Below are 70623 nucleotides of genomic sequence, written 5' to 3' on the forward strand. Positions count from 1 at the left end.
CACCGCTCCTTGGCCATGCAAAATGTATCATTATGTGCCCCCCCCCCCCCCTAAATACCAAAAGTCTATTTTATATTTTCCATTGCGTACTGTCTGGAAGTTAGCCACATGCCAAATATCAAGTTTGTTACATGTTGGGAAGTATGTTAAACATTTAGAACAGACACATTCAATAATGTACCGTTTTTGTATATAGGAGTACGATCGTTAAAGTATTTATTCGTCCATATTTGGTCAGAAGACGACGTGAAAATAAATCGACAGCACGTCAACAGCACTGCTGCGAAGGGAAAACAGACACAATAGATGGCGCTGTTGAAGTGGGGCCATGACCCACGTGCGCCTGCACCTGTGGAGGCCGCAGTGTCGCTATCGACACGGATCGTGCTGAGTGGTTGTGTTCTGGTGCAACCTGTTCACCACTGCCCACGCAGCAGCAGCAGCAGCACCACGTGTATGGTTTAATTGCGTGTTGGTCCCTTTAATAACCAATCTCGCGATAAATAGTCACTCGAAAGGCTCGAAACGCCGAGCGGCCAGCAACCAGCAGCAACTTGTAAAGATCGCTCTGCGTGTGGGGTTTGGGGTTGGGCCAAGTGGTCGTTGTAGGCCGTGATTCGTGTCGGGGTGAAGCGGTCGCGTTGACAACCGTCACTCACGGGGAAGGGGCAATGGGGGGGGGGGGCAAAGGACCCCCGTGAGTGACCAACCGTCACACGGGGGGGGGGGGGGCAATGGGGGGGGGCAAAGGACCCCCGTGAGTGACCAACCGTCACTCACGGGGGGGGGGGGGGGGGCAAAGGACCCTGAGTGACCAACCGTCACTCACGAGGGGGGGGGGCAAAGGACCCCTGAGTGACCAACCGTCACACGGGGGGGGGGGGGCAATGGACCACCCGTAAGTTACCAACCGTCACTCACCAATTCAAAATCATGAACTTTATTAATCGTGGATATCCGATGAGCTATAAAGCTCTTTTAAACGATTTCAAGAAATTACACCAATAACAACAAGTGAAAAGTATGAGAAAAGTAAGTTAATCCCGAAACGAAATGAGCTCCACTCTTTTTGTATTAAACCAGGTGAAGCCCTGAGCTATTTAGTTCTTCAGAAGCGATCGACAGGCCCATGTCTGTCTCCAGTGGGAAATGTAGAGCCGTGTGTTGTCCGCAGTGTAACATGTGATCGCTGTGCTTCTGCTTCTTCTTGCAGTTGGCGACCCCCGCGAGGGATCCCGCGGGGCTGTGCCCGGGACCCCCTCCCCGGATGAAGCCCGAGGCGCGGCGCGGGTCGCCGTGCCGGAGCTGACGGGAGCCGCGCAGGCGGCGGCGGGGCCGCGTCTGGGGGCGGAGCCTCAGGTGAGGGGGCGGGGCCCCGGGTGGCGGGCGGGGCGGGGCCCGCTGGCGCCACTCAGCCAATCACAACGCTGGGAGTGCACGGGGGGGGGGGTTTACAATATGATAGGCGACGTTTCGGCAATTCCTTCTGCAGAGCACATCAGTTGTTGACCCTTTCATAACGTGGCCTGTAGAGGGTGGCCCAAAAGTCAGGACACGCAAAGTTATTGTATTTATCTTAACAAATCACAAAGGGTCATTGAGTTTATTTTTAACAAATGTTAAAACTGATATCCATTACCATTTTGAAATGCATTTAGCACCTTTTTTAAATTACAGCTACCTTTTTGCATGCATAACAACGAACTGAACTCGTTCGTCTTTAGTCAATGGCAACTTCTTTGAATATTTTGTCAGTTTGGGGTTCCTCTAAAAATCAATCGTCTATATATATTTCAGAGACATTTAATGCAGATCACTTATCGGTTCATGGACTTAATTTGATTCATTTTGAGATAATTCAGTCTCACGTGTGTTGGGATGCCAGTCCGGATGGGAGGATTAATTGTGGATGTGTTGACTGCGTTGCTGTGGCAGGGCCCAACCATGACTGTGGCAGCTGGAGCAGAGGGCACCTCGTCCGGTAACGACCTCACGGTCTTGGCCCCCACCTCGTCCAACGAGGTGCTGGTGGCGGCCGACGAGTGGCTCACGCAACCCAGCTGCCTTCCCATGGCCGGCCTGAACCTCCCTGGTGCCAGCTACAGCACGCGATAACATCAGCGTGTCTGTGCTGCCTGCACCCCAAGGTGAGCGTGCGACCACGCGACCTCGTGACTTCTCGTTAGGTGGCAGCCACCAACAGAAGGGCCACTTTGGAGCCACTGCTGTTGCCCATCATGAGTAACACGGGGAGCTTAAACACCTATCAGACAACGTGACAGGCACATCACATTATTCTCGAATTTGAGCTTCATACTTCAATGTGGAGCAAAATCTTTCTGGTTAATGGTGGCACCACGGGTGCTGGCTGGGGCCATGTTTTATCTATAATGGAAATGTAGACCCAGAAGTACGAAATGTGATCGCTGTGCTTCTTCTCTTCTTGCAGATGGCGACCCCCGCGAGGGATCCCGCGGGGCTGTGCCCGGGACCCCCTCCCCGGATGAAGCCCGAGGCACGGCGCGGGTCGCCGTGCCGGAGCTGACGGGAGCCGCGCAGGCGGCGGCGGGGCCGCTAAACCAACCACAACGCTGGGAGTACACTGGGGTGGGTATTGGATAATGATAGGTGACGTTTCAGGCAATGGTCCGTCTGCAGAGCACATCACAGTTGTTTGCCCTTTCATACCGTCGCCGATAGAGGGGCCCACAAGTTAGGACACACAGATCTTATTGATTTATTTAAACAAATCACAGAGGATTGTTTTGTCATGGTATTAATTATAATAACAAAAAAAATGTTAACTTTTAGACTAAATGATTAAAACGTTGCAATTTCAGTGGCACGATGAATGAAACTTTTGGGCCAACCTGTATTTTGCACTCCTATCATGTGTTGATATTGTTCGTTGTTGTAACATTCTTACCTGCCCCAACTGGACACCTATACGAAAGAGCTTTAACTCATCGGATTCCTCCAGTCTAAATATCTATTCTGATTCCGATAATAATGTGTAATAAATATATTGTGTGGTTAGATATAAAAAGCGACGTTTCAGGCAATGGCCTTTCTGCAAAACACATCACAATTGGCCCTTCATAACGTCACCTATAGAGGGTAGCCCAAAAGTCATGCCACATAGTGTCATCATTTTTATTTTAACAGTAACAAAGCATTATGTTGTTTGTTTTAACAAATGTTAAAACTGACTTCTGTTACATTGATGCACGATGTACGAATGAGCAATCACAGCTGCCTTTTTTGCATACGAATGACAATCAAACTCGTTCGTCTCTGGTCAATTTCCTGTCCATTTTTCAATGTCATCTGAAAATGAAGAAGAAAAATAGATATTAATAATAATCAAGTTCAAGTTCATTTATTAGGTATAGCCCTGTGAGCCATTCGGCTCTTGAATCGGGTGCAACCACAACAACAAAAAAACATGAACAAGAAACATCTTAAAAGTGACTATGTGACTATTTGCAAACAGAAAATCCAAGAAAAGACGGCAAAACATTGCAGAAAAAAGCACCGTACACCAACGCTGTGGGATGCAAGTCCGGAGCGAAACATTTTATTTAGGCCACTAAATAGCAGTGGCAGCTAGGGGTGTACATCTCCCTAGAGCAGTTTTGAGTGAAGATATCATAGGTAGTGATTCAAGTTTCAGTTTATTGGCAATAGCATTCCAGACCCTGGGGGCATCAATAGAAAAGGCCCTTCCTCCAGTATTTGTACGGCAATAGGAATCTGAAGTTGGTAAGTGAGCGAAGACCTTAGGTCAAATTTGTTCTTTGAAACTGAGAGGAGATCCCGCAGATAATCTGCGGATTTTTTTGTAAGTACATTATGAATAAAAAAGAATCTGGTGCACAAGCCGTCGAACATTAACAGATGTTAAGTTTGACCCAATGTAGAGATCACAGTGGTGAGTCCTATATGGGCAGTTCAGTGCAAATCTTAAGGCCGGGTGATACATTGAGTCAAGTTTCTTCAGTGCAGTACTTGGGCTGATTTATACACGATGTCACAGTAATCAAGTAGAGACAGTATGGTAGCTTTTATCAATTCCAAACGGAACATAGGGGGAAGCAGTGCTTGTGTCGATACAGAAAACCTATTTTTGTCTTTTTACCAATATAATCAATGTGATCTTCAAATTCAGTTTTGAATCAAGGATGACCCCAAGATACTTATAGATCTTGACTTGCTCTATTTGATCATTATTTAAGGAATGTAATTGGGGAAATAACTTCCCGCTTTAGTCCTGGTGAGGAGCATCGCGTAATTGCCCGTCACGTGACGGGTATTTCACGTCGTAAACGATCCACTGTGTTGTGACTTTGTCGATGACGCCACCTCTGCCGTCTTCCTCCCTTTAATCGACGTCTTCTTTCGTCTCCGACGCTTCCGGATCATCTGAATGAACTCAAAATTACGGAATGTGACGTACCGAATGTAATTTTATCTTCTCCGAGAGTAATGTATAACAAACCTGCAAATAAAGAATGAAAATTTGTAAATCACCTTCATCATTCTAATAGCTGTTGGAGTTTCCTTTCTGTCGGGAAGAAAGTAAACGAAAAGTTTCAATCGAAAATTAGTTTGCAAACTTTTATTTTTTTCTCACCTGTGAGAGTGAATGAAACAATGTAAACACGCAGTTCTTGGCTTATGTTTGTTGCAAATGCGCAATTGTTGTGGTAATTATTACATTATTATTATTTATGTATTGACTTACTGGATTCCCTATTTATGTGAATACTAAAAATGAGCTGTTTATAACCCGGAAGGACGCGTCGTTGTGTTCACCAATTTTCGCTCAAAACGTGAGCAGAAAATCGCTTTTACCAAAATGAATTTGCACTCAGTGAGAGGAGCGGCCCTAGAGCAGCTGCTGCCAGCAACTGGCAACGCCCTCGCCAACCACCCAATGGGCGCCCCCAAACCCCAAGGGCAGATCCAGGCTGAGGTTTCTGGTAACTGGGAAACATTTTCCCCCGATTTTAGGTATGATGATAACTTAATGTTTTAAGCGGATTTTTTTTAAACAGAGGAATAATGATTCGGTCTGTCCGTTCGCCCGTCTGTCCAACCAATACATTCTCAGGAATGTTGAGAAGTGAATTATAATTCATATTCCCGCTGTATGCGCACATGAATTGAAATAATGACATCGTCGTTATTTTATTTGTATGTTTACTGGTAGTAACCTCCTGGTTACACCAGCCCACAGGGGATTATTTTGTACGTCCGTCGTGCAGGGAGGAGCTGGGTGGGGAGGGTGGGGCTGGGTGGCGAGGGTGGGGCTAGGTGGGGAGGGTGGGGGGTGGGAGGGGTGGGGCTGGGTGGGGAGGGGCTGCTCACCCCGTGGTGCCCTTAACACGTTCCTTCGGAGTGGGCAGGTAGGAACTTGGTTGGACAGCGCGCCGATCAGGGGGGGTGGCAGTTGGATGAGTGGGCGTGTTTACCCTTCCCCCCACCCTCCCCGACATCGCCAACCAATCGCGGCGTATCTCGGTGTTCGGTGGGGAGTAGGCGTCAGCAAGGTAAGGTAATTTACCCTTTTTACCGGGTAAAAGGGTAAAGGTGTCAACATGCCAAGGGGTAAGGTAAAGGGTCGGGTAAAGGTAGCTCGGAAGAATTACCCGGTAGGGTAAAGGTAGCGCGAAGTATTACCCGGTAAATACGGTACCTTGTTTACCGCTAAAAGCTCCGTGGCGCAGTCCATGGCCTCCATTTAAGATGTAATATTAAAAAATATATTTTTTTAAACACGCTTTCATTAAATGTACGAGTAATAACAGAACTCCACGACTCCAGGAAGTGGCCCCGATAGAATATAGTACTGTTATCAGTATGCCATAAGTATACCAAGTGTGCAGTCGATACCACATTAGGAAGTGGGTTAAAATTGAGTTACAAGATTTGAGGATACGACAGCGATGACAACGACGACAACGACAACAATGACAACAAGCGTGTAAAATTGGAATCATCGAGAGTACTCTATATGAATAAAGCGCGCTATCTAGCATTTACCGTTATAAACATTTTTCATGTGTAGTACCCTAGTAATTACCCTGTAATCGGGTAATTTGTATGGGGTAAGGGTAAAAGGTAGGCTCTTGCTTTTACCTTACCTGCTAAAGGGTAAAAGGTAAGGGTAGAGTAATTGTATTGTGGTAAGGTAGAAGGTAGGGTAAAGGTAGGCTCGTTGTTTTTACTTTTTAACTTTTACCTTACCTTGCTGAGGCCTAGGGGAGATGCATGGGTGGGCAGAATTCCGGATATGCACGACAGACAGACAAATAATCCCTGGTGGGCAGTGTGGAACCTGTTGTTCCTACCTGTATAACACTCTAGGTAACTAAGACTCACACACACATACACTCACTCTCACACTCTCAAACTCACACACACTCTCACACTCTCAGACTCACACACACTCACTCTCACAGTCTCAAATTCACACACACATACACTCACGCTCAAACGCACACAGACACTGACATCTCACACTCTCAGACTCACACACTCACACTCTCAGACTCACACACACACTCACCCTTACACTCTCAGACTCACTCTCACATTCTCAGACTCACACACACATACACTCACTCTCACACTTAGACTAACAGACACACACTCTCACACTCTCAGACTCAAACAAACACTTACTTTCACACTCTCAGACTCACACACACACACTTTCACACTCAGCGTGGCGTTCGGGGGGGGGCAGTTGGATGAGTGGGCATGTTTACCCTTCCCCCCCACCCTCCCCGACATCGTCAACCAATCGCGCGTTGCTCGGTGTTCTGTAAGGAGGGGATTGCATGAGTGGGCGTGTTTTCACCCCACCTATACCAGTGGCCGCCCCGCTCGGCGTTTTGGGGGGGGGAGGGAAGTTGGATGATTGGGCGTGTTTACCTTCCCCCCACCCTCCCCGACATCCTCAACCAATCGTGGCCTTGCTCGGCGGTCGGTGGGGGGGGGGGCATGGGTGGGCTGCATTCTGATGCACGACAGACAAATAATCCCTGGTGGGCAGTGTGGAACCTGTTGTTCCAACCTGTATCAACGTTTAACCTACTCACACCGGCTTGTGCCTGCCCTCACAGTCGGGCATATTTGCGGAATACACCACGCCGCCGTTGACCCTGGCCATTGACCGTTACTACCAGCTCCCTCCGCAGGAATGTGTTTTGCTCGAATTTTTGGCGCCCCACTTAACTTGGGGCCCCAGGCGGCCGCCTGGTTCAACTTCATGAAGGGGTGGACGCCCCTGTTCAGTTACAATAACTTACTGGATTCTGAATTGATGTGAATTTTAAAAAAGTGAATATTGATTATTGATCGCAAGGGGAAAGGTCGGTGTTCACTCATTTTAACAAATGTTCACCGTAAGTGCGAGCAAAAGTCATCAAAGTGAAACTGCACTGAGTTCAAATTCAAAGCAGATTCTGCTCCTTTATTTCAATTTCTATTCGAAGTAAAAAAAAAACTATTATCACGCACAAATTAACTGAATAGTTTATTTATTATTCAGTAATAGAGGGTGTCAAAACGCAAAGATAAAATACAAACACAGGGGATATTTTGGGAGAACATTGACTTTTCTTCTCACAACAAACGAATGATTAGTCACAATTTTAATCTAAGCCTTCGAAGAAAAAAAAAAATCTTGAGAATTGCATGGAACTCCACCGAGCCGAGTCAGTGTTACACGCAGCATGCAGAGTGTCAGGCGTTAGGCACATGTCACCGAAACTTTGAGAATAAAGTTAACTTTTAAAATAAATAATGAAAACGTTGTAATGTAAGTGCCAAGATAAATTAAATAACCCCGTGTCTTAACTTTTGGGCCAACCTGTATAATAATGTGTAATTAATGTATACTGTATGGTAAATTCACGTAGAAGGGAAGTAATAAAATAATAAAACATAATAAAATAATTCTCACGACGTTTCAGCCACAACGCAAGCAGCCGTCCTCAGGTGAAGAACAGGTCTGTCGAGAAGACAGAGTCTGAATGACAACCCCAGGCTTGGAGCGTCTTTTTAAGCTGGGTTGGAGGGGGGGAAGAGCGCCTTGACAAAATAATTTGCATATCAAGAGGAATTTAGCATATTTATGGGAAATGCGTAGGAGGTAGGCTGGGGTGTTTCAAAGTCATATTATGCCCATGCATTATGTAGGATTAGCAGCATCAAAGGGAGGGGGTAGGGGGTAGCATTAACAAAGGGAGGGAATGTCAAGGCGCTCTTCTTCCACCTCCAACCCAGCTTATATATATACTAAATTCCTCTTGATATGCAAACTATTTTGTCAAGGCGCTCTTCCCCCCCTCCAACCCAGCTTAAAAAGACGCTCCAAGCCTGGGGTTGTCATTCAGACTCTGTCTTCTCGACAGACCTGTTCTTCACCTGAGGACGGCTGCTTGCGTTGTGGCCGAAACGTCGTGAGAATTATTTTATGTTTTATTTTTATTATTTTATTACTTCCCTTCTACGTGACTTTACCATACAGTATACATTAATTACACATTATTATTATCTGTAATTATTGTAAAGAACCAAAAACATGAATCCCTGCAGTCACGAAAGCTTTAAATCGAAATGTATACTGTATGATTAAATATATAACAGGTGACGTATCAGGCACTGGCCCTGCTTCAGAGCACGTCACAGTCCTTCATGACGTCGTTAATAAGAGGCTGGCCCAAAAATCAGGATACATCGGGTTATAATTGTGTTAACAAATAACAGATTGTTATTTAGTTCAAGATGAATGCACGAATATCTTTTAAAATTAAGTTAATATCTTAAAAAGTTTACAGCTGCCTTCTTTTGCATACGTAACGACGAACTGAACTCGTTCGTCTTTAGCCAATGGCCCCTTCTTCATAGACTATTTGGCGAGTTAAAGTGAGTTTGGGGTTCCTTTAAAAATAGATTATGTTTATATATTTGAGACATTTGATGCAGGTTGCCCATTGGGTCGTGGACTAAAATTGTATTTCTTTTGGTGATAAAATAGTCCCACGTGTGTTGGGATCCAAGTCAAGATGGGAGGAGTAATTGTGGATGTTTTGACTACGTTGTGTGGCAGGACCCAACCATGACTGTGGCGTGCGGAGCAGAGGGCACCTCGTCCGGCAACGACCTCACGGTCTTGGCCCCCACCTCGTCCAACGAGGTGCTGGCGGCGGCCGACGAGAGGCTCTGCTCCCAACCCAGCTGCCTTCCCCATGGCCTGCCGGAACCCTCCCCGGTGCCAGCCACAGCACGAGAAAACATCAGCGTGTCTGTGCTGCCTGCACCCCAAGGTGAGCGTGCGACCACGCGACCTCGTGACCTCTCGTTAGGGTGGCAGCCACCAACAGAAGGGCCGCTTTGGAGCCACTGCTGTTGCCGTTCACGAGTAACACGAGGAGCTCAAAACACCTATCAGTCAACGTGACAGGCGCATCACATTTTTCGCTACCTTGAGATTTAAACTTAAATGTGGAGCAACATCTTTCTGGTTAAGAGTAGCAGCACGGGTGCTGCAGGTTGGGGCTACTGAACAGTGCCATGTTAAACTTTCGTGGGAAATGTAGAGCCGTGTGTTTGTCCGAAGTACGAAATGTGATCGCTGTGCTTCTCCTTCTTGCAGATGATGACCCCCGCGAGGGATCCCGCGGGGCTGTGCCCGGGACCCCCTCCCCGGATGAAGCCCGAGGCGCGGCGCGGGTCGCCGTGCCGGAGCTGACGGGAGCCGCGCAGGCGGCGGCGGGGCCGCGTCTGGGGGCGGAGCCTCAGGTGAGGGGGCGGGGCCCCGGGTGGCGGGCGGGGCGGGGCCCGCTGGCGCCACTCAGCCAATCACAACGCTGGGAGTGCACGGGGGGGGGGGGGGTCTTACAAAATAATGATAGGCGACATTTCAGGCAATTGCCCTTCTGCAGAGCACATTAATAGTTGTCCCTTTCATAACGTCGCCTATAGAGGCTGGCCAACAAGTCAGGACACATGGAGTTATTATGTTTATTTGAACAAATAACAGGATTATTTTGTTATAGATAGTAATAATGATAATAGATACACTTTTAACTTCAAGAATACATAATTAAACGTTGTAATGTTAGTGGCACGATAAAGGAAATATCCCTCTGTCCTAACATTGGGCCACCATGTATAATGTGAAAAATAGATTCTGTATGTATATATTTCTGGGACATTTTATGCGGATTGCCCATCGGTTCATGGACTAAAATTGGATTTATTTTGGTGATAAAACAGTTCCACGTGTGTTGGGATCCAAGTCAAGATGGAAGGAGTAATTGTGGATGTTTTGACTACGTTGCTGTGGCAGGACCCAACCACGACTGTGGCGTGCGGAGCAGAGGGCACCTCGTCCGGCAACGACCTCACGGTCTTGGCCCCCACCTCGTCCAACGAGGTGCTGGTGGCGGCCGACGAGAGGCTCTGCGCCCAACCCAGCTACCTTCCCCATGGCCGGCCGGACCCCTTCCCAGTGCCAGCCACAGAGAACATCAGCGTGCCTGTGCTGCCTGCACCCCAAGGTGAGCGTGCGATTACACAACCTCGTGACCTCTCGGTAGGGTGGTAGCCACCAAAGCAAGGCCGCTGTGCCACCACAACTTTTGCCATTCAAGAGTAACACGAGGAGCTCAAAACACCTATCAGTCAACGTGACAGGCGCATCACATTTTTTCGCGAACTTTAGCCTGACACTTAAATGTGGAGAAAAATATTTCTGGTTAAGAGTAGCAGTACGGGTGCTGGCTGGGGCCACTGGATATCCACGCCAGCCCCATCGGCAGTGCAGCGCTCTGCGATGACGCCGGCTTTCGCCACCACCGTACCCTTTGTGCAGAGGAGGACGACGGCATTCCGGCGGCACGGCTCTCGTTGTTTGCGCCGGAGCGGCTGAACCTCCGGTGGGAGAGCGACGTGGGCAAGGGTGCCGGCCTGCGCAACCTGGGGAACACCTGCTTCCTCAACGCCACGCTGCAGTGCCTCGCCTACACGCCGCCGCTCGCCAACTACCTGCTGCTGCAAGAGCACTGCAGCACCTGTAAGTACCCTCCCTCCTGGCACTCTCGTTTACCCATCGGCTATTTTATTATCACGGTTATTTTGGCTGATGTGAATTTCACACTTGATAAGCTACTTCGTTGAACTATCATTCGTGGTCAGATCGCTTTTGAAGAAGCTAATAGCTCAGTCGGCTTTACCTGGTAGAATAAAAACATAGTTTAATTTGTGTATGTTTTTAAGTGGTTTGTTTGCCTTGCCTATATTTTGCACTCCTATCGTGTTTTTGTATTGTTTGTTGTTGTAACCTTTTCACCCGTAACATTATTGGACATCTGCAAAAAAGAGCTCCGTAGCTCATCGGATTCCTCCAGTATAAATCAGTAAATCAGTATTGTGTTTTTCATAAACACGTGCACACGTGGCGAACATGTGTTTAATAGGCTGCACAGATTAAACTTGGGCTTATAAAGCATCTTGTGATGCAATTGGTACTTAGACACAACATTAATTGCGATTGTTGCTGGTGCCAGGTTTCCTCGCGTTTGTTGTTACTCCCCAACTGGGCTGAGTGCGAGTGGCGTGCGCTGACGGATTGTGCCACCTGTGCCCTCGTTCGCAGGCCAACGGAGCGACTTTTGCCTGATGTGCGTCATGGAGCGTCACGTCGTCAGCACGTTCAACAACTCGCAGACAGTTCTGACACCCAAGGTCATCACTAACAACATCACGCGTGAGTCCCAATACTAAGTTATCGCCGCGATCCTTCGCCGTCTGTGTTCCAAATCCTTTGCACCGCTCCTTTTGAAACGACTGTTTGGGGAGCTCTTGAAGGATGTCATCAGATCCTGTATCTGTCACTTTGTCCCCATGTCCATTTCTCTGCAGGCATCGCCAAACACCTGCGCATTGGGAGACAGGAAGATGCCCACGAGTTTCTGCGATACGTGGTCGATGCCATGCAAGCCTCATGCCTCTATGGCCACAGCGAGTGAGTACTGCGCGCCAGTCAACATGCGGCAGTCGTTCTGCAGTTCGGTACCTCACGGCTTCCTCTCGGTTTTCTGCACGATTGTACTTCAACGTCTGTGAAAAGCTACTCACACTTTTGTGTGAACACCTGGGAGATGCAGAGGACCGGCCCTTCTGACACCACGGTTCTTTGACCTTGGCCCTGACGTGGGCCATCTTTTGTTGGCGCATTTCACGTTGCCTATAAATACCGGGGGATAAATGTCTCGAGGTCGGTGGCCCCTTCACATCATTCCTCGTGTTGACGGGTAACACATGGCATGCAGGGCACAACAAAACTGCCGGGCAACAGCACCGCGTGATGGCTGCCAGCTTGTCCCCAGCTCTGTGGCTGTGCCGTGAAGGTGGCTGCCCTGTGCAGACGCGACCACGTTTCGTTGCCACAGAGCACGTGTTGCAGTGCTGAAGGGAAAGAGTGAATCAACAGCTCGGGCAATGGTGTAACTTTCACACATGCGTGTGCATCCGGTAAAGGTGTTACTACTACTGCTGCTGTAACCACCATGTGGTGTCGTTCTCTGTGACTGGCAGGCTGGACAGATACACGGAGGCTACCACCCTCATTTACCAGATCTTCGGGGGTTACCTTCGTTCACGTGGTAAGTTTTGCGCACTCCTCTAGAAACTTGTTAACCGCGAACAGTAAGTGCACCATCACAGTGTAGACCTGCTCGCGTTGCAGCATTTACACTCACACACGTGCCACACGGAATAACCTTTTACCAGTTGGTGAAAAGTAGCGATTACCTATGTCAGTGGGGAGCGTGCATTTAGTTTGACTAAGACACATGTGACGTCCCTCCCTAATGTGTGTTTGCTTTGCAGTGGAGTGCATGCAGTGCTGCAATGACTCCAACACCTACGACACATGCCTGGACATCGCACTCTATATTAATGTAAGCAATGAGAAAACCATTTCTTAACAGTTATACATGTACATACGGTGCGAAGGAGGTTCAACATGCACACATCAACAACAACCGCCATTCGCCACTAAATGGCGATGATGTCACCATGGCACTTGTGCTAGGCTGAGTGCACTTTAAGGCCATGTGAAGTGTCGAACGCCTGCTGGCAGGTCACGGGACAGACCCAGGTGCCATGGATTGACTGAATGAGATGACTGGCTGATGTACTACCTGTGCCCCCTTCTGTGCCAACATACATCACGCAGACACATCGATCAGCCACTTAACATCCAAACACACTGCCAGTACCGTGCATCATCTCGTTTATTGCGGTCGTACGATTTAATACAAGATGCGGATTTTCGGAGTTGCCGTCACAATACAATGTTTATGGAATGCTTCTTAAGGGTCTTCATTTGCCTTTCACTCTGTTGGGCAACAGAACTCATCGCATCTGGTGGAGGCGTTTGGGGAGTTTTTCAACGAGGAGATTCTGGATGAATACACCTGTGCAAGGTGAGCGGGCCGTCGTGTTTCGACACCCTGCAAACATTTGTCGTTTCAAAAGTCTGCAGATTAAATATATATCTCACGATAATATAAACAGAAGAATATTAATTATGATAAATATTTTAGAACATAATATTAGTTTTACTAAAAAGTATTTTATAAATAATAATAAAAATTACTAAAATAATAGTAAAGAAAAAATTACAAGAAATGTCGTTTAAAAGTTGCCCTCATCGGTTGGGGAACGCGTGCAATGTCTGGCGTTGTTGTTGTCGTGCAGGTGCTGTCACAAGGGGAAAGCGACGAAGACGATGGCTCTCCACCGCCTGCCCAACGTCCTCACCGTCTCCATCAAGCGGTACAACCTCTACGGCGTCAAGATCAACCGGGTAACGATTCTGCCCCTCCACATCGTTCGAATTAAATTATTTATTGACAGCCCTTTGTCAGTTTAACGCTGGAGAAAATGCCTCTCCATGTTGGAATAGGTCCGACAGATAGACTCGCCCCCCGTCATGTAACTGTAGAATTTCCACCACTTGCTCAGGGCTATGAACAGGAGATGAGCACCGTCTTCAACGCTCAAATGAGCGAGACATCACGTCATCACTTTGACGTGTAACTGAGATGGTGCCCATCTCTGCTGCTCACCCCACCACCCCTGCCGTTTCCTCTCCTAACATTTGTCTCTGTGCACTGCCTCCCCCTCCTGTGCGCTGTCTGTAGAACATCACCTACCCGGAGCACCTGGACATGCAACCCTTCACCTCAACATCTCAGGGCGAGCCCGCGATCTACTCCCTGTACTCGGTGCTGGTGCACAAGGGAGCCGACTCAAACAGCGGCCATTATTATTGCTACAATAAGGTAATTCCATTCGTTACCATCAAACAATAACAACGCACATCTGCAATGCGCCCATAATGTTACAAATTTCTAATAGGGAGGAATAAATAAAACAGTCTTGCAACTAAATTTTTACTTAAAACGTTCGTGACTGCAGGAAATCATATTCTTTGGTTTTGTAAACATTGTAACCAAGTGTAGCTTTGTTTTAACGGTGCACAGATCAGCGATGGAAAATGGTGCCGGATGAACGACTCCATCATGCGGCTCGTCGACACCAAGGCTGCGATGAGTGAGCAGGCCTACATGCTCTTCTATATTCGGCAAGTCGCCCTTCTCTCCCCTCCACTTTGACCTCCACTTACAACCGTCCCCCAGACAAGCTCACTGCACAGATATTGTCTTACGCGAGCAGCAGCAGTCTCCTTTCTAGGCAGTTGAGTTGTTCCGACTAATTTGGAGCTTAGCGGCTCGATGAGTGTCCGGCCAGACAGCTCAGCGGTGGAGCGAGCGGTGATGTTAACCGCAGTTTGCGATGTGTGGTGCGGGCATTCAGGTCCCCAGAATTGAATGCGCCACCAGCGGACAGCTACCGCCCGCTGGAGCACGTCAAGGCGACGTCTAAGTTGTGCATCAAACGTTCCCACTCGGTGATGGAGACCCAGGACCTCGTCACTGAACAGCAGCTCTCTTCACCGGCACGCAAGGTAAAGGATGGTTTTGAAATGTTACCCCACGTGCGTGGAACTGGGAGAATGTACACCCTGACAGTGCATCATTTTACATTACAGGAATGGTGAAGTACAGCAATCTTCTTGTTAATACTTTAGACCAGTTTTGTTTCATTCACTCAATGTCGAGCGGTTTGGACTTGAGCGCCCTCATCTTGTTTATCTGCAGAAACTCAAGATGGCGAACCACCCCAACGGGAACAACTGCAAGGGCGACAGCAAAAACAGCGGCAGCAGCAGCTGCTACCGGCAACGCCAGGCACGCAACAGCCGTGGCCGCCGCCGCTAGTCCCAGAGCATCCGCCACCACCACCACCCCGATCTCCAAGCAGCCAGTGCCAGTCCAACAGCAACCACCGCCACCGCCAGTTCCGCAGCAGCCATCGCCAGTCCCACAGCAGCCGCCGCCACCACTCTCATCTGACAGCAGCCGAAGCCAGTCCAACAGAAACCACTGCCATCGCCAGATCCACAGCAGCCACCGCTTGTCTTGGAGAAGCTGCCATCAGCACCACAGCAGCTACTGGTAAAGTCACGGAGATAGAAAATAATAAAAATAAATAATAATAAAAACAGTCCTGCAACTGTTCTTGCGTTTTGATGTATTTATGCAATTTCTACTTACGGTATTTACTTTATTTATTTGTATTTAGTGACTTGCTTAGCTTTCCTACACTTTTCACTCCTATAGGTTTATGTATTGTTTGTTGTAACTTCTGACCCGCCCCTACTAGACATTTGTGAAAAAGAGCATCGTAGCTCATCAGATTCTTCCAGTCTAAATAAAAATTTAGATTTTGATTAAATTGGTCCAAGGTTATCGATGCAGTGATATGTTCAGGCAGACCGTACCGTAACTTCAACACCATCATAGCAACCGTAGCACGCTCTGCAGCTCTGACGTTGGTGTGATGCTCTTGAGGAACTTGTTGGCTAGAGGGTATCGTGTGTTGTTATTACATGAACGGAGAATGTTGGGTGCGGTTTTGTAAACATTGTAACCAAGTGTAGCCGTGTTTTAACTGTGCACAGATCAGCGATGGAAAATGGTGCCGTATGAACGATTCCATCGTGCGGCTCGTTGACACCAAGGCTGTGATGAGTGAGCAGGCCTACATGCTCTTCTATATTCGGCAAGTCGCCCTTCTCTCCCATCCACTTTGACCTCCACTTACACCCGTCCCCCAGACCAGCTCACTGCACAGATATTGTCTTGCGAGAGCATCAGCAGCAGTGTCTCCTTTCTAGGCAGTTGAGTTGTTCCGACTAATTTGGAGCTTAGCGGCTCGATGGGTGTCCGGCCAGACAAGCTCAGCGGTGGAGTGAGCGGTGGTGTTAACCGCAGTTTACGATGTGTGGTGCGGGCATTCAGGTCCCCAGAATTGAATGCGCCACCAACGGACAGCTACCGCCCGCTGGAGCACGTCAAGGCGACGTATAAGTTGTGCATCAAATGTTCCAACTCGGCGATGGAGACCCAGGACCTCGTCACTGAACAGCAGCTCTCTTCACCGGCACGCAAGGTAAAGGATGGTTTTGAAATGTTACCCCACGTGCGTGGAACTGGGAGAATGTACACCCTGGCAGTGCATAATTTTACATTACAGGAATGGTGAAGTACAGCAATGTTCTTGTGTCTACTTTAGACCAGTTTTGTTTCATTCACTCAATGTCGAGCGGTTTGGACTTGAGCGCCCTCATCTTGTTTATCTGCAGAAACTCAAGATGGCGAACCACCCCAACGGGAACAACTGCTGGAGCAACTGCAAGGGCGATGGCAGAAACAGCTGCAGCAGCAGCTGTTACCGGCAACGCCAGGCACGCAACAGCCGCGGCCGCCGCCCCTAGTCCCAGAGCATCCGCCACCACCACCCCGATAGTTCCACAGCAGCCATCGCCAGTCCCGCAGCAGCCAATACCACCACCACCACATGTCTCGAAGAAGTCAGCGCCACAGCAGCCATCGCCAGTCCCGCAGCAGCCAATACCACCACCACCACCACATGTCTCGAAGAAGTCAGCGCCACAGCAGCCATCGCCAGTCCCGCAGCAGCCGCCACCACCCTCATCTCACAGCAGCCGTCGCCAGTCTTGGAGAAGCTGCCATCAGCACCACAGCAGCTACTGCCACCGCCAGTCCAACAGCAGCCACCGCCACTCTGGTCTCACAGCAGCCACCACCGGTGTAACAACTGGCACTCGCCCCACCGATAGTGGTTGGTGCCTGAATTCCACACGATCAAGTGGCTCACCCTTTGCTTCCTCTCAAAATCAAACTAATTTTGAGAGACATTTTAGGAAGGCACCAGGAAGCGGCTCACCATGGCGTCGCCGGTGCCCCAAAATGTACTCATCTCCAGCTCCACCATCAGCACCTGAAATCACTTGAACATCATTGGAATCACCTTGGACTCTACATTCTCACTCGACGACCACATTCTCTAAACAATAAAGAGCTGCAATGATTACCTCAGGGCCTTATGGCACACCTGTCCAATGCTGACATGGAAAACATTTAAAGCAACTCTAACTCACAATCCACAACGACTTGAAAAACTCAGCATGAAAGCGCTTAAAATCACGCATGCATTCTGGGAAACAAGAGCCAAGATCCATGCAGCCGACACCAACCCATTACGGCTTGGAGATTCTGTTCATTACGAGATCAATCGTCAAGAGAGTTGGCCCCAGGAACGTTATTGTCATGGTGACCGTAAAATGAACCGTCCCATAACAAATGAAGACAAAAGTTGTGTTCCGTGCAACGTGAGGCTGGAGTGCGGTCTCAGTGAGGTCGTGCAAGGTATTCCCTACGGTTCTTGTCTCTGTTTATTTGAAATGCGGGGCATTATTTTGCGTTGTGTCGGGGATTTAAAAAGTCACCGCTGTTGCAAAGTATTTATTTATTGAACTATGAATACGTCGGCATTTTTTATACTACATATCTGTTAAATCTTTACTTAAAGCTTTCGTGACTGCAGGAATTCATATTCTTTGGGTCTTTCGGTAAAGCCACGTAGATAGAAAAAATAATCAATATAATAACAATATCTCTAAACCTTTATATACAGCCTGCCTCGGCAGATTTCCCCCTATTTTTTCACCTCAAGACGATTGCTTGTGTTGCGATCGAAACGTTGTGATATTGTTATTATTTTGATAATTGTTTCTATCTACGTGGCTTTACCGAAAGACTCAAAGAAGACATATCTGTTACTTTGTTTTTTACACAACCAGGGGAGGGGTAGAAACCGGTCCGGACCGGTAGGGCCAACTGCAGTTGGAACCCCTCTGACGGGAGGGAGGGGCTGGGGGAAGCTACGATCCCCCAGAACCCCGCCCCTCAGGGAGAAATCAAAATATATAAAATCGCGAATGTGTCAGTCTGTGTGTCGCCGGACCATACGCAGTTTTATTGGACGACGGTTGCCCCTGGCAACGGGTAGCGACGCCTTCGCCGCTTTCATTGGACGGCGGTTGCCCCTGGCAACGGGTAGCGACGCCTTCGCCGCGGGGTGGACGCCATTTTTAATTCCCGTTAAAAATAGGCGCACGCATTAACACGCGACTCTGAGGTAAATTCATCAAAGTTTCACGTCCTCTTCACTCCCCCCCCCCCCCCCCCCACCACAATGTGTGCAATTACTATTATAGGGTCGGTAGATTATAAATTATAGCGATTAGACAGTATTATTGTAGCGCGGGGGGGGGGGGGGGAACGGCACCCGTACCCAGCCTCAGCCGGGTGGCCAATTTAGGCGAGGCCGGAGGCTCTGCACCCGTGCTAGGCCTCGACACCCACCACGCGACTCTGAGGTAAATTCATCAAAGTTTCACGTCCTCTACAGAGTTGTGAGGGAGGGAGAGTGGTGAGGGAGGGAGAGTGGTGAGGGAGGGAGAGTGGTGAGGGAGGGAGAGTGGTGAGGGAGGGAGAGTGGTGAGGGAGGGAGAGTGCTGAGGGAGGGAGAGTGGTGAGGGAGGGAGAGTGGTGAGGGAGGGAGAGTGGTGAGGGAGGGAGAGTGGTGAGGGAAGGAGAGTGGTGAGGGAGGGAGAGTGGTGAGGGAGGGAGAGTGGTGAGGGAGGGAGAGTGGTGAGGGAGGGAGAGTGGTGAGGGAGGGAGAGTGGTGAGGGGGGGACTCAGCCTCAAAACGAGTAACTGGTGTGGCGTATTAACATCGCCACTGGGGAGACAAAGGCGGCCGGGCGTGGTGGATACAAGTCCCGGGCGAAGTCGGGTAGTATAGCTAGTAGTATTTAAGGCAGGTCCCTGAGAGCGCGAGTCAGTCCGTCTCAAGCCGGAGTCAGAAGCTACCTGGATAAGAAGACCCTGGACCTCAAGCCACCGACGTACTTCTAAGGGCTGGGGCTTAGTGCGCTGCCAGTGTTCAAGAGGTTAGGATCCTGAGGTTCCCTCGGCCTGATTTCCTTCTAAGGGCCAGGTCCGGACGGGCCAGTGGTCAGGTACCTACCGGGCCAGTGGTGGGTCAGCCTCCCCTAGGTCTAGCCAGCCGGAGGGCTAGAGTGGACAGAGTTGTAGATACGATAGCCCGGAGGCTGTACCTCCCCAGGTTGTGGGTGGAAGGGGCCATTATTTATTTGTGTTAGGGTTTAAGTGTAAACTGTTTGGTATAATAAACCGTGTTGCCTCTACAAAGACTCCGTCTCTCTACAAGAACATTACATCAGTGACCGTAGGCACTGTGAAGACAGCGCCGCCTCGCGGAGAGCTCCTCATCGCTCCTAGTGCGAGCAAAGCCCCCCCCCCCCACATCCCCTCTCTCTCCATCCTGCACAGCCGCCTCCTCCTGCTGCCTCTTTCTCCTCCTCCCTGTGTGCTGCCTTCGCCATCTCCACAACCATCAACCATTACCACAGCCATCATCATCATCATCGCCGCCATCATCGCCTCTAGCAGCCGTCATCGATGACATCACAGCCTCCGCTCTCAGCTTCGGGTCGGGAAGGACAACCGACGTATCCGTGAGTACAGCGGTGTGTGTGTTGTGTGGGGTGTGTGATGTGTGTTGTGCGCTCCACCACCCCCCCGCGCTCCACCAAGCTACCCATCCGTGGCGTCGCGGGGGGCGCTGCGCTCGCGCCGGAACTCGGCGAGTCACCGGGGTGACCTCGTGCAGGCGGCCACGCTCCTCTCTACTTTGAACTCAAAATGCTGCAGGATTTGTAACGAGCGCGGTTTTCGCAACGAGGCCACTCGCGTGGAAAGCCAGAGGCAAGCGGGAAGGGAGCCATATCCGGTGACATAAATGTCCAAGTTCTGCGCTCCTACACTGCGACGTTCAGCCAAATCCATGAATGAGTTTACTCCTGTGGAAGGAAACTCGAGTACCCAGAGAAGACCCAAGCATTAGGGGATGATACTAAAGCTACCATAACAATTGACAAAGCTCTGTCATTCTTCATAGGGATATGTGGCTCGCTCGATGAGGACATCTTTGTATGTATGTACGTTGAGATACTTTCACAGCGTACGGAGCCAACCGCGCTAACCGGCAGTGTTGATTCTATGGTGCAGTGTTGAGTCTATGGGCAGTGTTTTAGAAACACATCAACAACAACGGTGTAAATTTCGATTTAAAGCTTTCGTGACTGCAGGGATTCCTCTTCTTGGTACTTTCGGTAAAGTCACGTAGAAGGGAAGTAATAAAAATAATTCTCACGACGTTTCGGCCACAACGCAAGCAGCCGTCCTCGGGTGAAGACCAGGTCTGTCGGGGAGACAGCGTCTGAATGCGTGGTGGTGTTTCATTCAGACGCTGTCTCCCCGACAGACCTGGTCTTCACCTGAGGACGGCTGCTTGCGTTGTGGCCGAAACGTCGTGAGAATTATTTTATTATGTTTTATTTTTATTATTTTATTACTTCTCTTCTACGTGACTTTACCGAAAGAACCAAGAAAAAAAAAAACACAACGGTGTAATTGCCAGCTCAGGGGGGGGGGGGGGGGGGTGTGAGCGGCCGAGTGACGCAGGAATTGAGACGCACCCCCCCCCCCCCCCCCCCATAGGGATGGCATCACTCCGAGGTGCCGTGTCTCTGACATCGCCGCCGTGGCGCCCAAGGGGAGTGGAGAGGAAGCGCCGGGCGCCACGAGCCGCACCTGTGCTGCTGTCACCATGGGGTGGGTTTCGGGGGGCAGAGGCCACGAGCAGGAGGGCCCCCTGCCAAATGCAGCAGGGTCCACCGCGGGCAAACGGTGCTCTTTAATGGGGGACAGCTGCGACGGCTTGAAGCACGCTCCATTTGGCACAGCTTTTCTCCAGTTGCTGCTGCTGCTGCTGTAGCCGTGTTTCGCTTGGCGTGGCCTTGTGGTGCCGTAGCGTAGCGTCTCGTGCTGGCGATGGGAGCGCTCTGCCACCCGCTGCTGCTGCTGCTGCCGGTGCCGTCGGCGAACTGCAGCTGTGAGCGCGCGTGCGTCTCGGCCTGCGGGGACGAGGGCAACTCCACGTGCTCGTGCCGAACCTGCGACCCACTCTGCTCCAGGGTCCTCTTGGTGACCTGGTGAGAGGCGTCATTTGCGTCATTGCGGGTGATGTGGTTGACCGTGTGCAGAGACGCCAAGTCCATGCTCACGTCCCTGTGCTGCCGCTTCTGTGGCGACGGCAGCTTCAATGGCTGCGGATACTCTTCGCGCTTGTGCCTCTGGAAGCAGTCCTTCTGCAGTTCCTTGTTGGCCTTAAATCGAACCTGGCTCCTCTCCAGTTGCATCAGCGAGCAGGAACGCACGCAGCATTCTTCTACGATGCCGCCCAGCCCGCCCTGGCGCTCGCTCGGTTGCGCCGCGTTGAAACCATCGGTGCCGCACACAAACTGCAACGCCTCCACAAGCTCCGAGCCGCAGAGCGTCTTGGCCGAGCAGCGTTCACTCCACAGCGTGCACAGCGCCAGCCACAGCAGAGCCTGGCTGAGGTGGTGCGGACGCGGCTGTCTGCTTGAGTGGAGGAGGCCCATGGCGAGAGCGAGCGGCGCCGCCCCTGCTGCGGCTGCCGTGATCGCGGTGACGGTAAGAACGGCGAAGCACGCCGTTGCTCTCTCTGCTTGCGGACTTTCAGCCCCCTCTCGCATCGCCCCTTCTCTCTCACGCCTCACCTCCTCTCTCGAGTACCACCTTCATGGGTCTGCGACGTTTCCTTCCAGAGTTATTGCCAAAAAAAACACACATCCCAGAATCCTCTAGGTTTGGGGTCCAAATGTTGTCGCTTATTATATCCCATGAGAAACGTCGCATCGAGGCAATGTAATTTAATTCTACTCGCCTGGACGAGCGGAATTGAATGGTGAAACTGGTTTTGCTGTGCTGTGTTAAATCAGATATTTGCATGACTGCATGTGTATTTAAAATCGACGTGTTTCGAATATTTGGCTGCTCTAAATGTCCACATGATAAGCCACTTTGTTGCGCTATCATCTGTGGCCAGGTCGCTTCTTATAAAAGCACTTTGTAGCTCAATGGGACTTACGTGGTTAAAATAAAAAATAGTAAAAATAACAGCACCACCACTCCATGTACACAGAACATCTGCTGTGATCCTGACTGCAGTGCTCATCTCGATATGGTCGATTAAAGTGAATTACGTGGCGGCCGCTACGTTAAAATGTTTCGTCACCTTTGGGTGGCATCAGTTGCTGCTCTGGCCCATCGGGAAATACAACAATGCCTTGATGGAGGCTCCATTGAAGATGCGTGCGACCCTCTCAACTGGCCGTCTGACCAGAATGTTCGGTCCAACCCGAGCTGAATATCGAGTGGAACTGGGTGACCCTGGGACTATTTGCTACAAAGCAACACTTTGTTTTTACAGCCCTCGGTCAATCCACTGCTGGATGAAGGCCTCCCCACCATTGTGGTTCTGTGACCATATCCCACCACGGGTGGTCGGTGAACGTAGCGGGCAACCAGCCCTGACATCGCTCCCCAGTGGTGTCGTTGTTAGCCCTGGACAGGAATTGAACTCGGGTGTAGCCGGTTCGTAGCGTGGCGCGCTACCCACCTGTGCCACTTCTCGTCACCCTCTTTGGCTGTTTACTCAACGACCTCAACATTCGTCAATGGTGACCGATTCCATTCATAAAGTGCGCTCTTGCCGCCGTGTGCGCCGAGTAGTGCTCAGTATTAAACACGCGTTGACTGCTCTATACAGGGTGGGATAGAGATCTCTACTCAACCCTGCAGGGTGACCCCTCTCATAGTGAAGGCGTTCACACTTGAGCTGCGGTTGTCCTGTGCCAGTAGTTGCATCATTAACCGTGCGGAACCCTTTTCAAACCATTACTATAGAAATTTAGAATTTGCCTTTAAGTTACTTTCTTGGATTTAGCAGAATTCCACAGTAGCTCTCTCAATAGCTGTAGCGATTGAGTAACGATCTTTTAAATGTTTGCGTTGTTAAATCGTTTGAGTCGTAAGACGATAGTTGAATGACCACTTAGTGTAGGACAATCATTGAATGTTTTGAACTATAAAACTCTGCAATGTTAATTTAATGCTGAGGGTGTTGACAAGCAAAGTAGCGGGTGTGTGGGGTTTAAATTGTCAACTCGTGCCCGCACTGCATCGTGTGGCGGGTTTCTGACAGCAGCAGCATCGCCACGACGCTCTCATTGGCGCTTGGTGAATATCCGTGGCGGGTTCCTTTTCGTTTTTTATTCGTTGAATGAGACGTGACCCTCACTCACCTGGCCACCCACTTGTGTGTGTGTGTGCCTTCAGGTGTCACAGCAGAGCTATTGCAGAGGGATGCTGCGATTATCCTGGCGTGGGCTAAGCATCCACAGCGGAGGTAAGAGCCCCCCACTCCGTGTCAGGAAATGGGGGGGGGGGGGGTGTTTGATCATACTTCACCTCGCTGGTCAGTACGAGTTGGTGTGAAAAGGAGGCAGCCCAAAGATCTGTTCAGATGTCACTCCGCACCGACGTTAGCCGTGGCCGGGAATCTAACTTTGATGGCAGCTAAGGGCCGTGCCACCGCTTCACGGGTGAACGGGCTGATTAGATGAGACGAAGGCGTTGCGTTTCGTATCAGTGGCTACTCCTCCACGTGGCTGGGCGATTGAGAAACCACACCCACAGCAGTGCCCCAGTGTACCGGCACCCCCCCAGTGCTGGAGTCAACATTCTCTGGACCCCGTTTTTCTTCACACGCCGCCCTGGATTTGGGCCCGGCAAGAAGCGCGTCGCCACCAAACGCGTTACGGTCAAATGTTGTAAGCGGCAGGTTTATCTAACTTCATATTTGACGACTTCCTCTTCCAAGACGTCCTGGCCAGTGTGGAGGAGTAGGCCAATTACCCTCACAGGGGCTCTCTGCAGCTCCCTCTCGTGGAGGCCCCATTTGCCGGCAGTGGCGTGAACAACCGCAGGGGCTGTACCTTTACCTTCTATCCACTTTTTATATTCAACATTTAATTAGGTCAGCAAGGCGGTGTTGACCTCTTACCCACACACGTTTCTGACAAGTACAGCAAGTGCACGTGTACACAAGTGTACTCCTGTGCTAGTTGCACGCCACTTCTGCTTTTTGTGTTTAGTTTGTTGTCGTTCCCCCACACCTCAGATTAGCACGGTTGGCTGTGTGTGGTGCTAAAGAAGTTAAACATACACACACGCGCATAACACGCACACAAACACGTACACACCCATTAACACACAGACATACAAAGACAAACACCCCCCGTATAGCCAAACAGGCTGTTGGGGCAAGTGCTGTTAGCGAGCACACGCACATCAAAGATCAAAGATCCCCCTTATAGCCTTAACAGACTGTAGGGGCAAGTGCTGTTAGCGAGCACCTATGAAGGCCGACACGGCACACGAGGGGGTGGGTGGCCAGCACCACGCCCGACCGCCTTTGTCTCCCTAGCGGCGATGTTTACCCATCGCACTAGGTACTCATTTTGGGCTGAGTCGACCTAGGGGAGGCCCGGGACCGGTTCAGATAATCGTCACTGGTGTTGGCCGTGAGCGGGAATCGAACTCGGGTGGCCGGGTTCATAGCGCAGCGCGCTAACCGCTGCACTATCGCTCCCCACGACACACGCACATACACACATACATACACACACTTAAACACATACACACACATTTAAACAAACACATACACACACATCCACACCCATACACACATACACCCACACACAAAGACACATACACACACACACTGCGATGGCAAAGTAATAAATGGAAGCGAGACCAGTTTTGTCACGACAAGTATATATTCATTTCAAGTGCAAATACAAAACGAGGTAGACAAAATCTCTGGAAAACATTAATCTCGCTTTCCCTTCCCACACTTTGAGCTGCTTTTGTACAAACGATAAAAACCCCGAGGAGACCGAATTGTCACCGATCTACATTCACGAGTTCAGAAACCGCTATTTCTGGAGGTATCGTGGATGATGGAAATAAAGTGTTTGGCGAAGTTCATCATTTATCCGTACATTTCACGTGGTAACGGCTTGGCGCTACGGTTAGCGTGTCCATTGAAATGTGCACGCCCCGTACATAAAAAAGTAACAGATATGTAGTTTAAAAAATGCCGACGTATTCACAGTTCAATAAATAAATACTTTGCAACAGCGGTTACTTTTTTAATCCCCGAGACAACGCAAAATAAAAGCCCCGCATTTTACATGAACAGAGACAAGAACCGTACGGGAATACCTTGCACGACCTCACTGAGACCGCACTCCGGCCTCGCGTTGCGGAGGATGCAATCTCGGTCTTCATTTGTAATGGGACAGTTCATTTTGCGGTCACCATCACAATGACGTTCCTGGTGCCAACTCTCTTGACGATTGGCCAGGGAATAAACATCAACCCCAAGACATAATGGGTTGGTGCCGCCTGCATGGATCTTGGCTCCTGTTTCCCAGAATGGCTGGCGTGATTTTAAGCACTTTCGTGCTGGGTGTTTCAAGTCTTCGTGGATTAAAACTTGATTTGAAGCTTTCGTGATTGCATGAATTACTCTTTGGTTATAGTAGGTTTTTACCCTTTAAACTGGTACAAAACTGACACCTTTATACAAGGCATGTTTGCAATAACCACAACACAAGCAGTCAAAATGCAAATAAAAAGAAACAACTTTGATAATGATATGCACTGTCCTTGAAGTTGATTGGTCCACACCCGAGACAGCTTTTCTTAGAGCCTAGTCTCCATTGGTGTTGGACCAGAAGACGCCAAAAGGCGTACAACTCAAAAACAGCACACTATCAGAGTATTGAGAGCTCGGGGTAAGCATTTACACTATGAGACCTCCTTTGCCACTGGTAAAGGAGGTCTCATAGTGTAAATACTCTTTGGTTCTTTCGGTAAAGTCACGTAGAAAATAAATAAATTAAATAATAGAATACGACGTTTTGATTGCAACACAAGCAATCGTCATCAGGTAGAAAGCAAACCTAGTGAACTTAAAAATATTTTCTTTCTTCGTGGATTGTGAGGTCAGAGTTGCTTTAAATGTTTTCTATCTCGTCGGACGGCTGTCAGCATTGGACGGGCGTGCATGAGGCCTTGAGCTAGTGATTGCAGCTCTTTATTGTGTTGAGAATGTGGTCGTCGAGTGAGAATGTCGAGTCTAAGGTGATTCCAATGATGTTCAAGTGATTTCAGAGGCTGGTGGTGGAGCCGGCGATGAATACATTTTGGGGGGCGGGCGACGCCATGGTGAGCCTCTGCCTGGTGCCTTCGTAAAATGTCTCTCAAAATTAGTTTGATCTTGAGGGGAAGCAAGAGGTTAGACACGTGATCATGGATTTTAACCAGCGACTTATCTTGGTGGGGCGAGTGCCAGTTGTTACACCGGTGGTGGCTGCTGTGCGACCAGAGTGGCGGTGGCTGTGGTGGGACTGGTGGCGGTGGCTGCTGTTGGACTGGCTGCTGTTGGACTGGCTGCTGTGGGACTGGCTGCTGTTGGACTGGCTGCTGTTGGACTGGCTGCTGTGGGACACGCGGTGGCAGCAGCTGCTGTGGTGCTGACGGCGGCTTCTATGAGACCTGCGGCGGTGGTGGTGGTGGCTGCTGTAGGACTGGCGGTGGTTGCTGGTGGAATGGCAGCGGCTGCTGTGAGATCGGGGTGGTGGTGGTGGCTGCTCTGGGACTAGCGGCAACGGCTGTTGCGTGTCTGGCGTTGCCGGTAGCTGCTGCTGCTGCTGTTCCTGCCGTCGCACTTGCAGTGGCTCCGGCAGTTGATCCCATTGGGATGGTTCGACATCTTGGGTTTCTGGAGATAAAGAAGATGATGGCGCTAAAGTCCAAACCGCTCGACATTGGGAGAATGAAACAAAACCGGTCTAAAGTATAAACAAGAAGATCGCTGTACTTCACCATTCCCTTAATATAAAATGATGCGCTGTCAGGGTGTACATTCTCCCTGGGCATTTCCACGCACACAGGACGGCGTTACCAATCCATCCTTTACCTTGCGCGCCGGTGAGGAGAGCTGCTGTCCGGTAACTGGGTCCGGGGTCTTCCTTCGCCGAGTGGGGCCGCTTAAGGCACGACCAGGACGTCGCCTTGACGTGCTCCAGCGGGCAGTAGCTCTCCGCTGGCGGCGCGTTCAATTCTGGGGACCTGCATGCACGCACCAACGCGTCGCAAACCGTTAACACCTGCCTTTAAAGGAGACACTGCTGCTCGCACAAGACAATATCTTTCCAGTGAGCTGGTCTGGGGGACGGTTGTAAGTGCAGGTTAAAGTGGAGGGGAGAGAATGTGACTTACCGAATATAGAAGAGCACGTAGGCCTGCTTATTCATCACAGCCTTGGTGTCGACGTGCCGCACGTTGGAGTCGTTCATGCAGCACCATTGTCCATCGCTGAGCTGCGCACAGTCAAAGCACAGCTACACTTGGTTACAATGTTTACACAACTGCACCCAGATTCCTCCGTTGATGTAATAACAACACGCAATACACACTCTAGACAACAAGTTCGTAAAGAGCATCACCCCATTGTCAGAGCTGCAGAGCGTGCTACGGTTGCTGTGATGGTGCTGAAGTTACGAAACGATCTGCCTGAATATATCACTGCATGGATGACCTTGGACCAATTTCATCAGAATCAGAATCTTTATTTGTACTGAAAGAATTCGATGATCTACGAAGCTCTTAAACAAATGTCCAGTCGGGGCGGGTCAGAAAGTTACAACAACAACAAACAATACAACACCGATTGGAGTGCAAAGTGTAGAAATGCTATGGAAGTCACTAAATACAAATAAAGTATACACTATAAGTAGAAATTGCATGAGTGCATCAAGACGCAAGAACATACACAAGACTTTTAATTATTCTTCCCTATCGGACATTGGTAACATTATGGGCGCATTGCAGATGTGCGTTGTTTTTGTTTGATAGTAACGAATGGAATTACCTTATTGTAGCAATAATAATGACCCCTGTTGGAGTTGGCTCCCTTGTGCACCAGCACCGAGTACAGGGAGTAGATCGCGGGCTCGCCCTGAGACGTTGAGGTGAAGGGTTGCATGTCCAGGTGCTCCGGGTAGGTGATGTTCTACAGGCAGCGCACAGGAGGGGGAGGCAGTGCACAGAGACAAATGTTAGGAGAGGAAACGGCAGGGGTGGTGGGGTGGGCAGCAGAGATGGGCACCATCTCAGTTACGTGTCAAAGTGATGTCGTGATGTCTCGCTAATTTGAGCATTGAAGATGGTGCTCATCTCCTGTTCATAGCCCTGAGCAAGTGGTGGAAATTCTACAGTCACATGACGGGGGGCGAGTCTCTCTATTCCAACATGGAGAGGCATTTTCTCCAGCGTTGAACTGACAAAGGGCTGTCATTAAGTAATTTAATTCGAACGATGTGGAGGGGCAGAATCGTTACCCGGTTGATCTTGACGCCGTAGAGGTTGTACCGCTTGATGGAGACGGTGAGGACGTTGGGCAGGCGGTGGAGAGCCATCGTCTTCGTCGCTTCCCCCTTGCAGCAGCACCTGCACGACAACAACAACGCCAGCCATCGCACGCGTTACCCAACTTTTTAACAATAAGTCTACTCTCTTTTTGTTGTTTGTTAATTTTTCTTAATTTCTTAAAATAAAAAATGGTTACTTTTATTATATATTGTAAGTTATTTTCAATGTATTTACATAATATTTTATTAAAATATTTTATTATAATTTGATTTAATCTGCAGACTTTTGAAGCTACAAATGATTCCAGGGTGTCAACACACGATGCCCAACTCACATTCCGCAGGTGTATTCGTCCAGCGTCTCCTTGTTAAAAAACTCTTCAAATGCCTCCACAAGATCTGATGAGTTCTGTTGGTCGACAGAGTGAAACGCAAATGAGGACTCTAAGAAGCATTCCATGAACATCTGCAGAATGTTATTGTGACGGCAACTCCGAAAACCTGCATCTTGTATGAAATCGTACGACCAAAAAAAGAGATCACGTACGCTACCGGCAGTGTGTTTGGATGTTAAGTGGCTGATTCAGGTAGGCGTGTGTGTGGTGGATGTTGGCACAGCAGGGAGCACAGGTGGTGCATCGGCCAGTCATCTCGGTCAACCCATGGCACTTGGGTCTGTCCCGTGACCTGCCAGCGGGCGTTCGACACTTCATGTGGCCTTAAAGCGCACTCAGGCTGGCACAAGCACCGTGGTGACATCACCGCCACTTAGTGGCGAATGGGGGTTGTTGTTCACGTATGCGATGTATGTACGTTTAACTTATTTCGCACCGTACGTAGATCTTTAACTGTTAAGCGATGGCTTCGTCATTGCTTACATTAATATGGAGTGCAATGTCCAGGCACGTGTCAAAGGTGTCGGAGTGGTTGCAGCACTGCATGCACTCCACTGCAAAACACAAGCACACACGCATTAGGAAGGGACGTCACATGTTACTTAGTAAAACTAAATGCACGCTCCCCACTGACATTGGTAATTGGTAGTTTTCACCAACTGGTTATTCTGTGTTACACGTGCGTGAGAGTGTGCAAACGCTGCGACGCGAGCACGTCTACACTGTGATGGTGCACTTGCTGCTCACGGTTAACAAGTTTCTAGAGGAGTGCGCACAACTCACCACGTGATCGAAGGTAACCCCCGAAGATCTGGTAAATGAGGGTGGTAGCCTCCGTGTATCTGTCCAGCCTGCCAGTCACAGAGAACGACACCACACGGTGGTTACAGCAGCAGCAGTAGTAACACCTTTACCGGATGCACACACGTGTGTGAGAGTTACACCATTGCCCGAGCTGTCGATTCACTCTTTCCCTTCAGCACTGCAACGCGTGCTCTGTAGCAACCAAACGTGGTAGTGTCTGCACAGGGCAGCCACCTTCACGGCACAGCCACAGAGCTGGGGGAAAGCTGGCAGCCATCACGCGGTGCTGTTGCCCGGCGCTTTTGTTGTGCCCAGCGTGCCACGTGCCGCTCGTCAACACGAGGAATGTCGTCACGGGGCCACCGCACATCGAGACATCGATTTCCCGATATTTATCGGCAACGTGAAATGCGCAAACAAAAGGTGGCCCACGTCAGGGCCAAGGTGAAAGAACCGTGGTGCCAGCAGGGTCGGACCTCTGCATCTCCCAGGTTTTCACACAAAAGTGTGAGTAGCTTTTCACAGACGTTGAAGTACAATCGTGCAGAAAACCAAGAGGAAGCCGTGAGGTACCAAACTGCAGAACGACTGCCGCATGTTGACTGGCGCGCAGTACTCACTCGCTGTGGCCATAGAGGCATGAGGCTTGCATGGCATCGACCACGTATCGCAGAAACTCGTGGGCATCTTCCTGTCTCCCAATGCGCAGGTGTTTGGCGATGCCTGCAGAGAAATGGACATGGGGACAAAGTGACAGGTACAGGATCTGATGACATCCTTCAAGAGCTCCCCAACATATATGGCAAAAGGAGTGGTGCAAAGGACTTGGAACACAGATGGAGAAAGATCGCGGGGGATAACTTCTCCTGCGAGTGCAAGTGTGAACGTAGTATTGGGACTCACGCGTGATGTTCTTAGTTATGACCTTGGGTGTCAGCACTCTCTGCGAGTTGTTGAACGTGCTGACAATGTGATGCTCCATGACACACATCAGGCAAAAGTCGCTCTGTTGGCCTGCGAACGAGAGCACAGGTGGCACAATCCGTCAGCGCACGCCACTTGCACTCAGCCCAGCTGGGGAGTAACAAGAAAGGCTAGAATCCTGGCACCAGCAACAATCGCAATGAATGTTGCGTCTAAGTACCAATTGCATCACATCTGTCCGACCTATTAAAAATTATCGCCACATGTGCTCGTGTTTATCAAAATCATAATATTTATACTGGTGGAATCCGATAAGCTAAGAGGTTTTGTTTAAAAAATGTCGAGTAGGGGCACTGGGTCAGAACATTACAACACCAAACAATACAAAAAACGATCAGAGTACAAAGTATTGGAAAGGTAAACAAATCACCTTTTAAAAATCTACAAATAAAACTAAACTTTTTTTTCATCTTCCCAGATAAAGCCCACTGAGCTATTAGCTTCTTCAGAAGCGACCTGGACCACAAATGATAGCTCAACGAAGTGGCTTATCACGTGGGAAATGTATCGCAGCAAAATAACTGACATAATAACCTAACCCATGGGTAAACGAGAGTGCCAGGGGGGAGGGTACTTACAGGTGCTGCAGTGCTCTTGCAGCAGCAGGTAGTTGGCGAGCGGCGGCGTGTAGGCGAGGCACTGCAGCGTGGCGTTGAGGAAGCAGGTGTTCCCCAGGTTGCGCAGGCCGGCACCCTTGCAGACGTCGCTCTCCCACCGGAGGTTCAGCCGCTCCGGTGCAAACAACGAGAGCCGTGCCGCTGGAATGCCGTCGTCCTCCTCTGCACAAAGGGTCGGAAGCCGGTGTCATCGCAGAGCGCTGCACTGCCGATGGGGCTGGCGTGGATATTCAGTAGCCCCAGCCAGCACCCGTACTGCTACTCTTAACCACGAAGATTTTGCTCCACATTTAAGTGTCAGGTTCAAGTTCGCGAAAAATATAATTTGCCTGTCGCGTTGGCTGCTGGGTGTTTTGAGCTCCCCGTGTTACTCGTGAACGGCAACAGCAGTGGCTCCAAAGCGGCCCTTGCGTTGGTGGCTGCCACCCTAATGAGATGCCATGACGTCACGTGATCGCACACTCACCTTGGGGTGCAGGCACAGACACGCTGATGTTCTCTGTGGCTGGTACAGGGGAGGGCTCCGGCCGGCCATGGGGAAGGCAGCAGGGTTGCGTGCAGAGCCACTCGTCGGCCGCCACCAGCACCTCGTTGGACGAGGTGGGGGCCAAGACCGTGAGGTCGTTGCCGGACGAGGTGCCCTCTGCTCCGCACGCCACAGTCGTGGTTGGGTCCTGCCACACAACGTAGTCAAAACATCCACAATTGTTCCTCCCATCTGGACTGGGATCCCAACACACGCGGGACTGTTTTATCACCAAAAGAAATACAATTTTAGTCCATGAACCTATGGGCGATCTGCATGAATTGTCTCAGAAGCAAAAATATATTTACAGTATACACCTGTATTTTTAAAGTAACCCCAAACTCACTTTAACTCGTAAAATATTATATGAAGAACGGCCATTGACTAAAGATGAACTAATTCAATTTGTTGTTATGCATGCGAGAGAGAAGGCAGCTGTAGTTTAAAAGAGGTCATAAATGCATTTCAGAAGATAAATCGAGCATTCATGTTAATCAAATTAATTTTTAACATTTGTTAAAATTAAACTAAATAATCCTCCGTGATTTGTTCAAATAAATACACTAATCCTGATTTTTCGGCCACCCTCTTACAAACGACGTCATGAAGGGCCAACTGTGATGTGCTCTGAAAAAGGGGCATTAACTGAAACGTCGCTTTTATATATTTAAGAATACTTTATATATGTAAAACACGTTTTTATCAAAGTCAGAATATTTATACGGGAGGAATCCGATGAGCTATAAAGCTCTTTTTCACAGATGTCCAGTCGGGGCGGGTAAGAATGTTACAACAACGAACAACACAAACATCATAGGAGTGCAAAATACAAGTTGGCCCAAAAGTTAAGACACAGGGTTACTTAATTTATCTTAACACTGACATTACATAGTTCTCATTATTTGTTCTTAAAGTTAACAATTTAACTATCATTAATTTTGATAACATCCTCTGTGACTAGTTCAAATAAATACGGTAACTCTGTGTCCTGACTTTTGGGGCAATTTTATATAGGCGACGTTATGTAATTGATGTGATGTGCTCTGCAGAAGGGCCATTATCTGAAACGTCGCCTATCATTTTCCTGTAACAATTCCCCCCACTCGTGCACTCCCAGCGTTGTGATTGGCTGAGTGGCACCAGCGGGCCCCGCCCCGCCCGCCACCCGGGGCCCCGCCCCCTCACCTGAGGCTCCGCCCCCAGACGCGGCCCCGCCGCCGCCTGCGCGGCTCCCGTCAGCTCCGGCACGGCGACCCGCGCCGCGCCTCGGGCTTCATCCGGGGAGGGGGTCCCGGGCACAGCCCCGCGGGATCCCTCGCGGGGGTCATCATCTGCAAGAAGGAGAAGCACAGCGATCACATTTTGTACTTGGGACAAACACACGGCTCTACATTTCCCACGAAAGTTTAACATGGCACTGTGTTCAGTAGCCCCAGCCAGCAGCACCCGTGCTGCTACTCTTAACCAGAAAGATGTTGCTCCACATTAAAGTTTAAATCTCAAGGTAGCGAAAAATGTGATGCGCCTGTCACGTTGACTGATAGGTGTTTTGAGCTCCTCGTGTTACTCGTGAACGGCAACAGCAGTGGCTCCAAAGCGGCCCTTGCATTGGTGGCCGCCACCCTAACGAGAGGCCACGAGGTCGCGTGGTCGCATGCTCACCTTGGGGTGCAGGCAGCACAGACACGCTGATGTTTTCTCGTGCTGTGGCTGGCACCGGGGAGGGTTCCGGCAGGCCATGGGGAAGGCAGCTGGGTTGGGAGCAGAGCCTCTCGTCGGCTGCCGCCAGCACCTCGTTGGACGAGGTGGGGGCCAAGACCGTGAGGTCGTTGCCGGACGAGGTGCCCTCTGCTCCGCACGCCACAGTCGTGGTTGGGTCCTGCCACAGCAACGCAGTCAACACATCCACAATTGCTCCTCCCATCTTGACTTGGATCCCAACACACGTGGGACTATGTTATCACCAAAAGAAATACAATTTTAGTCCACGACCCGATGGGCAACCTGCATCAAATGTCTCAAATATATAAACATAATCTATTTTTAAAGGAACCCCAAACTCACTTTAACTCGCCAAATAGTCTATGAAGAAGGGGCCATTGACTAAAGAAGAACGAGTTCAGTTCGTCGTTACGTATGCAAAAGAAGGCAGCTGTAAACTTTTTAAAGATATTAACTTAATTTCAAAAGATAATTCGTGCGTTAATCTTGAACTAAATAACAATCTGTTATTTGTTAACACAATTATAACCCGATGTGTCCTGATTTTTGGGCCAGCCTCTTATTAGCGACGTCATGAAGGACTGTGTCGTGCTCTGAAGCAGGGCCAGTGCCTGAAACGTCATCTGTTATATATTTAATCATACAGTATACATTTCGATTTAAAGCTTTCGTGACTGCAGGGATTCATGTTTTTGGTTCTTTACATTAATTACAGATAATAATAATGTGTAATTAATGTATACTGTATGGTAAAGTCACGTAGAAGGGAAGTAATAAAATAATAAAAATAAAACAAAATAATTCTCACGACGTTTCGGCCACAACGCAAGCAGCCGTCCTCAGGTGAAGAACAGGTCTGTCGAGAAGACAGAGTCTGAATGACAACCCCAGGCTTGGAGCGTCTTTTTAAGCTGGGTTGGAGGGGGGGAAGAGCGCCTTGACAAAATAGTTTGCATATCAAGAGGAATTTAGCATATATATAAGCTGGGTTGGAGGTGGAAGAAGAGCGCCTTGACATTCCCTCCCTTTGTTAATGCTACCCCCTACCCGCTCCTTTTGATGCTGCTAATCCTGCATAATGCACGGGCATAATATGACTTTGAAACCCCCCAGCCCACCTCCTACGCATTTCCCATAAATATGCTAAATTCCTCTTGATATGCAAATTATTTTGTCAAGGCGCTCTTCCCCCCCTCCAACCCAGCTTAAAAAGACGCTCCAAGCCTGGGGTTGTCATTCAGACTCTGTCTTCTCGACAGACCTGTTCTTCACCTGAGGACGGGTGCTTGCGTTGTGGCTGAAACGTCGTGAGAATTATTTTATTATGTTTTATTATTTTATTACTTCCCTTCTACGTGAATTTACCATACAGTATACATTAATTACACATTATTATACAGGTTGGCCCAAAAGTTAAGACACGGGGTTATTTAATTTATCTTGGCACTTACATTACAACGTTTTCATTATTTATTTTAAAAGTTAACTTTATTCTCAAAGTTTCGGTGACATGTGCCTAACGCCGGACACTCTGCATGCTGCGTGTAACACTGACTCGGCTCGGTGGAGTTCCATGCAATTCTCAAGATTTTTTTTTTTCTTCGAAGGCTTAGATTAAAATTGTGACTAATCATTCGTTTGTTGTAAGAAGAAAAATCAATGTTCTCCCAAAATATCCTCTGTTTGTATTTTATCTTTGCGTTTTGACACCAATATTACTGAATAATAAATAAACTATTCAGTTAATTTGTGCGTGATAATAGGTATTTTTTAACGTCGAATAGAACTTGAAATAAAGGAGCAGAATCTGCTTTGAATTTGAACTCAGTGCAGTTTCACTTTGATGACTTTTTCTCGCACTTACGGTGAACATTTGTTAAAATGAGTGAACATCGACCTTTCCCCTTGCGATTAATAATGAATATTCACTTTTTTAAATTCACATCAATTCAGAATCCAGTAAGTTATTGTAACTGAACAGGGGCGTCCACCCGTCCATGAAGGCGAACGAGGCGGCCGCCTAGGGCCCCAAGTTAAGTGGGGCGCCAAAAATTCGAGCAAAACACATTCCTGCGGAGGGAGCTGGTAGTAACGGTCAATGGCCAGGGTCAACAGCGGCGTGGTGTATTCCGCAAATATGCCCGACTGTGAGGGCAGGCACACGCCGGCGTGAGTAGGTTAAACGTTGATACAGGTTGGAACACCAGGTTCCACACTGCCCACCAGAGATTATTTGTCTGTCGTGCATCAGAATGCAGCCCACCCATGCCCCCCCCCCACCGACCGCCGAGCAAGGCCACGATTGGTTGAGGATATCGGGGAGGGTGGGGGGAAGGTAAACACGCCCAATCATCCAACTTCCCCCCCCAAACGCCGAGCGGGGCGGCCACTGGTAGAGGTGGGGTGTAAACACGCCCACTCATGAAATCCCCTCCTTACAGAACACCGAGCAACGCTGTGATTGGTTGACGATGACGGGGAGGGTGGGGGGGAAGGGTAAACATGCCCACTCATCCAACTGCCCCCCCCCGAACGCCACGCTGAGTGTGTGAGTCTGAGAGAGTGAGAGTGTGTGTGTGTGAGTCTGAGAGTGTGTGTGTGTGAGTCTGAGAGTGTGAAAGTAAGTGTGTGTTTGAGTCTGAGAGTGTGAGAGTGAGTGTATGTGTGTGTGAGTCTGAGAGTGTGAGAGTGAGTCTGAGAGTGTAAGGGTGAGTGTGTGTGTGAGTCTGAGAGTGTGTGAGTCTGAGAGTGAGATGTCAGTGTCTGTGAACGTCTGAGCGTGAGTGTATGTGTGTGTGAGTCTGAGAGTGTGAGAGTGAGTGTATATGTGTGTGAGTCTTAGTTACCTAGAGTGTTATACAGGTAGGAACAACAGGTTCCACACTGCCCACCAGGGATTATTTGTCTGTCTGTCGTGCATATCCGGAATTCTGCCCACCCATGCCTCGGCAAGGTAAGGTAAAAGTTATAAAGTAAAAACGACGAGCCTACCTTTACCCTACCTTTTACCTTACCACAATACAATTACTCTACCCTTACCTTTTACCCTTTAGCAGGTAAGGTAAAAGCAAGAGCCTACCTTTTACCCTTACCCCATACAAATTACCCGATTACAGGGTAATTACTAGGGTACTACACATGAAAAAGGTTTATAACGGTAAATGCTAGATAGCGCGCTTTATTCATATAGAGTACTCTCGATGATTCCAATTTTACACGCTTGTTGTCATTGTTGTCGTTGTCGTCGTTGTCATCGCTGTCGTATCCTCAAATCTTGTAACTCAATTTTAACCCACTTCCTAATGTGGTATCGACTGCACACTTGGTATACTTATGGCATACTGATAACAGTACTATATTCAATCATAAAAAAAAAAAATTTAACATGATTTTTTATATGTTATGTTTCGGCTTGGGTCTATTTGTCCACGCTCAACTGACGTTGGCTGTAAATCACCACGGTCCCTTACGTTATGGCAAGCTTCGGGGCCACTTCCTGGAGTCGTGGAGTTCTGTTATTACTCGTACATTTAATGAAGGCGTGTTTAAAAAATTTTTTTTTTAATATTACTTATTAAATGGAGGCCATGGACTGCGCCACGGAGCTTTTAGCGGTAAACAAGGTACCGTATTTACCGGGTAATACTTCGCGCTACCTTTACCCTACCGGGTAATTCTTCCGAGCTACCTTTACCCTACCCTTGACCTTACCCCTTGGCATGTTGACACCTTTACTCTTTTACCCGGTAAAAAGGGTAAATTACCTTACCTTGCTGAGGCCTACTCCCCACCGAACACCGAGCTACGCCGCGATTGGTTGGCGATGTCGGGGAGGGTGGGGGGGAAGGGTAAACACGCCCACTCATCCAACTGCCCCCCCCCCCCTGATCGGCGCGCTGTCCAACCAAGTTCCTACCTGCCCACTCCGAAGGAACGTGTTAAGGGCACCACGGGGTGAGCACCCTCCCCACCCAGCCCCACCCCTCCCACCCCCCACCCCCCCACCTAGCCCCACCCTCGCCACCCAGCCCCACCCTCCCCACCCAGCTCCTCCCTGCACGACGGACGGACAAAATAATCCCCTGTGGGCTGGTGTAACCAGGAGGTTACTACCAGTAAAAATACAAATAAAATAACGACGATGTCATTATTTCAATTCCTGTGCGCATACAGCGGGAATATGAATTATAATTCACTTCTCAACATTCCTGAGAATGTAAAACATTAAGTTATCATCATACCTAAAATCGGGGCAAAATGTTTCCCAGTTTACCAGAAACCTCAGCCTGGATCTGCCCTTGGGGTTTGGGGGTGGGGCCGCCCATTGGGTGGTTGGCGAGGGCGTTGCCAGTTGCTGGCAGCAGCTGCTCTAGGGCCGCTCCTCTCACTGAGTGCAAATTCATTTTGGTAAAAGCGATTTTCTGCTCACGTTTTGAGCGAAAATTGGTGAACACAACGACGCGTCCTTCCGGGTTATAAACAGCTCATTTTTTAGTATTCACATCAATAGGGAATCCAGTAAGTCAATACTTATAATAATAATGTAATAATTACAACAACAATTGCGCATTTGCAACAAACATAAGGCAATAACCGCGTGTTTACATTGTTTCATTCACTCTCACAGGTGAGAAAAAATTTAAAAGTTTGCAAAACTAATTTTCGATTGAAACTTTTCGTTTACTTTCTTCCCGACAGAAAGGAAACTCCAACAGCTATTAGAATGATGAAGGTGATTTACAATTTTTCATTCTTTATTTGCAAGTTTGTTATACATTACTCTCGGAGAAGCGAAAATTACATTCGGTACGTCACATTCCGTAATTTTTAGTTCATTCAGATGAATCCAGAAGAGTCGCAGACGAAAGAAGACGTCGATTAAACGGAGGAAGACGGCAGAGATGGCGTCATCGACAAAGTCACAACACAGTGGATCGTTTACGACGTGAAAATACCCGTCACGTGACGGGCAATTACGCGATGCTCCTCACCAGGACTAAAGCGGGAAGTTATTTTTCCCCAATTACATTCCTTAAATAATGATCAAATAGAGCAAGTCAAGATCTATAAGTATCTTGGGGTCATCCTTGATTCAAAACTGAATTTTGAAGATCACATTGATTATATTGGTAAAAAGACAGAAATAGGTTTTCTGTATCGACACAAGCACTGCTTCCCCCCTATGTTCCGTTTGGAATTGATAAAAGCTACCAGTACTGTCTCTACTTGATTACTGTGACATCGTGTATAAATCAGCCCCAAGTACTGCACTGAAGAAGCTTGACTCAATGTATCACCCGGCCTTAAGATTTGCACTGAACTGCCCATATAGGACTCACCACTGTGATCTCTACATTGGGTCAAACTTAACATCTCTTAATGTTCGACGGCTTGTGCACCAGATCTTTTTGATTCATAATGTACTTACAAAAAAATCCGCAGATTATCTGCGGGATCTCCTCTCAGTTTCAAAGAACAAATTTGACCTAAGGTCTTCGCTCATTTACCAACTTCAGATTCCTTATTGCCGTACAAATACTGGAGGAAGGGCCTTTTCTATTGATGCCCCCAGGGTCTGGAATGCTATTGCCAATAAACTGCAACTTGAATCACTACCTATGATATCTTCACTCAAAACTGCTCTAGAGGAGATGTACACCCCGAGCTGCCACTGCTACTTAGTGGCCTAAAATAAAATGTTTCACTCCGGACTTGCATCCCACTGGGATTTTTGCACACAGCGTTGGTGTACGGTGCTTTTTCTGCAATGTTTTGCCGTCTTTTCTTGGATTTTCTGTTTGCAAATAGTCACATAGTCACTTTAAGATGTTTTCTTGTTCATGTTTTTTTGTTTGTTGTGGTTGCACCCGATTCAAGAGCCGAATGGCTCACAGGGCTATACCTAATAAATGAACTTGAACTTGATGTTATTATTAATATCTATTTTTCTTCTTCATTTTCAGATGACATTGAAAAAATGGACAGGAAATTGACCAGAGACGAACGAGTTTGATTGTCATTCGTATGCAAAAGAAGGCAGCTGTGATTGCTCATTCGTGCATCGTGCATCAATGTAAACAGAAGTCAGTTTTAACATTTGTTTAAAACAAACAACATAATGCTTTCTAACTGTTAAAATAAAAATGATGACACTATGTGGCATGACTTTTGGGCTACCCTCTATAGGTGACGTTATGAAGGGCCAATTGTGATGTGCTTTGCAGAAAGGCCATTGCCTGAAACGTCGCTTTTTTATATATAACCACACATTATATATTTATTACACATTATTATCGGAATCAGAATAGATATTTAGACTGGAGGAATCCGATGAGTTATAAAGCTCTTTCGTATAGGTGTCCAGTTGGGGCAGGTAAGAATGTTACAACAACGAACAATATCAACACATGATAGGAGTGCAAAATACAGGTTGGCCCAAAAGTTTCATTCATCGTGCCACTGAAATTGCAACGTTTTAATCATTTAGTCTAAAAGTTAACATTTTTTTTGTTATTATAATTAATACCATGACAAAACAATCCTCTGTGATTTGTTTAAATAAATCAATAAGATCTGTGTGTCCTAACTTGTGGGCCACCCTCTATCGGCGACGGTATGAAAGGGCAAACAACTGTGATGTGCTCTGCAGACGGATCATTGCCTGAAACGTCACCTATCATTATCCAATACCCACCCCAGTGTACTCCCAGCGTTGTGGTTGGTTTAGCGGCCCCGCCGCCGCCTGCGCGGCTCCCGTCAGCTCCGGCACGGCGACCCGCGCCGTGCCTCGGGCTTCATCCGGGGAGGGGGTCCCGGGCACAGCCCCGCGGGATCCCTCGGGGGTGTCGCCATCTGCAAGAAGGAAAAGCACAGCGATCACATTTCGTACTTCTGGGTCTACATTTCCCATTATAGATAAAACATGGCCCCAGCCAGCACCCGTCGTGCCACCATTAACCAGAAAGATTTTGCTCCACATTGAAGTATGAAGCTCAAATTCGAGAATAATGTGATGTGCCTGTCACGTTGTCTGATAGGTGTTTTAAGCTCCCCGTGTTACTCATGATGGGCAACAGCAGTGGCTCCAAAGTGGCCCTTGCGTTGGTGGCTGCCACCCTAACGAGAAGTCACGAGGTCGCGTGGTCGCACACTCACCTTGGGGTGCAGGCAGCACAGACACGCTGATGTTCTCGCGTGCTGTAGCTGGCACCAGGGAGGGTTCAGGCCGGCCATGGGGAAGGCAGCTGGGTTGCGTGTAGAGCCTCTCGTCGGCCGCCACCAGCACCTCGTTGGACGAGGTGGGGGCCAAGACCGTGAGGTCGTTACCGGACGAGGTGCCCTCTGCTCCAGCTGCCACAGTCATGGTTGGGCCCTGCCACAGCAACGCAGTCAACACATCCACAATTAATCCTCCCATCCGGACTGGCATCCCAACACACGTGAGACTGAATTATCTCCAAAATGAATCAAATTAAGTCCATGAACCGATAAGTGATCTGCATTAAATGTCTCTGAAATATATATAGACGATTGATTTTTAGAGGAACCCCAAACTGACAAAATATTCAAAGAAGTTGCCATTGACTAAAGACGAACGAGTTCAGTTCGTTGTTATGCATGCAAAAAAGGTAGCTGTAATTTAAAAAAGGTGCTAAATGCATTTCAAAATGGTAATGGATATCAGTTTTAACATTTGTTGAAATTAAACTCAATGACCTCTTGTGATTTGTTAAGATAAATACAATAACTTTGCGTGTCCTGACTTTTGGGCCACCCTCTACAGGCCACGTTATAAAAGGGTCTAACAACTGTTGACGTGCTCTGCACAAGGACCATTGCCCGAAACGTCGCCGATCATGATCCAATAACAATTCCCCCCACTCGTGCACTCCCAGCGTTGTGATTGGCTGAGTGGCGCCAGCGGGCCCCGCCCCGCCCGCCACCCGGGGCCCCGCCCCCTCACCTGAGGCTCCGCCCCCAGACGCGGCCCCGCCGCCGCCTGCGCGGCTCCCGTCAGCTCCGGCACGGCGACCCGCGCCGCGCCTCGGGCTTCATCCGGGGAGGGGGTCCCGGGCACAGCCCCGCGGGATCCCTCGCGGGGGTCGCCAACTGCAAGAAGAAGGAGAAGCACAGCGATCACATGTTACACTGCGGACAAACACACGGCTCTACATTTCCCACTGGAGACAGACATGGGCCTGTCGATCGCTTCTGAATAACTAAATAGCTCAGTGGGCTTCACCTGGTTTAATAAAAAAAATTAACCCGTAAAAACAAAGTTTTTCACTATAAATCCTTTACATGCGTGGCATCGGTTTCATTTTATTACTCATTTCTGTTTTTCTTGAGTAAGAGTTTCATTTTTATCACATTGGTATTTTAAATAACATATGAATTTTTATTTATCCTAAAAAGTGGAACATTTTTTTCACGAAAATAAATTGTCACGCACAACGAGTCTGTGTGCAAAATGTCAGCTCGATTGGATCACGGGAAGTGGGTTAAAAAGACGACCGAAAGATTTGCACGGTCGTAAGCAAGCAAGCAAGCGCGCAAGTGAACTTAATATAAAGGATTTAAAAAGAGTGGAGCTCATTTCGTTTTCGGGATTAACTTACTTTTCTCATACTTTTCACTTGTTGTTATTGGTGTAATTTCCTGAAATCGTTTAAAAGAGCTTTATAGCTCATCGGATTTATCCACGATTAATAAAGTTCATGATTTTGAATTGGTGAGTGACGGTTGGTAACTTACGGGTGGTCCATTGCCCCCCCCCCCCCCCCCGTGTGACAGTTGGTCACTTACGGGGGTCCTTTGCCCCCCCCCCCCATTGCCCCTTCCCCGTGACCGCTTCACCCCGACACGAATCACGGCCTACAACGACCACTTGGCCCAACCCCAAACCCCACACGCAGAGCGATCTTTACAAGTTGCTGCTGGTTGCTGGCCGCTCGGCGTTTCGAGCCTTTCGAGTGACTATTTATCGCGAGATTGGTTATTTAAAGCGACCAACACGCAATTAAACCGTACGGGTGGTGCTGCTGCTTCTGCTGCGTGGGCAGTGGTGAACAGGTTGCACCAGAACACAACCACTCAGCACGATCCGTGTCGATAGCGACACTGCGGCCTCCACAGGTGCAGGTGCACGTGGGTCATGGCCCCACTTCAACAGCGCCATCTATTGTGTCTGTTTCCCTTCGCAGCAGAGCTGTTGACGTGCTGTCGACTTATTGTCACGTCGTCTTCTGACCAAATATGGACGAATAAATACTTTAACGATCGTTTTACCTCATCTATATACAAAAACGGTACATTATTGAATGTGTCTGGTCGAAATGTTTAACATACTTCCCAACATGCAACAAACTTGATATTTGGCATGTGGGTAACTTCCAGACAGTACGCAATGGGAAAAAATATAAAAATAGACTTTTGTATTTTGGGGGGGGGGGGGGGCACAATAATGATACATTTTGCACGGCCAGGGAGCGGTGACGTCACGCAGTATGCCTAGTGACGTCACGCAGTGTGCATACTGACGTCACGCACCCCCCCCCCCCCTTCACCCTCCGTGTATTAATCCAAGACAATAATCCAAGTCCCGGGCGACGCCGGGTAGTAAAGCTAGTACAATATTAATTCTAGATCTAGTACAATATAATTAGAGTCACGTAGGTATATATTTTAATAAATTAAATCACGACGTTTCGGGCGCAACACAAGTGTCCGTCATCAGGTGGGACAACCACAGCAAGAAACAATTGCTGAAGTCCGTGACTTTATCGAAAGAACCAAAGAGTATGGATCCCTGCAGTCACGAAAATATCAAATCTAGAATATAAATAAGCATTGAGCTTATTCTACTGTGCTGCCTGTCTCGTATGTGTTGTGCGTGTGTGCGTGTGCAGGGAAGAAATTGACATTTTTGGGGTAAAAATGTTGATAATTCCCCTTTAAAAGTCCGACGCTCACCTTGGGGAAGCTCTCGTGGCATAATCGGTCGATGGGATTCTCAGGTTGTTGAAAGTGTCGCCGCTGTTCACGTTCAAGAGAGCAGGGACGACGCAGAATCACACAAACACGTCTGGTCTTCTCGCCGTGCTGGAGTTCTGTGACCGTCACGGGCCTCACGTGACCGTCGTGTCCCTTGGCAACGACCACGATCATCAACATGGCGACATTCAAACTCGGCACGTGGTCCCTCGTCATCGTTACAACGTTGGAGACGCGAGAGGCACGTGGGGGGCACGGGGAGGGGCTCGTGGGGGGCACGAGGGGGGGGGCTCGTGCCATCTCCCCCCCCCCCCCCCCCCCGTGAGTGACCAACCGTCACCCCGTGAGTGACGCTGGTCAACGCGACCGCTGCTGGGTGGGCAGAGGCGGCCGGGGGCGGGAGGGAGAGTGAATACACGTGGCCCCATCGTCTTGACTGTCAGCGAGTTCCTCTGATTATTACTCTTATTACTATTATCACCGTGGTCAATAGTAGCTCTGTATCCTATAATGCTGCTCTCTTTTGTGTGTAACGTGCAAGGTTTGCAGAAGTGTGTAACTCTGTGCAGTGTGCTCAAATGTGCATTCACGTGTTCATTGGAGAAACTTCGCCCCTTGTTAATGCGTGTCAGTGTTTATGTCTCCTAGAAGATTGGATGTTTTCTGAGAATCAAGCAGCACGAGTATTTGATTGTGACATTTTATTTTAAACCACTGTTTACTTCAACGGCTTCAATATAATTTAATTATCATCATGATGATGATTAAAATATAAAAGTCTTCATACCCTTTCCGACAATAACACAGGAGGTGTTACGAAGCGCAAACACCAAATAGACACCCCGACTACAGGGCATCGAGTCTGCATTGACCACACGTCGCGCTTGTGGTCAAGCATCCAAAGCGACGTGCTCTGATGATGCACGCCTTGTCCCTGACACGACAGTGGCCTCCAGCAGAGACGTCCTCCTTCATGGCCTTGACCCACCCACCAGTTGTCAGGCCAGAGAACAACGACACGAGGAGGCGATCGGCAGCACAGATGCGATGCAAACACCAATCCGTGAATGTGCGGTTAATGCAGACTCGACGCCTTGCAATCGGTGAGTCCATTTGGTGTTTGGGCGTCTTGACACCTCCTGCGTTTACACCATTGGAATTTCATTTGCCAGTAAAAAATTATGATAATTGGCTTTTTACCCTTTTATCATCTGGTCCAACCCATGTGAGACTAGGCTCTAAGGAAAGCTGTCTCGGGTGTGGACCATCAACTTCAAGGACAGTGCACATTATCAGAGTTATGTTTTTTGTTTCCATCATGACTGCAGGTATTGTGGTCTATGCCAGGGGTCGGCAACCTGCGGCTCCGGAGCCGCATGCGGCTCTTTTGAACCTTGACCGCGGCTCCGGGGCGGATGCTAGCGAGGGGAGGCGGCGCACTGTGACACCTGCTCTGGCGTTGCCGCTGCTGACAGGTCGCCGCTCCGCTCCACACTGCCCGCCCGGTGACAGGCAATAACGTTGCCGTTGCTAAGTAACGCAAAACATGGCTGCCTCCATCAGCTCCGCTCCTCAGCTCCGCCTCGCCGCTAGCACAGTGCCTGGTGACGTCAGGCCGCCTGCGTGCGAGGGGGAGGAGTGACGGAGCCGGAGCCAGCCCTGCGCGGGAGTGAAGAACACACGCACACAAAAAAGGTAACTTGTTAATTTAACGTTTATTTCTATGAGGAGTAATTCTGAGGGGGTCAAACCAAAAAATAAAAAAGTGACAAAAAAGTTATTTTTATAATGACGAGGATGACATTGGGCCCTCATTATTAATTATTATTTACATCAAGCACTGATTATGATTTATGGTACACTGGGGCCCTGATTAATTTTCTATGGCATTTTGGGGCATTGGTCATTTGGGGGCATTGGTCATTTTCTCTGGCACTTTGGGGCAGTAATTCGTTTTTTTATGGCACATTGGGGGCATTGTTATTGGCTCTGTAATGTGCTGTTCAATTGCATTCTTTTTTTTTGGTTGGAGTAGGTTGCAGGGAAAGGAAGGGGAGGGGGGTGGCTGGTGCTTGAGGGGGGGTGGGCATAGCAAATTTTGCTATGGGGCCCTGTGATTTCTAATTACGTTGCTGTTTTCGACCCCCCGGTAGCCCAGCCATGGATAAAGGCAAGAAGAGAAAAATTCTGAAGAAAACAGAGTGTTTAATGATACATGGACAGAATCATTCGCATTCTCTACTGACGAGACTGGTTTACCAGTATGCTTAATATGTGGTGAGAAATTTGCAAACAACAAAAAGTCGAATATTGCAAGACATTTCCAGAATAAACACACAGCCTTTGCTGAAAAATATCCAGATGGAGATGAGAGACGAAAAGCCATTGCAGAACTTATGAGGAAGGTTAATATGAGCAAAAATAATTTCAAGAAGTGGGTGAAGACTGAAAATTCCACAACATATGCTAGTTTTGTGGCCGCTCAGGAAATAGTCAAGCACGGGAAGCCCTTCACAGATGGAGAGTATATAAAAGAAGCATTCATTAATATTTCGGAACATCTATACATGGACTTCAAAAACAAGAATGAAATTGTGCAGAAAATCAAAGACATGCCTCTCTCTGCGAAGACTGTCAAAGACAGAACCCTAAAAATGGCAGAAAACATTAGCAAACAGCAAATTCAAGACATTAATTCAGCTGTGGCGTACTCCATCGCCTGTGATGAGTCCAAAGAGAAGGTGATATTGAACAAATAGCGCTGTTCTGCCGATATGTGAACTCTTTTGGGCCACAGGAAGAACTGATTGAGCTGATACCACTAAAAGACCAAACAAGGGGTGAAGGATATCTGTAAGGCTGTCCTGGACTTTTTAAGTGCTAAAAAAATAAACACCAACCACCTGGTCTCAGTGGCTACTGATGGGGCACCGAGCATGAGAGGAGCACAGAAGGGCTTTGTGGCTCTACTGCAGAAGGCGCTGGGTAGAACGCTGCTGTCATTTCATTGCATCCTGCACCAAGAGGCATTGTGTGCTCAAACATTTCCCCCGGAATGCACAAAAGTGATGGATGTGGTCATTCAGATTGTTAATAAGATAATGGCAAAGGGTTTAAACCACCGCCAGTTCCGTTTGCTATTGGATGAGGTGGAAAGCATATATTCTGACCTCCTGCTCCACAACAAGGTCCGGTGGCTGTCCAGAGGCGAGGTGCTAAAACGCTTTGTCACATGTTTGGAAGAAGTAAAAACCTTCCTGGGCAGCAAAGAGCTCACCTTTGCTGAGCTGGAACAGTCAGAGTGGCTGGAAAAATTACATTTTATGGTAGACATGACAGCACATCTAAACACGCTAAATACAACCCTTCGGGGGAAAGGAGGCACAGCCCTGCACATGCTGGAGGAGGTTTTGGCATTCGAGCGCAAGTTGACAGTGTTTGTCAAAGATTTACAGAGAGGTACACTGTCTCACTTTCCCTCTTTGAGAGAGTTCAAACAAAGTCATGATACGAAAAATTTGGAATATTTCAAGTCTGCAATCACCGCAATGCAAAGTTCGTTTGGGAAACGATTCTGTGAGTTCAGAGAGGAAAAAACGACATTATCCTTCCCTGTCACTCCCCTGGCGATCGATCCATCCCTATTGAATATGACTGCATTTGCAGGTGTAAGTCAACCTGATCTTGAGATGGAACTGGCCGATATAGCCGACAAAGATATATGGGTGTCCAAGTTCAAATGCTTGACCGCTACTCTTGAGGATGTTGCCCGTCAGAAGGCCATTCTGGCTCAGAATCATAAATGGAGTGATATTGAAAACCTTCCCAAACAGGACAAACTTGTATTCGAAACATGGAATGCCATCCCCAACACTTATATAAACATGAAAAAGTATGCATTTGGAGTCCTGTCGATCTTCGGCTCCACATATGTATGTGAGCAGGTCTTCTCCAACATGAACTATATTAAAAACAAACATCGATCACGCCTCACAGATGACAGCTTGCAAGCCTGTGTGAAAATGAAGGTGACGTCTTACAGCCCTGATGTGCAGACACTGTGCACTGAGGTTCAGGAGCAAAAATCCCATTAACCAGGTAATTTAGCTATTAATTTGCAAAAATATATTTTACATTAAGTGAAAAAGTCCTTTTTTTATTCAGATTGACAGCTGACTGCACGATCCTGTATATAGCAATAAGGTAAGAAACAATATATGCAGTGTTATATTTGTTTTAAATGTCGCAATGATTTTGCGGCTCCCAGTTTATTTTTTCCTTCGGAAACGGGTCCAAGTGGCTCTTTATGTCTTAAAGGTTGCAGACCCCTGGTGTAGTGTATAGTCTAGTAGTGTAGTAGTGTAGTAGTGTATAGTGTAGTAGTGTATAGTGTAGTAGTGTATAGTGTAGTGTATAGTGTAGTAGTGTATAGTGTATAGTGTAGTGTATAGTGTAGTAGTGTATAGTGTAGTAGTGTATAGTGTAGTGTATAGTGTAGTAGTGTATAGTGTAGTAGTGTATAGTGTAGTAGTGTATAGTGTAGTAGTGTATAGTGTAGTAGTGTATAGTGTAGTAGTGTATAGTGTAGTAGTGTATAGTGTAGTAGTGTATAGTGTAGTAGTGTATAGTGTAGTAGTGTATAGTGTAGTAGTGTATAGTGTAGTAGTGTATAGTGTAGTAGTGTATAGTGTAGTAGTGTATAGTGTAGTAGTGTATAGTGTAGTAGTGTATAGTGTAGTGTAGTGTGTAGTGTAGTGTATAGTGTAGTGTATAGTGTAGTAGTGTATAGTGTAGTAGTGTATAGTGTAGTAGTGTATAGTGTAGTGTATAGTGTAGTGTAGTAGTGTATAGTGTAGTAGTGTATAGTGTAGTAGTGTATAGTGTAGTGTATAGTGTAGTGCAGGGGTCGGCAACCTGCGGCTCCGGAGCCGCATGCGGCTCTTTTGAACCTTGACCGCGGCTCCGGGGCGGATGCTAGCGAGGGGAGGAGGCGCACTGTGACACCTGCTCTGGCGTCGCCGCTCCGCTCCACACTGCCCGCCCGGTGACAGGCAATAACGTTGCCGAATGCGAATGACAGGATCATTCGCATTCTCTACTGACGAGACTGGTTTACCAGTATGCTTAATATGTGGTGAGAAATTTGCAAACAACAAAAAGTCGAATATTGCAAGACATTTCCAGAATAAACACACAGCCTTTGCTGAAAAATATCCAGATGGAGATGAGAGACGAAAAGCCATTGCAGAACTTATGAGGAAGGTTAATATGAGCAAAAATAATTTCAAGAAGTGGGTGAAGACTGAAAATTCCACAACATATGCTAGTTTTGTGGCCGCTCAGGAAATAGTCAAGCACGGGAAGCCCTTCACAGATGGAGAGTATATAAAAGAAGCATTCATTAATATTTCGGAACATCTATACATGGACTTCAAAAACAAGAATGAAATTGTGCAGAAAATCAAAGACATGCCTCTCTCTGCGAAGACTGTCAAAGACAGAACCCTAAAAATGGCAGAAAACATTAGCAAACAGCAAATTCAAGACATTAATTCAGCTGTGGCGTACTCCATCGCCTGTGATGAGTCCAAAGAGAAAGGTGATATTGAACAAATAGCGCTGTTCTGCCGATATGTGAACTCTTTTGGGCCACAGGAAGAACTGATTGAGCTGATACCACTAAAAGACCAAACAAGGGGTGAGGATATCTGTAAGGCTGTCCTGGACTTTTTAAGTGCTAAAAAATAAACACCAACCACCTGGTCTCAGTGGCTACTGATGGGGCACCGAGCATGAGAGGAGCACAGAAGGGCTTTGTGGCTCTACTGCAGAAGGCGCTGGGTAGAACGCTGCTGTCATTTCATTGCATCCTGCACCAAGAGGCATTGTGTGCTCAAACATTTCCCCCGGAATGCACAAAAGTGATGGATGTGGTCATTCAGATTGTTAATAAGATAATGGCAAAGGGTTTAAACCACCGCCAGTTCCGTTTGCTATTGGATGAGGTGGAAAGCATATATTCTGACCTCCTGCTCCACAACAAGGTCCGGTGGCTGTCCAGAGGCGAGGTGCTAAAACGCTTTGTCACATGTTTGGAAGAAGTAAAAACCTTCCTGGGCAGCAAAGAGCTCACCTTTGCTGAGCTGGAACAGTCAGAGTGGCTGGAAAAATTACATTTTATGGTAGACATGACAGCACATCTAAACACGCTAAATACAACCCTTCGGGGGAAAGGAGGCACAGCCCTGCACATGCTGGAGGAGGTTTTGGCATTCGAGCGCAAGTTGACAGTGTTTGTCAAAGATTTACAGAGAGGTACACTGTCTCACTTTCCCTCTTTGAGAGAGTTCAAACAAAGTCATGATACGAAAAATTTGGAATATTTCAAGTCTGCAATCACCGCAATGCAAAGTTCGTTTGGGAAACGATTCTGTGAGTTCAGAGAGGAAAAAACGACATTATCCTTCCCTGTCACTCCCCTGGCGATCGATCCATCCCTATTGAATATGACTGCATTTGCAGGTGTAAGTCAACCTGATCTTGAGATGGAACTGGCCGATATAGCCGACAAAGATATATGGGTGTCCAAGTTCAAATGCTTGACCGCTACTCTTGAGGATGTTGCCCGTCAGAAGGCCATTCTGGCTCAGAATCATAAATGGAGTGATATTGAAAACCTTCCCAAACAGGACAAACTTGTATTCGAAACATGGAATGCCATCCCCAACACTTATATAAACATGAAAAAGTATGCATTTGGAGTCCTGTCGATCTTCGGCTCCACATATGTATGTGAGCAGGTCTTCTCCAACATGAACTATATTAAAAACAAACATCGATCACGCCTCACAGATGACAGCTTGCAAGCCTGTGTGAAAATGAAGGTGACGTCTTACAGCCCTGATGTGCAGACACTGTGCACTGAGGTTCAGGAGCAAAAATCCCATTAACCAGGTAATTTAGCTATTAATTTGCAAAAATATATTTTACATTAAGTGAAAAAGTCCTTTTTTTATTCAGATTGACAGCTGACTGCACGATCCTGTATATAGCAATAAGGTAAGAAACAATATATGCAGTGTTATATTTGTTTTAAATGTCGCAATGATTTTGCGGCTCCCAGTTTATTTTTTCCTTCGGAAACGGGTCCAAGTGGCTCTTTATGTCTTAAAGGTTGCAGACCCCTGGTGTAGTGTATAGTCTAGTAGTGTATAGTGTAGTAGTGTATAGTGTAGTAGTGTATAGTGTAGTAGTGTATAGTGTAGTGTATAGTGTAGTAGTGTATAGTGTATAGTGTAGTGTATAGTGTAGTAGTGTATAGTGTAGTAGTGTATAGTGTAGTGTATAGTGTAGTAGTGTATAGTGTAGTGTAGTGTAGTGTGTATAGTGTAGTAGTGTATAGTGTAGTAGTGTATAGTGTAGTGTAGTAGTGTATAGTGTAGTAGTGTATAGTGTAGTAGTGTATAGTGTAGTAGTGTATAGTGTAGTAGTGTATAGTGTAGTAGTGTATAGTGTAGTAGTGTATAGTGTAGTAGTGTATAGTGTAGTGTATAGTGTAGTGTAGTGTGTAGTGTAGTGTATAGTGTAGTGTATAGTGTATAGTGTAGTAGTGTATAGTGTAGTAGTGTATAGTGTAGTAGTGTATAGTGTAGTGTAGTAGTGTATAGTGTAGTAGTGTATAGTGTAGTGTAGTAGTGTATAGTGTAGTGTATAGTGTAGTAGTGTAGTGTATAGTGTAGTAGTGTATAGTGTAGTGTAGTAGTGTATAGTGTAGTAGTGTATAGTGTAGTGTAGTAGTGTATAGTGTAGTAGTGTATAGTGTAGTGTAGTAGTGTATAGTGTAGTAGTGTATAGTGTAGTAGTGTAGTGTATAGTGTAGTAGTGTAGTGTAGTAGTGTATAGTATAGTGTAGTAGTGTAGAGTGTATAGTGTAGTAGTGTATAGTGTAGTAGTGTGTAGTGTAGTAGTGTATAGTGTAGTAGTGTATAGTGTAGTAGTGTATAGTGTAGTAGTGTATAGTGTAGTAGTGTATAGTGTAGTAGTGTATAGTGTAGTAGTGTATAGTGTAGTAGTGTATAGTATAGTAGTGTATAGTATAGTAGTGTATAGTATAGTAGTGTATAGTATAGTAGTGTATAGTGTAGTGTATAGTGTAGTAGTGTATAGTGTAGTGTAGTAGTGTATAGTGTAGTGTATAGTGTAGTGTATAGTGTAGTAGTGTATAGTGTAGTAGTGTATAGTGTAGTAGTGTATAGTGTATAGTGTAGTGTATAGTGTATAGTGTAGTGTATAGTGTATAACAGGGGTCCTCAAACTACGGCCCGCGGGCCACATGCGGCCCGCCGAGGACATTTATCCGGCCCGCCGGGTGTTTTTGCCGCCGCTGCCTGTCTGTTACTTTTTTTCTGCATGAGAAGGACGGTCATTGGTGGAAGAGGGAGAGGGGGCGGAGTTCCCCCCAATCAGACTGCATTGATGGGCAGTGCAGTCTGTATGTCTCTGTGTGGGCAAAGTTATTGCTGGTATATTGTTTTTGTAGCGCTGTGTATATATTGGTATTTTACTAATAGCAATTTTGACTCCCTAGGAAACAATGATGTCAAGAAAGAGAAAAATTTACTCGGAGTGTAGGATATTCAAAGAACAGTGGACTTATGATTACTTTTTCATGCAGTACAAGGAAAGAGCTGTGTGTCTGATATGCCAGAATATAGTGTCTGTGTTCAAAGAATACAATTTACGTCGACACTATGAAACTCAACATAAAGATAAATATGATTGTTTGGTCGGAGAAGTGAGAAAAGATAAAATATTAAAACTGAAAAATACATTAACAACTCAGCAAAATACTTTTGTGAAGCAGAAGCAGCTAAATATGTCATCACTGCGAGCAAGTTTTCAAGTTGCCAAGCTAATAGCGTGCACTGGCAGACCATTCGTGGAGGGAGAATTTGTTAAAGAATGCCTTCTTTCTGTTGCCAAAGAGATGTGTCCAGAGAAGGCCGATTTATTTAGTACAGTGAGTCTTTCAGGACCTACAATTACACGGAGGATTGAAGAAATGGGAGACAATTTGCATCAGCATTTGCAAAACTCCACAAAAAAACTTTCCTATTTTTCGTTGGCACTCGACGAAAGCAATGATGTTCGTGATTCTGCACAACTTCTAATTTTTATTCGTGGGACGAATGACTATTTCGAAGTCACAGAAGAGCTTGCTGCACTGCAAAGCATCACAAGAACAACTACAGGAGAGGATATCTATGAAAAGGTTTGCCAAACTGTGAATGGTTTGGAGCTGAACTGGGCTAAACTAGCCAGTGTGACAACTGATGGTGCTCCTAGCATGGTGGGGTCTAAGAAAGGAGTAATTGCTCGCATTAACCAAGACATGGACAAACATAACCATTCTCATCCAATAGCCATACACTGCCTCATCCACCAACAAGCGCTGTGTAGTAAATCACTGAAGTGGGACTCTGTTATGAAAATTGTGGTATCTTGTGTTAACTTCATTAGAGCTCATGCACTAAACCACAGACAATTTCAGGAATTTCTGTCTGAGCTAAATGTTGACTATGAAGATGTTCTGTACCACACAGAAGTCCGTTGGCTGAGTCGAGGGAGAGTTATGAAACGTTTCTATGACTTACTTCCACAGATTACAGCTTTTCTGCTTTCAAAAAACAAAGAAGTACCAGAGCTCAATGATGCAGAATAAAAATGGCACATTGCCTTTCTGACAGATGTAACAGAGCTACTCAACAGTTTCAATGTGCAACTTCAAGGAAAGGGGAAGCTCATCTGTGATATGCAATCACATGTCAAAGCATTTGAAGTAAAATTAGGCCTCCTCATCAAACAAGTGAAGGAGGAAAACTTCTGCCATCTCCCCACAACTCAAAATCTGTTAGCGGAAAAACCATTGGTTGCATTCCCAAACAAAACATGTGTGGATTCACTGGAAAAATTGCAAAAGGAGTTCCAATTTGGATTTAAAGAGCTTCATCTCCATGAACAGGACATACAGCTTTTCCGTAATCCATTTTCTATTGACATTGAAAATGTGGATACAATTTACCAAATGGAACTGGCTGAACTGCAGAATTGTGACTCTCTGAAAGACGCATTCATGTCAAGCAGCCTTCATAATTTCAATGCATCTCTCCCCTCTGAGACATATCCTCATCTCAGGAACCATGCACTCAAAATGGCAACCATCTTTGGCAGCACTTATGTCTGTGAACAGACTTTTTCCAGAATTAAACATTTGAAATCTCCAACCAGATCTAGACTAACGGATGCACACTTGCATCACTTGTTACGACTAGCAGTGACAAATATGGAACCGGACATTGACCATCTCATTAGCCACAAGCAGGCCCATAGTTCCCATTGAAATACTGGCAAGTTTGTTGATTTAACTTTACTTGTTCTTTATTTTAAATATTGTATTTGTACCCGTTTTGTTTCTTCACTTCAAAATAAGATATATGCAGTGTGCATAGGAATTTGTTCATAGTTTTTTTTTTTAACTATAGTCCGGCCCTCCAACGGTCTGAGGGACAGTGAACTGGCCCCCTGTTTAAAAAGTTTGAGGACCCCTGGTATAGAGTCTTGATGAGGGAATTCTTCTGGGATGGATGGTGGTGGGAATCCGGTTTTAGGCAAGCATCCGTATGGGTGGCTTTCCTGTAGACAGAGTGGCTCATTGAACCATCAGGTCTCCTTTTAATTAGGACATCCAAAAAGGGTAGCTTGCCATCTTTTTCGACTTCCATGGTGAATCTGATGGCTGGGTGTATGGAATTGATGTGGTCGAGAAATTGGTCTAGAGCAGGCCGGCCATGTGGCCAGATGACAAAAGTGTCATCTACGTAACTCTTCCATAAGGTCGGGCGTAGAGTGGCAGTCTTGATGGCGTCAGTCTCAAATTTCTCCATGAAGATGTTGGCTACAACCGGAGATAGGGGGGAGCCCATTGGGGTGCCCTCAGTTTGCTTGTAGAAAGTTCCATTCCAGGTGAAGTATGTATTGGTTAAGCAGTGTCTCACCAGGGGGGGTACCCCAGCATTCAGTCTTTGATGAACCAAGTCTTCAATGATTGCGATGGTGTCAGGTACAGGAACTTTGGTGAATAAGGAAACCACATCAAAACTGACAAGCAGGTCGTCTGGGGACAGGGCAATCCCCTTGATTGTCGATACCAGGTCAGTAGAGTTTAGTACCGCAGAGGTGGTTTTTCCAGTGAAAGGCCGTAGGATTTCAGACAAAAAACGAGCCAGTTTATAGGTGGGGGAGTTGATAGTAGAGACAATGGGTCGAAGAGGTGTATCTTCTTTATGTATCTTTGGCAAGCCGTATAATCTTGGTGGCCTGGCTGCAGAAGGTTTCAACGAGAACTGTTTGGTCTGATCAATTAATGCGGTTGAATCAGAAATGATTTGCTTGGTTTTAGAGACGAGGCTGTTGGTGGGGTATCTTTTTATTTTTGTATAGCTGCCATCGTTGAGTAGTTCTTGGATTTTGTTGTTGTATTCTGTTTTGTCCATGATGACAGTGGCATTGCCTTTGTCGGCTGAGAGGATGACAATGTCATCCCTCTTTTTTAATTGAGCTAATTCAAAACGCTCATCTTTGCTGATGTTGCTAGCTGGCATCTTAGCGTTTTTGAGGGTTGCAGAGATTTCAGATCTTGCTACGTCTGCAGCGATGTGACTCAGGCCCTTGAGAGCTACATCTACTCTAGCAATTATATCATTAACTGGTATGTGTCTAGGTGTGACTGCAAAGTTTAGTCCTTTAGCTAAAACGGATTTCAGGCCTTCAGAAATAGAACTGTTACTGCGATTAATTACGACTTTGTTAACATCTAGCTTTTCAATGTGCAGGTCCGGTTTCTTATTTGAGAGGCGATCGAATTTGGAAATCAAGTTTTCCTTACATTTGGTCGACATAGCGGCAGCTGAAGAGGCAGTCATTTTATCTACATGTTCCCAATCCGATGTGGACATTGTTGCACTCAAAGATAAGTGTGATTTGTAGAGTGTCTTGTCTAACTGATCTAGATCGGTGCGCATGAGTCTGATTTTCTCTGAGATAAGAGCTAAGCTAGTTCTAGACAGAATTCATTGAGCATTAGAAGAAGTTACAGCAGAAGATGTTAGTGTAAATGCGTTTGGTATTACCTTAGAGTCACGGCATCTCTTCAGAAAGGTGAGAGACTCGATTAGCTGAGCCTTCTTGTCCCGGAGCTTGTTAAAGGATCTCAAAGTTATGTGGAAACCCTCCCCGTAGAGGCGGTTACATTTTGATTTAAAGCTTTCGTGACTGCAGGGATTCATCTTCTTGGTTCTTTCGGTAAAGTCACGTAGAAGGGAAGTACATAGTGTTATATTAAATGGATAAGGCAGCAACTGCAGTAGCAGCAGCAACTACAGCAGCAGCAGTAACTGCAGCAGCAGCAGCAACTGCAGCAGCAGCAGCAACTGCAGCAGCAGAAACTGCAGCAGCAGAAACTGCAGCAGCAGCAGCAACTGCAGCAGCAGCAGCAGCAGCAGCAACTGCAGCTCCCTTTGATGCTGTTAATCCTGCATAATGCACATGCATATGCAGTACTAATCACATTCCTGCATTTCCCATAAATATGCTAAATTCCTCTTGATATGCAAATTCCTTTGTCAATGCGCCCAGCTTATATATATGCTCCAAGCTCGTGTGCTGTTTCATTCAGACTCTGTCGCCTCGACGGACCTGGTTTTCACCTGAGGACGGCTGCTTGCGTTGTGGCCGAAACGTCGTGAGAATAATTTTATTATGTTTTATTTTTATTATTTTTTATTATTTTATTACTTCCCTTCTACGTGACTTTACCGAAAGAACCAAGAAGATGAATCCCTGCAGTCACGAAAGCTTTAAATCAAAATTTAACCGCCTCTACGGGGAGGGTTTCCACATAACTTTGAGATCCTTTAACAAGCTCCGGGACAAGAAGGCTCAGCTAATCGAGTCTCTCACCTTTCTGAAGAGATGCCGCGACTCTAAGGTAATACCAAACGCATTTACACTAACATCTTCTGCTGTAACTTCTTCTAATGCTCAATGAATTCTGTCTAGAACTAGATTAGCTCTTATCTCAGAGAAAATCAGACTCATGCGCACCGATCTAGATCAGTTAGACAAGACACTCTACAAATCACACTTATCTTTGAGTGCAACAATGTCCACATCGGATTGGGAACATGTAGATAAAATGACTGCCTCTTCAGCTGCCGCTATGTCGACCAAATGTAAGGAAAACTTGATTTCCAAATTCGATCGCCTCTCAAATAAGAAACCGGACCTGCACATTGAAAAGCTAGATGTTAACAAAGTCGTAATTAATCGCAGTAACAGTTCTATTTCTGAAGGCCTGAAATCCGTTTTAGCTAAAGGACTAAACTTTGCAGTCACACCTAGACACATACCAGTTAATGATATAATTGCTAGAGTAGATGTAGCTCTCAAGGGCCTGAGTCACATCGCTGCAGACGTAGCAAGATCTGAAATCTCTGCAACCCTCAAAAACGCTAAGATGCCAGCTAGCAACATCAGCAAAGATAAGCGTTTTGAATTAGCTCAATTAAAAAAGAGGGATGACATTGTCATCCTCTCAGCCGACAAAGGCAATGCCACTGTCATCATGGACAAAACAGAGTACAACAACAAAATCCAAGAACTACTCAACGATGGCAGCTATACAAAAATAAAAAGAGACCCCACCAACAGCCTCGTCTCTAAAACCAAGCAAATCATTTCTGATTCAACCGCATTAATTGATCAGACCAAACAGTTCTCGTTGAAACCTTCTGCAGCCAGGCCACCAAGATTATACGGCTTGCCAAAGATACATAAAAAAGATACACCTCTTCGACCCATTGTTTCTACTATCAACTCCCCCACCTATAAACTGGCTCGTTTTTTGTCTGAAATCCTACGGCCTTTCACTGGAAAAACCACCTCTGCGGTACTAAACTCTACTGACCTGGTATCGACAATCAAGGGGATTGCCCTGTCCCCAGACGACCTGCTTGTCAGTTTTGATGTGGTTTCCTTATTCACCAAAGTTCCTGTACCTGACACCATCGCAATCATTGAAGACTTGGTTCATCAAAGACTGAATGCTGGGGTACCCCCCCTGGTGAGACACTGCTTAACCAATACATACTTCACCTGGAATGGAACTTTCTACAAGCAAACTGAGGGCACCCCAATGGGCTCCCCCCTATCTCCGGTTGTAGCCAACATCTTCATGGAGAAATTTGAGACTGACGCCATCAAGACTGCCACTCTACGCCCGACCTTATGGAAGAGTTACGTAGATGACACTTTTGTCATCTGGCCACATGGCCGGCCTGCTCTAGACCAATTTCTCGACCACATCATTCCATACACCCAGCCATCAGATTCACCATGGAAGTCGAAAAAGATGGCAAGCTACCCTTTTTGGATGTCCTAATTAAAAGGAGACCTGATGGTTCAATGAGCCACTCTGTCTACAGGAAAGCCACCCATACGGATGCTTACCTAAAACCGGATTCCCACCACCATCCATCCCAGAAGAATTCCCTCATCAAGACTCTATACCATAGAGCCCAATGCATTTCCGACCAGGAACACATTGGCAGTGAACTCAAACACGTACGCCAAGCTCTTAAGGCTAATGGTTACTCCGACTACACAATCCGCAAGGCCATCACTCCAACCATCAAGAAGGATCCTGTTGAGGAGCCTTTCAAGACCATCACCTTACCCTACATTGCTGGGGTCACAAAAAAGATCTCCAAAATCCTGATTAAACACAAGATCCAGGTCCGATTCAACACAGTACATAAAATCCGTGATCTGGTCCCGTCTGTAAAAGATGTGGTTCCAGACATACAGTACCCTGGCGTCTACAAACTAAGTTGCCTCTGTGGTAGCAGTTACATTGGAGAAACCAAACGACATGTCTCGGACCGCATCCGTGAACATAAGGCAGACCTGAAACATGGTAGGACAAACACCTCAGCCGTGGCAGATCACTGTTACAATTCAGTGGGCTCACATGACATTGACTTCTCCAAGACAGAGGTTCTCTGCAAGCCATCTGGCTATCATGAGAGATTCGTTCATGAGGCGATCCACATATACAAACACAGAGACAATTTCAACCGAGAAGATGGATTTTGGCTTAGCAATCATTGGAAGGACGTAATAAACCATTTCGGATCTTAACTGATTGTGTTCACGTTTACGGTGACTTTCAGACCGCGTTCCACTCACTGGCATGGTGCAGTGTGCAGAGTAATGTATGGTGTCGTAATTGTATAGTAAATATATAGCAGTGTAATACACATTAGGGTGGGTAGAATAATACATAGTGTTATATTAAATGGATAAGGCAGCAACTGCAGTAGCAGCAGCAACTACAGCAGCAGCAGCAACTGCAGCAGCAGCAGCAACTGCAGCAGCAGAAACTGCAGCAGCAGCAGAACTGCAGCAGCAGCAGAAACTGCAGCAGCAGCAGCAACTGCAGCAGCAGCAGCAACTGCAGCTCCCTTTGATGCTGTTAATCCTGCATAATGCACATGCATATGCAGTACTAATCACATTCCTGCATTTCCCATAAATATGCTAAATTCCTCTTGATATGCAAATTCCTTTGTCAATGCGCCCAGCTTATATATATGCTCCAAGTACGTGTGCTGTTTCATTCAGACTCTGTCGCCTCAACGGACCTGGTTTTCACCTGAGGACGGCTGCTTGCGTTGTGGCAGAAACGTCGTGAGAATAATTTTATTATGTTTTATTTTTATTATTTTTTATTATTTTATTACTTCCCTTCTACGTGACTTTACCGAAAGAACCAAGAAGACTCACACTCTGTATTACTCACCAACCATGATACACTCACCATCACACTCACCATGATACTCACCATCATACTCACACATTCACCATCATACTCACACACAAGCCCACACACATCAACAGTCGCCATTCACTACGACATGGGGGTGACGTTACTACAATAACCCAGGTGCCATGGTTTGACGGCTGTGCCAGGCTAAGTGCAGGAGAAGGTCACAGGCCAGACTCAGGTACCATGGGTTGACTGCTCAGCCTGGCTCGGTACAAGTGGAGGGCTAGACCCTGGTGCTATGGGTTGACTCGTGTGCCACCACCTGCACAACCACCACAGTAACAACCACACAACTATAATCACAACAATAACCACGACCACAACTATAACGTAACCACAACTATAACGTAACCACAACTATAATGTAACCACAACTAAAATGTAACCACAACTATAATGTAACCACAACTAAAATGTAACCACAACTAAAATGTAACCACAACTATAATGTAACCACAACTATAATGTAACCACAACTATAATGTAACCACAACTATAGTGTAACCACAACTATAATGTAACCACAACTATAGTGTAACCACAACTAAAGTGTAACCACAACTAAAGTGTAACCACAACTATAATGTAACCACAACTATAATGTAACCACAACTATAGTGTAACCACAACTAAAGTGTAACCACAACTAAAGTGTAACCACAACTATAATGTAACCACAACTATAGTGTAACCACAACTATAGTGTAACCACAACTATAATGTAACCACAACTATAATGTAACCACAACTATAGTGTAACCACAACTAAAGTGTAACCACAACTATAGTGTAACCACAACTATAGTGTAACCACAACTATAATGTAACCACAACTATAGTGTAACCACAACTATAGTGTAACCACAACTATAATGTAACCACAACTATAATGTAACCACAACTATAGTGTAACCACAACTAAAGTGTAACCACAACTATAGTGTAACCACAACTATAGTGTAACCACAACTATAATGTAACCACAACTATAATGTAACCACAACTAAAGTGTAACCACAACTATAGTGTAACCACAACTATAATGTAACCACAACTATAGTGTAACCACAACTAAAGTGTAACCACAACTAAAGTGTAACCACAACTATAGTGTAACCACAACTATAATGTAACCACAACTATAATGTAACCACAACTATAGTGTAACCACAACTAAAATGTAACCACAACTATAGTGTAACCACAACTATAGTGTAACCACAACTATAATGTAACCACAACTATAGTGTAACCACAACTATAATGTAACCACAACTATAATGTAACCACAACTATAATGTAACCACAACTATAATGTAACCACAACTAAAATGTAACCACAACTATAGTGTAACCACAACTATAATGTAACCACAACTATAATGTAACCACAACTATAATGTAACCACAACTATAGTGTAACCACAACTATAATGTAACCACAACTATAGTGTAACCACAACTATAATGTAACCACAACTATAATGTAAGCACAACTATAATGTAACCACAACTATAACGTAACCACAACTATAGTGTAACCACAACTATAATGTAACCACAACTATAGTGTAACCACAACTATAATGTAAGCACAACTATAATGTAAGCACAACTATAATGTAACCACAACTATAGTGTAACCACAACTATAGTGTAACCACAACTATAGTGTAACCACAACTATAGTGTAACCACAACTATAGTGTAACCACAACTATAGTGTAACCACAACTATAGTGTAACCACAACTATAGTGTAACCACAACTATAGTGTAACCACAACAGCAGCAGCAGGGCCGCGCTCTGCTTGAAGCTGCGCCGTGAGCTCCGCAGAACGTGACGGCTGTGGGCCAGGCGCCTCCTCTGTCTCCTCCCACCGCCGCCGCCGCTGCTGATGGGACACACCGCGCGAGGTTCTCACCTTCAGGCTGAGTCGACCTAGAGGAGGCCCAGCGAGCCGCCGCTTCAGAAGCGCTCGCTCGCCACTGACGGTGGCCGTGAGCGGGAATCCAAATCTGCCGCTCGCCACCCACAATGCACTGCGCGCGCCGCCTCCACTCGGCCCCGGCGGAAGTAGCAGCGGGGGGAGGGGCATGGGCTGAGGGGGAGGGGCATGGGGGGTGAGGGGGAGGGGCATGGGGGGTGAGGGGAGGGGCATGGGGGGTGAGGGAGGGGCAATGGGGGGTGAGGGGAGGGGCATAGGGGGTGAGGGGAGGGGCATGGGGGGTGAGGGGGAGGGGCATGGGCTGAGGGGGAGGGGCATGGGGGTGAGGGGGAGGGGCATGGGGGGTGAGGGGGAGGGGCATGGGGGGGTGAGGGGAGGGGCATGGGGGGTGAGGGGAGGGGCATGGGGGGTGAGGGGAGGGGCATGGGGGGTGAGGGGGAGGGGCGATGGGGGGTGAGGGGGAGGGGCATGGGGGGTGAGGGGAGGGGCATGGGGGGTGAGGGGAGGGGCATGGGGGGTGAGGGGAGGGGGCATGGGGGGTGAGGGGGAGGGGATGGGCTGAGGGGGAGGGGCGTGAGGGGGAGGGGCATGGGCTGAGGGGGAGGGGCATGGGGGGTGAGGGGGAGGGGCATGGGGGTGAGGGGGAGGGGCATGGGGGGTGAGGGGGAGGGGCATGGGCTGAGGGGGAGGGGCGTGAAGGGGAGGGGCATGGGCTGAGGGGGAGGGGCATGGGGGGTGAGGGGGAGGGGCATGGGGGGTGAGGGGGAGGGGCATGGGGGGTGAGGGGGAGGGGCATGGGGGTGAGGGGAGGGGCATGGGGGGTGAGGGGAGGGGCATGGGGGGTGAGGGGAGGGGCATGGGGGGTGAGGGGGAGGGGCGTGAGGGGGAGGGGCATGGGCTGAGGGGCATGGGGGGTGAGGGGAGGGGCATGGGGGGGTGAGGGGGAGGGGCGTGAGGGGGAGGGGCATGGGCTGAGGGGGAGGGGCATGGGGGGTGAGGGGGAGGGGCATGGGGGGTGAGGGGAGGGGAATGGGGGTGAGGGGGAGGGGCATGGGGGGTGAGGGGGAGGGGCGTGAGGGGTGAGGGGGAGGGGCATGGGGGGTGAGGGGGAGGGGCATGGGGGGGTGAGGGGAGGGGAATGGGGGGTGAGGGGGAGGGGCATGGGGGGTGAGGGGGATGGGCATGGGGGGGTGAGGGGGAGGGGCATGGGGGGTGAGGGGAGGGGCATGGGGGGTGAGGGGAGGGGCATGGGGGGTGAGGGGGAGGGGCATGGGGGGTGAGGGGGAGGGGCATGGGGGTGAGGGGCGGGGCATGGGGGGGTGAGGGGAGGGCATGGGAGGTGAGGGTGAGGGGCGTGAGGGGGCATGGTAGGGGCATGAGGGGGAGGGGGCATGGGGGGTGAGGGGGAGGGGCAATGGGGGGAGGGGAGGGGCATGGGGGCTGAGGGGGAGGGGCATGGGGGTGAGGGGGAGGGGCATGGGGGGTGAGGGGAGGGGCATGGGGGGTGAGGGGAGGGGCATGGGGGGTGAGGGGAGGGGCATGGGGGGTGAGGGGGAGGGGCATGGGGGGGGTGAGGGAGGGGCATGGGGGGTGAGGGGGAGGGGCATGGGGGGTGAGGGGGGGGGCATGGGGGGTGAGGGGAGGGGCATGGGGGGTGGGGCATGGGGTGAGGGGGAGGGGCATGGGGGGTGAGGGGGAGGGGCATGGGGGGTGAGGGGGAGGGGCATGGGGGTGAGGGGAGGGGCATGGGGGTGAGCGGAGGGGCATTGGGGGTGAGGGGCATGGGGGGTGAGGGGAGGGGCATGGGGGGAGGGGCATGGGGGGTGAGGGGGAGGGGCATGGGGGTGAGGGGGAGGGGCATGGGGGTGAGGGGGAGGGGCATGGGGCGTGAGGGGGAGGGGCATGGGGGAGGGGCATGGGGGTGAGGGGGAGGGGCATGGGGGTGAGGGGGAGGGGCATGGGGGTGAGGGGGAGGGGCATGGGGGATGAGGGGCATGGGGGGTGAGGGGGGGGGGCATGGGGGGTGAGGGGAGGGGCATGGGGGGTGGGGCATGGGGTGAGGGGGGAGGGGCGTGAGGGGTGGGGCGTGAGGGGGAGGGGCATGGGGGTGAGGGGCATGGGGGGTGAGGGGGAGGGGCATGGGGGGTGAGGGGGAGGGGCATGGGGGGTGAGGGGGAGGGGCATAGGGGTGAGGGGAGGGGCATGGGGGTGAGGGGAGGGGCATTGGGGGTGAGGGGCATGGGGGGTGAGGGGAGGGGCATGGGGGGTGAGGGGCATGGGGGGTGAGGGGAGGGGCATGGGGGGTGAGGGGGAGGGGCATGGGGGTGAGGGGGAGGGGCATGGGGGTGAGGGGGAGGGGCATGGGGGGTGAGGGGGAGGGGCATGGGGGTGAGGGGGAGGGGCATGGGGGTGAGGGGGAGGGGCATAGGGGTGAGGGGAGGGGCATGGGGGTGAGGGGAGGGGCATGGGGCGTGAGGGGGAGGGGCATGGGGGTGAGGGGGAGGGGCATGGGGGTGAGGGGGAGGGGCATGGGGGTGAGGGGGAGGGGCATGGGGGTGAGGGGAGGGGCATGGGGGATGAGGGGCATGGGGGGTGAGGGGGGGGGCATGGGGGGTGAGGGGGGGGACATGGGAGGTGGTCGCGAGTGCTTCCCACTGGCAGTTTGGCCGTTAGAGGCGCCGACAGACCCCAGAGCAGGTGAGGAGTGGAACCGAGCTGTGGGTGAGTGGTGGCGGTGGTGGTGTGAGTCTCTCTGTGTGTGTCTGTCTGTGTGTGAGTCTCTCTGTGAGTGAGTCTGTGTGTGTGAGTCTCTCTGTATGAGTCTGTGCGTGAGTCTGTCTGTGTGAGTCTGTGTGAGTCTGTGTGTGAGTCTCTCTGTTAGTGAGTCTGTGTGTGAGTCTATGTGTGAGTCTCTCTGTGTGAGTCTCTGTGCGTAAGTCTCTCTGTGTGAGTTTGTGTGAGTCTGTGTGAGATTCTCTGTGTGTGAGTCTCTCTGTGAGTGAGTCTGTGTGTGTGAGACTCTCTGTATGAGTCTGTGTGTGAGTCTGTCTGTGTGAGTCTGTGTGTGTCTGTATGTGAGGCTCTCTGTGTGTGAGTCTCTCTGTGTGTGAGTCTCTCTGTGTTAGATTTCTCTGTCAGTGAGTCTGTGTGTGTGTCTCTCTGTATGAGTCTGTGTGTGTGAGTATCTCTGTATGAGTCTGTGTGTGTGTGAGTCTGTGTGTGAGTCTCTCTGTGTGTGAGTCTCTCTGTGAGTGAGGCTGTGTGTGTGTTAGACTCTCTGTGTGAGTCTGTGTGTGAGTCTCTCTTTATGAGTCTGTGTGTGTGTGAGACTCTCTGTGTGAGTCTGTGTGTGAACCTCTCTGTGTGTGAGTCTCTCTGTGAGTGAGTCTGTGTGTGTGTGTGAGCTTCTCTGTATGATTCTGTGTGTGAGTCTCTCTGTGTGAGTTTGTGTGTGTGTGAGTCTCTCTGTGTGAGTCTGTGTGTGTGTGAGTCTCTCTGTGTGAGCCTCTCTGTGCGTGAGTCCCTCTGTGTGAGTCTGTGTGAGTCTCTCTGTGTGTGAGTCTCTCTGCGTGAGTCTGTGTGTGTGTGCGACTTTCTGTGTGAGTCTGTCTGTGTGTGAGTATCTCTGTATGAGTCTGTGTGTGTGAGACTCTCTGTGTGAGTCTGTGTGTGAGTCTCTCTGTTAGTGAGTCTGTGTGTGTGTGAGACTCTCTGCGTGTGAGTTTCTCTATGTATGTCTGTGTGTGAGTCTCTCTGTGAGTGAATCTGTGTGTGTGAGACTCACTGTATGAGTCTGTGTGTGTGTCTATCTGTGTGAGTCTATGTGTGTCTGTGTGTGAGTTTCTCTGTGTGCGAGTTTCTCTGTGAGTGAATCTGTGTGTGTGTGTGAGACTGTCTGTATGAGTCTATGTGTGAGTCTATCTGTGTGAGTCTGTGTGTGTCGGTGTGTGAGTTTCTCTGTGTGCGAGTTTCTCTGTGAGTGAATCTGTGTGTGTGTGTGAGACTGTCTGTATGAGTCTATGTGTGAGTCTATCTGTGTGAGTCTGTGTGTGTCGGTGTGTGAGTTTCTCTGTGTATGAGTCTCTCTGTGAGTGAGTCTGTGTGTGTGTGAAACTCTCTGTATGAGTCTATGTGTGAGTCTATCTGTGTGAGTCTGTGTGTGTCTGTATGAGTCTCTCTGTGTGTGAGTCTCTCTGTGAGTGAGTAGGTGGCAGGGTGAGTGGATCTTAAAGTGGGAGAGTAGGTGCACGGCTGGGTGAGTTAGTGAGTAGATGGATGAGTGAGTGGGTGGGTGAGTGTGTGGGTGCGTGGATGTGTGGGTGGGTGAGTGTGTGTGGGTTGGAGGTTAGGTACCATCGGACACTCCACCTCCACAACTCCCAATCGGTGATGGGGCAGTTGTGGAGAGAGTGGAGAGTTTCCCATACCTGGGCAGTGTGCTTATGACCGGCTCCAGTTTATCAGCAGAGGTCTCTTTTCATCGGTTGCGTAACGCTGTGTGGAAGCTACCTGGTCTGTCACTCCGCACGAAGCTTCAGGTCTTCTCGGCCACGGTCATTCCCTCCCTTCTCTACGCTTGTGAAATGTGGACCCCCCTAATGGAGCATCTTCGCCGGTTGGAAACATTTAGGCTGGCCTGCCTACGATCCATCCTGGGTTTAACCAGGCTGGATTGTGTGAGGAGCTCACAAATCCTTGAAAGATCTGGGCAAAGTCCCATCGGTGAGCTCCTCCGGCAGGCAAGGCTGCGTTGGCTGGGTCATGTAGCCCGCATGCCCAGCCACCGCATGCCTTAACAGCTTTTGTTCGGCACGGATCGAGGGGGCTAAACGGGCGCGGCACGGGCTAGAGAAGAGATGGAGTGATGTGGTACAGGAGGACGTGGAGCTGAGTGGACTTGCCGATGACTGGTACCAGCGGTGTCAAGATTGGCCTCAGTGGAGGAGGCTCGTGAAGAACGCTACTGGCCAGTTGGAGGCAGTTGCCTTCCAACAACAACGGAGGGCGGATGAGCGACGCTCACAACAACGAGCTCGATGGGTTAGTTGGTTATTGAGTGGGTGAGTGTTACTGGGTGGGTGCTTGACTGGGTGGCTGGGTGAGTGGTTGAGAAGATGGGGGTGCAAATTAACGGGTGGGTGAGTCGGTGAGTGAGTGGGATGGGTTAGAGATTGAGTGGGTATTTGGGTAAGTTGTGTGAGTGAATCGATGAATGGGTGGGTGGTTGGTTGAGTGAGTGAGTGGGTGAGTGAGTTAATGTGAGAGGTTGAGTGGGTAAGTTAGTAGGTAATGAGTGGGTAGGTGAGTCAGAGTAGGGTGCCACGGTGGTGGGATGTTAACTACCTCGCCTAGTATACAGGTGGTCGTGATTAGATCCCGACCCTGTCATCTGTATATTTGGAGTGTGCTTGTTCTCCCCATGGTCACGTGGATGTTTCTCCGGGTCCGTGGGGTTTTACCTCTGCATTGAGAATAAACTTTCATTCAGAGGATTTGGCTGCAATAAATGTATATGTGATAAGCCACTTTGTTTACCTGTCATTTGTAACAAGGTCGCTTTTGAAAAAGATCTATATAGCTCTGTGGGCCTGAGCTGGTACAATGAGAAATAGTTAAGTTTTCGTGTATTGAGTGGGTGAGTGGGTAGGTGGGTGATTGAGTGCGTGGGTGGTTGGGTGGGTGAGTCGGTAAGTGGCTGGGTGAGCGGGTGGGTGAGTGGAGTCTAGAGTGAGTGAGTCAGTGAGTGAGTGGGTTGGTGGGTGGGTCGTTGAGTTAATGAGTGGGTGTGTAGGTGGTGCACAGGTAAGTTCTTGAGTGGCTGAGTGTGTGCATGAGTGAGTGAGTTAGCGGTTGAGTGGGTGGCAGGGTGAGTGGGTTTGTGAGTGGGTGGGTGAGTGTGTGGGTGGCTTTAGTAGTTTAGTGGGTGGGTGAGTAGATTGTTGGGTGAGTGGGTGGGTGGGTCAGTTAGTGGGTGGGTGAGTGAATATCGAAGGTTGAGCAGGTGAGTTAGTGTGTGATTGGGTGGGTGGGTGAGTCAAAGAGTGGGGCACCACGGTGGCGAGATGTTAACTACCTCACCTAGTATACAGGAGTTTGTGAATTCGATCCCATCCCTTCCACCTGTATATTTGGAGTTGGCATGTTCTCCCCGTGGTCGTGTGGATTTTTCTCCGGGTCCTCCAGGTTTTCTCTCCAGATTTAACATCAACATGCATTTAGAGGATTTGGCTGCAATAAATGTCTCCGTGATAATCAGGTAACCAGGTCACTTATGAAAAATATTAATATAGTTCTGAGCCTTATCTGGTAAAATAAAAAAGATTGTTTAGTTTATTGGGTGGGTGAGTGGGTAGGTGGGTTGTGGAGTGCGTTGGTGGGTAGGTTAGAGGTTGAGTGGGTGAATGGGTGGGTGTGTGAGTGAGGGTGTGAATAGTTGAGTAGGTGAGTAAATTCTGGAGTGAGTGGATTAAAGATTGGTGGGTGTTTGAATGGGTGAGTGGGTGGATTGCCGTGGTGGCGAGCTGTTAACTCCCTCGCCTTTTATACAGGAGGTTGTGAGGTCGATCCCGACCCTGACACCTGTATATTTGCATGTTCTCCCCATGGTCACGTGGAATTTTCTCCAGGTGCTCCGGGTTCTCCCTCCACATTTTAAAACATGCAATTATAGAATTTGGCTGCTATAACTGTATACGTAAAAAGCCACTTAATTGAGCTGTTATTTGTGGTCAGGTGGTTTCTGAAAAATATGAGTGGATGGGTGAGTCAGAGAGTAAGGCGCCAAGGTGGTGAGATGTTCACTACCTCACCTAGTATACAGGAGGTTGTGTATTTTATCCCAGCCCTTCCGTCTGTATATATGGAGTTTGCATATTCTCCCCGTGGTCGCGTGGAATTTTTTCCGGGTTCTCCGGGTTGTCCCTCCACATTTGAAAATGCATTTATATAATCTGGTTGCTGTAACTTTTTTCGTGAACAGCCACTTAATTTAGCTGTAATTTGTGCTGAGGTGGCTTCCGAAAAAGATCTATATAGCTGAGGGCCTTACCTGGTAAAATAAAAAAATAAAAAAATATTAGTTTAGTGTGTGGATGAGTGGGTGAGTGTGTAGGTGGGTAGATTAGTGAGTAGATGGGTTGATGGGTCGGAGGTGAGTGGCTGAGTGAGAGAGTGACTGGGTGCATGAGTGTCGGTTAGTGATTGATTTGGTGGCATGATGAGTGGGTGAGTGTGTGAGTGGCTCGGTAGTTGAGTGAGTGAGTGTGTGGGTGATTGAGTGGGCGAGTGTGTGGGTGTTTGAGTGGGTGAGTGGGTATTTGAGTGGGTGAGTGGGTATTTGAGTGGGCGAGTGTGTGGATGTTTGAGTGGGTGAGTGTGTGGGTATTTGAGTGGGTGAGTGTGTGGGTGTTTGAGTGGGTGAGTGTGTGGGTATTTGAGTGGGTGAGTGTGTGGGTGTTTGAGTGGGTGAGTGTGTGGGTGTTGAGTGGGTGAGTGGGTATTTGAGTGGGTGAGTGTGTGGGTGTTTGAGTGGGTGAGTGTGTGGATGTTTGAGTGGGTGAGTGTGTGGGTGTTTGAGTGGATGAGTGTGTGGGTGTTGAGTGGGTGAGTGGGTATTTGAGTGGGTGAGTGGGTATTTGAGTGGGTGAGTGTGTGGGTGTGTGAGTGTGTATTTGAGTGGGTGAGTGTGTGGGTGTGTGAGTGGGTGTTTGAGTGGGTGAGTGGGTATTTGAGTGGGTGAGTGTGTGGGTGTGTGAGTGTGTATTTGAGTGGGTGAGTGTGTGGATGTGTGAGTGGGTGTTTGAGTGGGTGAGTGTGTGGGTTAGTGGGTGGGGGAGTCAGACAGTGGGGCGCCACAGTGGCGAGATGTTAACTACCTCGCCTGGTATGCAGAAGGTTGTGAGTTTTATCCCAACCCTGACGCCTGTATATTTCCCTCCACATTTACAATCAACAAGCATTTTAATGATTGCAGTGCAATAAATGATTACGTGATAAGCCACTTCGTTGACCAATCATTTGTAACCAGGCCACTTCTGAAAAATATTTTATATAGCTCTGTCAGCCTTACCTGGTAAAATAAACATAATTTAGATTCAGTGTAGTGTGTTGGTGAGTGTGTGGGTGGGTACTTGTGAGAGGCTCGTGGGTAGTAGTGGATGGTTGGTAGGTGCTTGAATTATGGGTGCTTGAATTATTGGGTGGTTGAGTGATGGGTGGGTGGGTGAATAATGACGTGGTTAGTGGGTGAGTAGCTGAGTAGCTGAGGGAGTGGTTGGGTGTGTGTGTGGGTTAAAAATGGAGTAGGTGGCATGGTAAGTGGATGTGTATGTGACTGGGTGAGTAGGTGAGTGGCTAGGTGAGTATGCGAGTGGATGGATGAGTGAGTGGGTGTGTGAGTGGGTGAGTGAGTGTGTGGGTAGGAGGTTAGGTGGGTAGTGGGTGGGTAGTGGGTGGGTTAGAAATTGAGTGAGTGGGTTAGTGATTGGGTGAGTGAGTGGGCGGGTGCGTGGGTGAGTTGTGGTTGAAAGAGTCAGTGGCAGAGCGAGTTGATGGGTTAGAGATTGATTAGCTCGGTGAGTGAGTGCTGGATGGGTTAGTAGGCCGTAAGGTGAACTAGGAAAAAGTGGCTAAAAAATGATTTTCGTTCCCACACCTGGGAACTACTTTTTAAATGATTTTTTCATAGACAAAACCATTTTCGACTTTATGTTAAAATTTCTCC

The 70623-nt window shown here is 48.3% G+C and overlaps 4 protein-coding genes across 4 annotated transcripts in view; 2 read left to right on the top strand and 2 right to left on the bottom strand.

The window, feature by feature from the left end:
• The first annotated feature begins 1944 nt into the window (after window positions 1–1944).
• LOC133361646 (ubiquitin carboxyl-terminal hydrolase 36-like) lies at window positions 1945–14699 on the top strand. The gene is made up of 15 exons (XM_061580628.1): window positions 1945–1981; window positions 2106–2147; window positions 2450–2607; window positions 9122–9338; window positions 9668–9783; window positions 10364–10574; window positions 10889–11089; window positions 11672–11782; window positions 11938–12040; window positions 12613–12680; window positions 12907–12977; window positions 13432–13505; window positions 13780–13888; window positions 14226–14366; window positions 14568–14699. The coding sequence occupies exons 1-15, from the start codon at window positions 1945–1947 to the stop codon at window positions 14697–14699; spliced, it is 1791 nt and encodes a 596-aa protein (XP_061436612.1).
• An 11807-nt stretch (window positions 14700–26506) lies between these two features.
• On the bottom strand, window positions 26507–27911 carry LOC133361651 (polyadenylate-binding protein 1-B-like). The gene is made up of 3 exons (XM_061580632.1): window positions 27819–27911; window positions 27517–27668; window positions 26507–27318 (listed from the first exon to the last, which is right to left on the bottom strand). The coding sequence occupies exons 1-3, from the start codon at window positions 27893–27895 to the stop codon at window positions 26804–26806; spliced, it is 744 nt and encodes a 247-aa protein (XP_061436616.1). The 5' UTR covers window positions 27896–27911; the 3' UTR covers window positions 26507–26803.
• Window positions 27912–28406: 495 nt separating this feature from the next.
• LOC133361652 (ubiquitin carboxyl-terminal hydrolase 36-like) lies at window positions 28407–29913 on the bottom strand. The gene is made up of 4 exons (XM_061580633.1): window positions 29848–29913; window positions 29305–29378; window positions 28940–29048; window positions 28407–28611 (listed from the first exon to the last, which is right to left on the bottom strand). The coding sequence occupies exons 1-4, from the start codon at window positions 29908–29910 to the stop codon at window positions 28414–28416; spliced, it is 444 nt and encodes a 147-aa protein (XP_061436617.1). The 5' UTR covers window positions 29911–29913; the 3' UTR covers window positions 28407–28413.
• A 35414-nt stretch (window positions 29914–65327) lies between these two features.
• LOC133361650 (dual specificity tyrosine-phosphorylation-regulated kinase 2-like) overlaps window positions 65328–70623 on the top strand; it is a 24909-nt gene continuing 19613 nt past the window's right edge. Inside the window, exon 1 of the mRNA XM_061580631.1 lies at window positions 65328–66941. Within this exon, the coding sequence (XP_061436615.1) occupies window positions 66910–66941 (32 nt within the window). The 5' untranslated portion in view covers window positions 65328–66909. The remainder of the gene's footprint in view (window positions 66942–70623) is intronic.

Source organism: Lethenteron reissneri, unplaced genomic scaffold (genome assembly GCF_015708825.2).
Source record: "Lethenteron reissneri isolate LAM-NWPU_2019-01 unplaced genomic scaffold, ASM1570882v1 scaffold_117, whole genome shotgun sequence".
NCBI classification, from domain to species: domain Eukaryota; kingdom Metazoa; phylum Chordata; class Hyperoartia; order Petromyzontiformes; family Petromyzontidae; genus Lethenteron; species Lethenteron reissneri.

What these genes read in the sequence shown, in the direction of transcription:
- LOC133361646 (XM_061580628.1), top strand. Translation starts at nt 1,945, where the DNA reads ATGACTGTGGCAGCTGGAGCAGAGGGCACCTCGTCCG. An exon ending in AGCAGAGGGCACCTCGTCCG is followed by an intron (nt 1,982 to 2,105) that starts GTAACGACCTCA and finishes TGCCAGCTACAG; the next exon opens with CACGCGATAACATCAGCGTG. An exon ending in AACGCTGGGAGTACACTGGG is followed by an intron (nt 2,608 to 9,121) that starts GTGGGTATTGGA and finishes GTTGTGTGGCAG; the next exon opens with GACCCAACCATGACTGTGGC.
- LOC133361651 (XM_061580632.1), bottom strand. Translation starts at nt 27,895, where the DNA reads ATGAACGACTCCAACGTGCGGCACGTCGACACCAAGGCTGTGATGAAT. An exon ending in TACGTGCTCTTCTATATTCG is followed by an intron (nt 27,669 to 27,818) that starts GTAAGTCACATT and finishes GCGTGCATGCAG; the next exon opens with GTCCCCAGAATTGAACGCGC. An exon ending in TCTCCTCACCGGCGCGCAAG is followed by an intron (nt 27,319 to 27,516) that starts GTAAAGGATGGA and finishes CTTTATCTCCAG; the next exon opens with AAACCCAAGATGTCGAACCA.
- LOC133361652 (XM_061580633.1), bottom strand. Translation starts at nt 29,910, where the DNA reads ATGCAGTGCTGCAACCACTCCGACACCTTTGACACGTGCCTGGACATT. An exon ending in ACATTGCACTCCATATTAAT is followed by an intron (nt 29,379 to 29,847) that starts GTAAGCAATGAC and finishes GTCGACCAACAG; the next exon opens with AACTCATCAGATCTTGTGGA. An exon ending in ACGGCGTCAAGATCAACCGG is followed by an intron (nt 28,612 to 28,939) that starts GTAACGATTCTG and finishes CGCTGCCTGTAG; the next exon opens with AACATCACCTACCCGGAGCA.